This window comes from Malus domestica, chromosome 03, assembly GCF_042453785.1.
Source record: "Malus domestica chromosome 03, GDT2T_hap1".
Classification (NCBI taxonomy): Eukaryota; Viridiplantae; Streptophyta; class Magnoliopsida; order Rosales; family Rosaceae; genus Malus; species Malus domestica.
Window position 1 is genome coordinate 32,141,218 of NC_091663.1, and position 69,376 is coordinate 32,210,593.

A 69,376-nucleotide genomic window follows, 5' to 3' on the forward strand; every position below is an offset into this window, starting at 1 on the left:
CATCTTAACTTTGGGGGATTGGAGTTATTATCCAAGAAGGAGATGGTGAGAGGCTTACCGTGCATCAGTCACCCTGATCAAGTTTGCGAAGGATGTTTACTTGGGAAACAGTTCAGGAAAAGCTTTCCAAAGGAGTCGACCACAAGAGCCCAGAAGCCACTCGAGCTCATTCACACCGATGTGTGCGGCCCAATAAAACCAAGCTCTTTGGGTAAAAATAATTATTTCCTTCTCTTCATTGATGATTTTTCAAGGAAAACCTGGGTGTATTTCTTGAAGCAGAAATCAGAAATCTTTGGAGCATTCAAGAAGTTCAAAGCCGCTGTAGAAAAAGAAAGTGGTTGCAAGATCAAAGCCATGAGATCTGATCGAGGAGGAGAATTCACTTCGAAGGAATTTCAAGAATTCTGTGAAGCCAATGGAATTCGTCGACCTTTGACAGTTCCAAGATCCCCTCAACAAAATGGTGTGGCGGAAAGAAAATATCGAACTATCCTCGACATGGCTCGAAGTATGCTCAAAAGTAAGAGATTGCCTAAGGAGTTGTGGGCAGAAGCGGTAGCATTTGCTGTCTACCTATCCAATCGATCTCCAACAAGAAGTGTGTGGGGAAAGACTCCGCAAGAAGCATGGAGTGGAAGAAAGCCAGGTGTCTCTCATCTAAGAGTTTTTGGAAGCATATCCCATGTACATGTACCAAACGAAAGGAGAACCAAACTCGACGACAAAAGTGAGAAGTTCATCTTCATCGGCTATGACTCAAATTCAAAAGGCTATAAGTTGTATAATCCAAACAATGGGAAGACGGTGGTCAGTCGAGACGTGACGTTCGACGAAGAAGAAGAATGGGATTTTGGCTCTCATGCAAGTGATCTCAACTTCTTTCCTCAGTTTGAAGAAGAGAATGAACAAGGGATGATGGAGCAAGTAAGAGAGGTTCAACAAGAATCCACTACTCCACCTGCTTCACCAACATCAACCAATCATGGTAATTCACCAGCATCAGCATCATCAAGTGAGAGTCTAAATGAAAGAGAAGTACCACGCACAAGAAGTCTACGAGATCTCTATGAGGTAGCTGAAAGACTTGATAATCCTACATTTTTTTGTCTCTTTGCTGATTGTGAACCAGTTGACTTCCAAGAAGCAGTGCAAGATACTAAGTGGAGGAAAGCAATGGATGAAGAAATCGAAGCAATCTAGAAAAATGATACTTGGGAACTCGCTATTCTTCCGAAAGGACACAAAGCCATTGGAGTCAAGTGGGTGTATAAGACAAAGAAGAATGCCAACGGAGAGGTCGAAAGATACAAGGCGAGATTAGTGGCGAAGGGCTATTGTCAAAGAGCCGGAATCGACTATGATGAGGTATTTGCACCCGTTGCTCAGTTGGAAACTATACGAGTACTAATTTCTTTGGCAGCTCAAAACAAATGGAAGATTCAACAAATGGATGTGAAGTCTGCTTTCCTAAATGGAGTCATTGAAGAAGAAGTCTACATTCAGCAACCATCAGGCTATGAAATCAAATGGCATGAAGACAAAGTTTTGAAGTTGAAGAAAGCCCTCTATGGGTTAAAACAAGCGCCACGAGCATCGAATAGTCGCATCGACAAGTACTTTTAGGAGAACAACTTCATCAAGTGCCCTCATGAACATGCTCTCTACGTCAAAGTCAAAGATGAAGATATTCTGATTGTGTGCTTATATGTGGATGATCTAATCTTCACTGGAAGTGATCCAAGCATGTACGAAGAGTTCAAGATAGTGATGACCAAAGAATTCGAGATGATTGACATCGGGTTGATGTCATACTACCTAGGCATTGAAGTCCAGCAGAACGAAAAAGGTATTTTCATCTCCTAAGAAAGTTACACAAAAGAGATACTGGAAAATTTCAAAATGGACGACTGCAAGCCCATAAGCATGCCAGTGGAGTGCGGAGTCAAACTAACCAAGCATGACAAAGGAGAAAGCGTAGATCCAACATTTTTCAAAAGTCTAGTTGGAAGCTTGCGTTACTTGACTTGCACAAGACCAGATATTCTCTATGCCGTCGAATTAGTCAGTCGCTACATGGAGAATCCCACAACTGCACATTTGAAGACAGCCAAAAGAATTCTTCGATACCTTAAAGGAGATTCCGACGATAGAAAAAGCACTACTGGATTTGTGTTCTTCATGGGAGACACTGCATTCACATGGATGTCGAAGAAGCAACCGATTGTCACTCTTTCTACCTGCGAAGCTGAATACGTAGCTGTTACCTCATGTGTCTGTCATGCAATCTGGCTGAGAAACTTGCTGAAAGAATTAAGCATGCCACAAGAAGAGCCAACAGAGATCTATGTCGACAACAAGTCTGCAATAGCTCTAGCAAAGAATCCAGTATTTCATGACAGGAGCAAGCACATAGATACTCGTTATCACTACATAAGAGAGTGCATTGAAAGAAAGGATGTGCAAGTGGAATACGTGAAGTCACAAGACCAAGTTGCCGACATATTTACCAAACCACTCAGGCAAGAAGACTTTGTCAGACTGAGAAACTCAATCGGCGTCACAAGACAAGATTAAGGGGGGATGTTGAATAGTAATCTTGTCTTAGGCCCAAGACAAGTGATCCAACCCAAAGCCAATGTGTGCACATGCTAGAGAATTCTAGCAAAGTTCAAGTTGGTGGAAGAGTCTAGAAAAATGGTGAGGATTCCACCAACATACAAGATTAATGTAGATAATTCTAGCTTAGGAAGGTAGTGGAATTATCTAGATATATCTAGCATGATGTTTCCATGCTTCTCCAAGGTTCCATCCATACCTATAAAAGGAGAAGGCATCCACACCATTTGCAACAACCAAGAAAGAAAGTAGTGAGAAGTGAGAAGAAGCAACAAAGCTTCTAAGAATGTTTGAGTGTTTCCTTTTGTACTAAGTTTATGAGTGAATAAAAATCTTGTGTAATACTTTGAGTGTTCTTTCTTTCTCTTGCCTATCAATTCCACTGCATTACATTCTTCTTTGTGAGATAAACGTCTCCAAAGTAGTGAAGTCTTTTTAAGCCCCAACACTCCTCACTTGCAAACCTCACGCAGCTCACCCACTTGAATCTCTCCGACAATTCACTTCACGGTTCACTTGAAAATAAACTCTTTGAGTCCTTGGATTCTCTTGAGATTCTTGATTTGAGCTATAACCTTCTTTCTGGAAAGCTACCTTTGTCTCTAACATCCGAAAATATCCGGACACTCGATTTATCAAGCAACCACTTCCATGGTCCAATTCCGTCTCCATTCTTCATGCTTGCTTGGAATTTGACAAGTTTCAATGTCAGCAACAATGCCTTCTCCAGGTACATCCCGTCCCCTATATGTCTCCATTCTAACCCCTTGATTAGAGTGTTGGATTTTTCCTTAAATCAATTCAGTGGCAACATTTTACGCAGTTTTTGGAGGTGTTCCAAGCTACAGATTTTTCGTGCATAATCTCTCAGGGTTACTTCCAGAAGATATCTATAATGCTACCAAACTCGAAGAAATTTCATTACATCTGAATTCACTATATGGAGGCATTAGTGAGAGAATTGTCAACCTCAGCAACCTCACAATCCTTGATCTCTGCTTCAATCAACTGAGCGGAGTACTCCCTCTCGGTTTGGGGAAGCTTTCCAGGTTAAAAATCATAACCCTCAATTTCAACGACCTACAAGGCCTGTTGCCCAAATCTTTGATGAATTCCACCAACCTTGTAGAACTACGTTTGGGACGAAATAACTTGGAAGGAGACATTACCAAGCTTAATTTCTCCAAACTTGTTCAACTTACTAAACTTGACCTCTATATGAACAACTTCACTAGTAAGTTGCCAACAAGCCTTTACTCATGTAGATCCCTGAAAGCAATTCGATTAGGTTCAAACAATCTAGATGGACAAATACAACTTGAGATTCTTTCGTTAAACTCTCTGTCCTTCCTCTCTCTTAGTCAAATCCCATTGGAAAATGTCACGGAAGCAATGAAGATATTGATGCATTGCAAAAGTCTTCAAACACTCATCCTTACGAATGCCTTTAATGGTGAACGAATGCCATCTAACGATGACATGGTTGGTTTTGATGGATTCCGAGATCTTCGAATTTTGACCTTGTCGTATTGTGATCTCACCGGTCAAATACCTGTATGGTTAGCAAAGCTAAAGAGTCTTGAGTTCTTGTCTCTGGCAGGTAACAAATTCACAGGGACAATTCCTAGCTGGTTGGGGACTGATCTACCAAGGCTTTTTTCTATAAACTTGGAAATGAACCTTATTTCAAGTGAATTTCCGAAAGAACTTTGTAGAGTACCGTCGTTGGTAGATGAACCTATTGCAGCTCAAGCAGACCAATATGATCTCGAATTGCCAATCTACAGTATCAAATCGAGCGAGGTACTAATTACCTATGAATTTCACCGCAGATTGTCTGGCTTTCCTCCATTGATAGATCTTGCTTCCAACAACATTATTTGTAGTATACCTAATGAGATCGGCCAACTGCAGCTTCTCCAAGGGTTGTCTCTAGTTGATAACAACTTCTCCGGCAACATTCCAGACCAAATGTATAACCTTAAGAAGTTAGAAGATTTGAATCTCTCCAAGAATCACTGGTCTGGAAAAATCCCATCGTCTATGGCGAGCCTTAATTTCTTGAGAAGCGTTGATGTCTCGTACAATAATCTCGAAGGACCAATCCCAACAAGCAATCAGTTCCAAAGCTTTGAAGCTTCCGCATTTGAGGGGAATCCAAAACTTTGTGGTGCTCCACTTCCAAACAAGTGTCACATTGAGGAGCATGATAAGAGCAGCCGAGATGATATGGACGATGGGCATCGACTTCCGTGGTTCTATATTTCCGCTGTGTTGGGGTTTATTTTTGGATTCTGGGGAGTATGTGGTTCTTTGACCGTAAAGAAGACATGGAGATATGTATACTTTCGGTTCACAGACAATGTACAGGATAGGCTCTATGTCATATTTCTCGGTTGCATTTGAGTGTTTGGAACATAGACCTCCGTTATGTATTTTATTTTATAATAAACGTCCCTATGTCATCGAAGTTATTGCTTTGTAAATGACTCGTAAATTGTAATTTGCAAATCCCCCTCATATCCCTCCCACATTTCTGATCACCTTTAACTTGGTCTCGATTCCTTGAGACTTGGAAATCCCTCACCCCAAACATAGCCTAAAGAAGTCAAAAACTTGATTCAGGGACCAAACTGAGAATGGTGTTTACCGACTTATGCAAAAACAATGTGAGAGCATGGCATGCAAAAACAATCTACGAAAGAAAAGCAACACATAATCTTCACAGAAGATTGCAAATTAACATGTTCCATGTAATGTCTGCTTTCTGTCAATATGTGCACTACCTGAAAGAACTTATACTTCACGGCAAAGTAAAGACACGATGCCTTCTGCTTGACATCCAAAAAAATCTCAACAGGAAAGCCACAACGCCTTCGCCGCTAACACCGACCGTAAGTCCTGAAATCGGAGTTCATCCATCTTCCGTGAATTGGTTGATGCGACCCAGCCTTCCTTTTCCCATGACCTAGCCTTCCTTAGGATTAGGCAAAGAGAGACAGAGAGAGAAAGGGGAGAGAAAAAGTGAGTGGCGGAAGATAGAATATACACAGGCTCTACAAAAATAAATAAGGACAAGGTAAAGAAGAAACGACTCTTAGAGAAAAGAATAGAATAAAAAAATTTGGTCTACTGTTTTGGAATTATTCAGAGTTCAATATTTATTTCAAGATATTTTTAGCTTTTCCATTATCCTTTACAACAAGGTTTTGGTACCCAAGTGCAGCTGCTCGTTTTGGCATGCTCACAACGTTGTTCGTTTTCATAAGGAGGTTGTTTCCATCAATTATGTTGTAAGGTCTATTAAATTTCAACTCCTTGAAATTGATTCTCTCAATTCCGGCTGTATGAAGAATTTTGTGGAAAAGCTTTGTATTCTTCATTATATTGGTGTTCGTGGACGTCTTGCTAAGGCTCCAAAAATTATTGAGGTGTTGTGGCGCCCGCCTTCTCAGTCTTGGATCAAAGTAAATATTGATGGTGCTGCAAGAGGTTCCCCTGGTGTGGCTGCATTTGGTGGTATATTTCGGGATTTTACGAGTCATTCTCTTGGTTGTTTTACGGGTTCAATAGGCTTGGCCTTATCTTTGGATGCTAAACTACGCATTGTTATTCATGTTGTATCTTTAGCTTGGGATAAAGGTTGGCATTCCTTATGGATTGAATGTGACTCCTCACTGGTTGTTCATCTTCTTTCTTCATCTTCACCTTCTTTGACATCTATCCATTGGAGGCTTTTGGTTAGTTGGTATAACTATCGAATTTTACAATCCTCCATGCAGGTTCAGATTTCTCATATTTTTAGAGAGGGTAATCAAGTTGCTGATTGGTGGGATTCATGCCGTTCTTGTGCTGCAGCTGCTTATTCTCACAACCTTTCTAACCTTTCTTGTTACATGTTTTGCTGAAAGAGGTTTTGAATTGTTGTTATTCTTTAATGGTACGGGTTTGGCCTCATGTCCCCCTTGACATATTGTATTTTTCTTGTTTATCATTAAATTCTCCTTAAAGTCAATTCCCATGATAACAATGCTGGAGTAGGATGGACTTTGCGGCCAATTTTTTTTTTTTTTAAATACTCTGTTAATCACTTGTTTTTTCTCGGTTACATTTGAGGGTTTCAAACATAAACCTCTGTTATGTATTTTATTTTATAATATAATAAACGTTCCTATGCTATCGAAGTTATTGCTTTGTAAATGACTCGTAAATCGTAATTTGCAAAGCCCTCTCACATCCCTCCCACATTTCTAATCCCCTCTAACTTGGGTCTCACTTTTCTAATCCCTTCTAACTTGGTCTCGATTCCTTGAGACATGGAAATCCCTCAACCCAAACATAGACTAAAGAAGTCAAAACCTTGATTCAGGGACCAAACTGAGAATCGGGTTACCAAATTGACAATGTAACCTGTCATTTTTCTAGCAAATAACATCAACACAAAATATGCAAAAACAATCTACGAAAGATTAGCAACACATAATCTTCACAGACGACTGCAAATTAACATGTTCCATGTAACAAGGATTACTATGCATACTGCTTTCTGTGAATATGTGCACTACCTGAAAGAACTCATTATGCGTACCAGAGTAAAAACTTGACTAATAGCATAAGAAATGTAAATCATATTAGGATAAACGGCAACCAGGTTCCGACCAAAACAATATGTCAAACGAAGTATCATTCAAGACCAGAAACATTAAAACCTTTGGGCCATCTCGAGCAACCTCCTCGTTTATTTACAACATGCCAACAAGACTCATCATACCGTAACTAGCCTCCATCTTAGTAACGGTTTGTGTAAAATAGAGCAAGATTATATTTTGTGGAAGTGATTTTCTTCTATTGATACCAAGACATTTATACAAAGAAGAACTCTTGACTGAGAAGTAAACTAGCCTACATTCTAGGTATACAACAGGAATATAAACCTACACAAATCAATTACAAATTTGTTTCCTAAACTAAGCCAAGATATCAGGAATGATGTAGTTGACTTCACTACACTCCCCCTCAAGTTATAGAGTGGATGTCAAGAACTCCCAACTTGTGTATAATAGTCAAGAAAGTTTCCTTCCCCAATGCTTTTGTGAATACATCTGCAAGTTGGTGTGAAGAGGGAACAAATTGTGTGACAACGGAACCATCTTGTATCTTATCTCTAATAAAGTGGCAATCCATCTCTATATGTCTAGTACATTCATGGAAAACTGGAATAGCAGCAATATGAAGGGCTACTTTGTTGTCACAATGCAATAAGGCCGGTTTTGGATGCAACAAACCCAAGTCCTTTAGAAGATATCGAAGCCACGATAGTTCACAATAAGTTCTAGTCATGGCTCTATATTCAGCCTCAGCTTATGACAAAGATATGGTCTTTTGTATATTTGATCTCCAAGAAATCAATGAAGAGCCTAAAAAAACACAATACCCTGTGGTTGATCTTCATGTCGTAGGGCATCCTGCCCAATCTAAATCACAATATGCACTCAAGGTCAAGTCATTTTTAGAAGAGAAAAACAAACCTTGTCTAGGAGTATTCTTTTTATATTTCAAAACTCGGAGAGCTGCTTTCACGTGTGGGTGACAAGGTTCATGCATAAATCTACTTAACACATGCACTGAATATGTTATGTCCCGCCTAGTAATCGTTAAATAGATCAATCGGCCCACCAACCTCCTATACTGTGCCGGATCTTTAAGCAACTCACCATTGTCTGAAAGCTTAAGGTTTTGTTCTATGGGAAACTCAACTGGGCGAGCTCCCAAGAGACCACCATCCTTCAAAATCTCTAAAGCATACTTACGTTGAGAAATGAAAATCTCATTCTTTGAATGTGACACTTCAATGCCTAGAAAGTATTTCAAGTCACCAAGGTCCTTGATTTTGAAACGACTATTAAGGAATGTTTTGAGAGCATCAATTGCATTAGGATCATTGTCAGTGATCAAAATATCATCAACATAAATTAAGAGTGTTGTAAAAGACTTGCCTCGCTGCCGTGTGAATAAAGAATAATCAACCTTTGATTAGACATAACCAATAGATTGAATAGCTTCGGAAAAATTTGCAAACCATTGACGAGATACTTGCTTTAATCCATATAGAGATTTGTTAAGGCAACAAACGAAATTATTCCCCTATCGTCGGAGACCTGGAAGAGGAAGCATATATATATTTCTTCATGAAGATCACCATGAAGAAACACATTGTTGACGACAAGTTGATGGAGGGACCAGTGATAGGAAGCAGCAAGAGCTAAGAGGCAGCGAAAAGTGATCATTTTAGTAGTGGGAGAGAAAGTATCATGAAAGTCAATACCTTCAAGCTGTGTGTAACCCTTGTCAACCAAACTAGCTTTATAACATTCAATGGAGCTATCTGAACGATGCTTGATTTTGTAGACCCAACAACAACCAATGGGAGATTTACCAACGGGAAAAGGGGTGAGAGTCCAAGTATGATTGGCTTCCAAGGCCTGTAATTCGGAAATCATGGCAGCCTGCCAATGAGGGGAAGCAGCAGCTTCGATATAAGTTTGGGGTTCCACCTGTTGAGTGATAATTGCAAGAAAAGATTGTTGTGCGGGTGAGAAACGATGATAAGTGAGATAATTAGCAAGTGGATAACGTGTACCTGTAGTGTGACCAGACAACGAAGACAACGGAGAATCTGGTTGGGTAAGCTTGAGAGTAGGGCAATCATAGTCCCGCAACTTTGGAGGCAGAGATGAGTCACAACTAGAGCGATGGAGCACCGGTGCAGGAGGTGCAAGAGGCACGGATGGTGCGGAAAGTGACTCTAAAGGTGCTGCAACAGAAAGTGGAAAAGGGTCGGCATGGAGATGAGAATCTAGGGAAGACTCGGGTTGAAAAGTGGCAGCAGAAAAGTCACTAGACACTGGTGATGGAGAAGGAGGTAAGGGTGAAGAAGGGCACGGTAAGATAGCGTTTAGAAGTAATGATGATGGAGGTCCATGCAAAGAGGGAGTAGGAAAGAAAGTATGGTGTCAGGGGATGATGTAGGTGTTGGTGTAGTGATGGATGAAGTGGAAGATGGAGAAGAATGGTAAGGAAAAATATGTTCATGAAAAACAATATCTCTGCTAGTAAAAAATTGGTGGGTGGTAAGATTGTAAAGTTTGTACGCCTTTTGACCAACGGGGTACCTTAGAAAGACACATTTATGAGCTCGGGGGGCAATTTTGTGGGAGATGTGTGTGTCGGTTGCATAAGCAAGACATTCAAAGACTTTAAGATGGGAAAAAGAAGGTGGTTTAGAGTACAACCGTTCAAAAGGTTTGATGGGAAAAGATTAATGTAGGCGTCTGATGGGAAAGGATTAATGTAGGAAGACGATTAATGAGATGGATAGCCGTAAGCACACATTCACCCCAAAAATGAAGGGGAAGATTAGCTTGGAAACGCAAGGCATGAACAATTTCAAGTATGTGACGATGCTTGCGCTCGACTACCCCATTTTGTTAAGGCGTATAGATACAAGAGTGTTGATAAATTACGCAATGATCTTGAAAGAAACCACAAAGTGAAAAAAATTCTCCACCATTGGCTACTCTTATTTGGCGAATGGATGTATTGAACTGAGTATGAACAAAAGAGGAAAAAAAACCTTGAGGATATGTTGTGTTTCTGATTTGTGTTGCATAAGAAAAATCCATGTGAAATGGGAATAATCATCCACTATAGTTGAGAAATATTTTGCTCCAGAAGTAGAAGCAACTTTATAAGGACCCCAAATATTGCAATTGATCAAATCAAATGATTTTGTAGTTGTATTGGAACTAACACCAAAAGGTAAACGTCTTTGCTTGGCTAATGGACAAATATCACAAGCATTATTTGACTTAAAAAGGGAAATGCAACAAGTGTTTCGACATGAAATCTAGTCTAAAGGATGATAAGTGACCCAGACGTCGATGCCACAACTCCATAGGTGAGAGAACAAGGTTGCTGACTCGGCGTGGGCTACCAGATGTTGTGGGAGTCAACACCACCAAATAATAGAGCCCTCCACGTTGCTTACCCAAACCAATCACCGTCTTCGTCGTCAAGTCCTGCATAATACACCACGAAAGAAAAAAGGTTACGGAATAATGTAATCCACTTGTAATTCGACTCACAGACATCAAATCTACTTTGAAAGTTGACACACACAACACATCTCGCAACAAAAAAGTATAACTCAAAGGGACATTCCCAATGGAGACAATGCGAGCTTGCTCTCCACTTGGTAATAAAACTGGTGACAAGTTGGTGTGTTTGACACCATCAGTGAGTAAATCTAGTGAGGAGGTTATATGATCCATTGCACCATTATCGATTATCCATCAACGTAAAGGCAAAAGGGATTTCGACAAACATGTCTTCATGGCAACGACATTAGCTTTTGGAGGAACGGATGCATCACCTCCTTTATTATTCATTATGTGAAGAATTTGCTGGAATTGGGTGTCATATAACCCAGACATCACCGACTTCATCTCCTTCAAAGTGGCACCTTCTAAAACTTGATTCGCAGACAAAGAATAACTGCCTTCCTTTTTAGAAGGCTTGTTTCCTTTTTTAGGCTTAACTTAGTGAAGATGATGCCCCGGTGGATATCCGTGAAGCTGGTAACACGTATCAATGGTGTGAGTCATGATCACAATGAACAGTGCAGGGGCTTGCGACTAAAGGACCCAGACGATCGCGAACCACCTTGTCGAACAGCCATAGCTGCTGTCTCGGTGACTCCATGTGAGGCAGTAAGAGATCTTTGCTTCTCTTCCTGGGAAATTGAAGCATAGGCCTAACAAACAATGGGTAAAAGATTCATCAGCAAGACTTGCCCTCGAATGGCACCATAGGACTCATTGAGGCCCATAAGAAACTGCATCAATTTGTTCCTTTCATTCTGCATTCCACACGTGTAGGAAGTGGAGTCATTGTAAGACGCCAATTCATCCTACAATTTCTTCAACTTCGTGTAGTACGTAGCAATAGAAAGTTGATCTTGAGTAAGAGAAACAATGTCCCGTTGTAACTGGAAAATCCAAGGAGCATTGCTTTGTGAATATCGCTCTCGCAATTCCTCCCAAATTGCATGAGCATCAGTCATGTAGAGGATACTATCAGAAAATTCTGAATCAATGGAGTTGATAATCCACGCAACGATCATGTCATTCCATCTCTGCCATGTAGCATGGTCGTCAGGTTTGGTCTTCTCGGAAGGCGGTGTGACAGTACCATTAACAAAGCCGAGCTTGTTTTTGGCACTAAGGGAGATCCTCATTGCACGGGACCAAGTAGAGTAATTGTCCCCATTAAGGGGCTTCAAAACCAGCATTATAGATGGGTGATCTAAATGATGGATAAACAATGGGTTTGAAACATCAGCCGCGGAACCTTTGGAAAGGTCGTCAGTGGCCATGATGGTTGACGGAAAAAGCTATTGAAAAATAGCAAGATAAAAAGGGCAGCGGCAAGAACTAGGGTTTTGACCTAGCTCTTGATACCATGTAAAATAGAGCAAGATTATATTTTGCGGAAGTGATTTTCTTCTATTGATACCAAGACATTTATACAAAGAAGAACTCTTGACTGAGAAGTAAACTAGCCTACATTCTAGGTATACAACAGGAATATAAACCTATACAAATCAATTACAAATTTGTTTCCTAAACTAAGCCAAGATATCAGGTATGATATCGTTGACTTCTCTACAGTTTGGACCAGTATTGACTCTGGCATCCCTGTTTGGAGTGTAGTTATTCTGGTATTGTCATGGACCATTCCTTCCTGCATTAAAAGGCGAAGCCATGTTGTTTGGTCGCACCCCTTCTGGGTGATTGGAAGGCATTTAATTGTAGTTGTTGGGCAACATCTGATTATAGTTGTTGGGAGGCGCCTGAATATTGTAGTTGTTCGGTGGCCCAGAATTCCAGTTGTCACTTGGCGGGGGCAATCATAGTTGTTTGGTGGAGCCATGTTGGGAAATGGGAGGCGGCATTGGAACCAATGTTTGGGGGTGGGGGACCCATGTTGGCAGGTCTAGGTCCCGAATTTGACCCAGCTTGATTAGGCACATGAGATGGACTGGTATTCTGAAAATCACGATTCTGCATATTTTCCCTCCTTTAAAAGCTCCTTGATCTGTTAAAGTTACGAGGTCTTTCATTACGCTTGTTTCTCTCATTTGCTCGAATATTGTTTCTTAGCAAGAAGAAAAGGAGAGACAGAGACGGAAAAAAAAGGACAAGCCAACAAAGGGAGGATACATGGAACAAAAGTAGGAAACATAGTTCAGGTAAATGGAAACCGAGTGTAAATGTTCGTTGAATTTTAAACTTTCATACATTTGGCCGAATCTGAAGTTTCGATCTTTCATATAATGCAGAGACTTGTGAGCTAATCAAGCAGAGAGCAATAGAAACGTTAAAAGACTCAGCAAGTTTTATGATATTTTCTTCGAATATTTGTGCTTTTGAATTAGCATATAAGATTCAGTCACCTATTTCTCTAATGTTTTTCAGCGATACTTTCTTTGAATATTCGTTCGCAGACCAGATAAGAGCTACCAAAAACAAAAAAATGGAACTAGCTATGGTAATCTCATCCTCTCTTAGGGCAGCGAATGAGAAACCAGGGGAGTGTGCTTGAGTTTCTGTATTCCCAGGGGCAGAGGAATTAGCGTATGGTAACCTCATCCCTCATTTGTTTGCAAGGTTTCAGTCCAAATTGCCAATATTACAACGAAGTGTTCATCGAGCTGAAGTGCAATCTTTTCATGAGAAAAATGTGTGCTCGGTGAACTATCATTGCCGGAAGTTATATCTCACCTTCACACGCATGAACTATCCGGCTTGCCTTGCCAATATTTTGACATCGATCAAAAGCCTTGCCGGTGTGATCGATGGATTTTGTTTTTCGGATTTGGCTTCTATTTTCCATTTTGGTCACAATTTTACTGATCTGCAAGGTTGTGTTGTGGATGTAATATCTACTGTAGAACCGTAGTCTATTTTCTCCAAGATCAAGTTGAACAGCAGCATAACCACATCTTTTCTTTTCTTTCCGTAACCAGTATTAGCATTTTTTCCACCTACAAAAGCAGAGATAAAACCATTTCAAATGCTTGGAAGAGAACAAGATAATTGTAGTATAAATGGCTCAAACAAAGTCGTTCTCCATAAGGATTATTTAAAACAATTTATGTAAAACCAAATCTTAATTAGTTACTTGAAACAAAGTTTTGAAAAATGTTGATTTTAAGACCTAAAATAGAAAGAAAAAAAATAACGAATTTAATTAAAAATATTTAAAAAATCGGCAAAGGTAAAATAAACTAAAATAAAACAGTTTTGAAAATCAATTTGTAAAAGAATTAGGATTCCGCCATCACCTTAACAATCCTACCCACTTCTTCCAATTACTTATGAATTACCCATGCATATTTGAATGTTTGGTTTTCCTAAAGTATGTTCTACATGGACCTCCAACCTAGAACGTATGCTAAAATAACTTAATACCAAGAATATGGTAAAATATATGGTATAATATCGACTCATGAACCAGCGTACTATAGGTTGTAAACTTCTTTCTACAGCTGAACTAGGTTATAATGGCAGTGTGGTGCAGTGGTCGCAGTGGTTGTGGGGCAGTGGTAGCGATGGTCGCAGTGGTACCATGGTACCGTGAAAATGTGAGAACAAAGTCCCACATCAGTGAGGGGCTAAACTATGCAAGGGCTTAATTATAAAAGGGTAGGTTATTCTCTATATTGCCAATTAGTTTTACGGTGGAACCTCAACTTTCACACTTGCTCCACATCACCTAATTTATGTTGTCCAAGTCTTAGGCTTGAAAATTTGCCACACATGAGGAGGCGTGTGAGAATGTGACGACAATGTTCCACATCAATGAGGGACCATGTGTTAGGCTTGAAAATTTGCCACACATGAAAAGACATGTGAGAATGTGACGACAAAGTTTCACCTCGGTGAGGGACCAAACCATGCGAGAACTTATAAGGAGTTAGGCGACTCCTCATATTGCCAATTGGTCTTACAGTGGAACCCCACCTTCTTCATGAAACCACTTGCCCAACCCTAGGGGCAATATTAATTACGGTCAACGACTATTGAGGCGTAAAAACGTAATCTTAATGGATATTGCAAGTATGATAAGTCAGATATAAAACTCAATGGTGGAAAAAAATGACAAACGTCCAATCTTCCAAGAAAAATCATTTCACTAGGAAAATAATTAACTTGAACTTCTAATACACGGTGAGATGAACAACACTCACTGCTTCTCTATGATATATGAGCATTTTATCCAAATAATGGCATTTTGCTAGGTCAAATACGTGTTTTAATTTTTGAGATAAAGAACACTCACTACTTCTCTATTCTTAATGTGGAGTTGGAGCTTCGCAAGACTAGGCATGTTTGGCAATGTTTTTAAAGCAACTGAAAGAGTTTTAAGATCACCAAAGAGCTTTTAACAACATTTAACAGAAAAAGCTAACCGTAATTGTGAGTAAAAAAAAAACTTGAAAAAAGAAGCACATGAAGGAAGTACTTTTCAGAAGAAAAAAAAAAGCACTTGGCATTTTTTTAAAAGAGTTTCCTTGTGCTTCGGGCCTAATTAAGCTTATTGTCTTTGTTGCTACCATCTCCCCTATCTTGAATTCTCTTTAGCAGATCCAATGAGCGAAGGTCGTCGTTTGTGGTTTCTTTAGTGCAAAATCTCTATTCGACGCCTTGAAGGGGTTGGAAAAAATTGCATTGTGCTTGTTTGCCAAATTCTCAGTTGGGTTATTAGAGGACCCCTCGACTTCTAATGTGTAATTATGGTTGTTTTCTAATGTTGCCAAAGCTGCTTTTCCGTCTAATGAAGCATAATTTCTAAACGCAGACACTCGAGATCCTACTATATATATGAAGACAGAAAAACATTGAGCTGCAACAAGCCTTCTAACACCATGGCTCATGGCTTCCTTCTCATAATCCTCTTATTCACGTCCATTACATCTCCAAATATCCACGCATGCAACCAAAATGAACGTAGCGCTCTCTTGTCCTTCAACCTCACTCTATCCTCTCCTCCTTTAAATTGGACTTCCATTAACTGTTGTAGTTGGGAAGGCATCACTTGTAATCCGGAAGGTTGGGTCACCCATTTGCTCTTACCCTCGAAGGGGCTCGACGGAGTTATTTTTACCTTGTCATCCTCACTTGCAAACCTCACGCATCTCACCCACTTGAATCTCTCCCACAATTCACTTCTCGGTTCACTCGAAAATAAACTCTTTGAGTCCTTGAATTCTCTTAAGATTCTTGATTTGAGCTATAACCTTCTTTCTGGAGAGCTACCTTTGTCTCTAACATCCGGCAACATCCGGACACTCGATTTGTCAAGCAATCACTTCCATGGTCCAATTCCATCTTCGTTCTTCATGCATGCTTGGAATTTGACAAGTTTCAACGTCAGCAACAATGCCTTCTCCAGCTACATCCCATCCTCTATATGTCTCCATTCTAACCCCTTAATTAAAGTGTTGGATTTTTCCTCAAACCAATTCAGTGGCAACATTTACCACGGTTTTGGGAGGTGTTCCGAGCTGCAGATTTTTCGTGCTGGTCACAATAATCTCTCAGGGCTACTTCCAGAAGATATCTATAATGCTACCAAACTCGAAGAAGTTACAGTACCTCTGAATTCACTACATGGAGGCATTAGTGATAAAATTGTCAACCTCACCAACCTCGCAATCCTTGATCTCTCCTTCAATCAACTAAGCGGAGTACTCCCTCTCCGTTTGGGGAAGCTCTCCAGGATAAAAATTGTAAAGCTCGATTTCAACGACCAACAAGGTCCGTTGCCCAAATCTCTGATGAATTGCACCATCCTTGTAGAACTACGTTTGGGACGAAATAACTTGGAAGGAGACATTACCAAGCTTAATTTCTCCAAACTTGTTCAACTTACTAAACTTGACATGTATAGGAACAACTTCACTGGTAAGTTGCCAACAAGCCTTTACTCATGTAGATCCTTGAAAGCAATTCGATTATCTACGAACAATCTAGAGGGACAAATACAACCTGAGATTCTTTCGCTAAACTCTCTGTCCTTCCTCTCTCTTAGTGACCTCCAATTGGAAAATGTCACTGGAGCAATGAAGATATTGATGCATTGCAAAAGTCTTCGAACACTCTTCCTTACGAATGCCTTTAACGGTGAAGGAATGCCATCTGACTATGACATGGTTGGTTTTGATGGATTCCGAAATCTTCGACATTTGACCTTGTCGTTTGATGATCTCACCGGTCGACTACCTGTATGGTTAGCAAAGCTAAAGAGTCTTGAGATCTTGGATCTGGCATATAACAAAATCACAGGGACAATTCCTAGCTGGTTGGGGACTGATCTACCAAGGCTTTTTTATATAAGCCTCGGAATGAACCTTATTTCAGGTGAATTTCCCAAAGAACTTTGTAGAGTACCGGCGTTGGTACATGAACCTATTGCAGCTCAAGCAGACCAATATGAAGTCGAATTGCCAATCTACGCTACGAGTAGTAGAGGGCTACTAATTTCCTATGGATTACGCCGCATATTGTCTGGCCTTCCTGCATTGATAGATATTTCTTCCAACAACATTACCGGTAATATACCGTCTGAGATCGGCCAACTGCAGCTTCTCCAAGAGTTGTATCTAGACGACACCAACTTCTCCGGCAACATTCCAGACCAAATGTCTAACCTTAAGAAGTTAGAAGTTTTGGATCTCTCCGAGAATCACTTGTCCGGAAAAATCCCATCATCTATGGCGAGCCTTAATTTCTTGGCTTCGTTTAATGTCTCGTCCAATAATCTCGAAGGTCCAATCCCAACAAGCACTCAGCTCCAAAGCTTTGAAGCTTCTGCATTTGAGGGGAATCCAAAACTTTGCGGTGCACCGCTTCCAATCGAGTGTCGCATTGATGCGCATTATAAGAATAACCGAGATGATGAGGACGATGGGCATCAACTACCGTGGTTCTATATTTCCACTGTGTTGGGGTTTATTTTCGGATTCTGGGGAGTATGTGGTTCTTTGATCGTAAAGAAGACATGGAGATATGCGTACTTTCGGTTCACAGACAACGTACAGGATAGGCTCTATGTCATGTTAGCAGTGCGCATGAATAGGATGAAACGATGGCTTAGCTAAATAGAGTTATTTGTTTTTTCTCGGTTGCATCTGAGGGTTTCGAATATAAACCTCTGTTATGTATTTTATTTTATAATAAACGTCCCTATGCTATCGAACTTATTGCTTTGTAAATGACTCGTAAATCGTAATTTGCAAATCCCTCTCATATCATGCAAAAACAATCTAGGAAAGAATAGCAACACATAATCTTCACAGAGGCATGCAAATTAACATGTTCCATCTAACAAGGATCCCCATGCAGTCTGCTTTCTGTCAATATGTGCACTACCTGAAAGAACTCGTATTGCGCGCCAAAGTAAAGACGCGACTAATCGCATAAGATATGACCTTGAAAGTGTAATCATATTCGGATTAAAGGCAACCAGGTTCCGACCACAGCAATATGCCAAATCAAATATCATTCAAGACCAGAAACATTGAAACCTACAGCCCATCTCGAGCAACCTCCTCGTTTATCTACAACATGCCTACAAGACTCATCATACCGCAACTAGCCTCAAGCTTAGTAACGCTTTGGACCAGGATTGACTCCAGCATCCCTGTCTGGCGTGTAGTTATTCTGGTATTGTCCAGGATCATTCCATCCTGCATTAGAAGGTGGAGCCATGTTGTTTGGTGGCACCCCTCCCGGGTTATTGGGAGGCATCTGATTGTAGTTGTTGGGTGGCATCTGATTGTAGCTGTTGGGAGGCGCCTGATTATAGCTGTTCGGTGGTCCAGAATTCCAGTTGTTGCTTGGCTGGGGATTATTGTAGTTGTTTGGTGGACCCATGTTGGGAGGCGGCATTGGAACCCTGTTCGGGGGTGGAGGACTCATGTTGGGAGGCGGCATTGGAGCCCTGTTGGGGGGTGGAGGACCCATGTTGGGAGACATTGGACCCCTGTTGGGGGGTGGAGGACCCATGTTGGCAGGTCCAGGTCCCGAATTTGGCCCAGCTTGATTAGGCATAGGAGATGGACCCGTATTCTGAAAATCACGATTCTGCATATTTTCCCTTCTCCTTTCAAAGTTCCTTGATCTGTCAAAGTTACGAGGTCTGTCATTACGCCTGTTTCTCTCATTTGCTCGACTATTGTTTCTTATCCATTCCTCATGGTACTTGGGATCATATGGCACAGCTTGGCCATTAATAAAAGGTTCACCTGCCAAAACAAACAAGAAAGCAAACAAATTGTGAATAAAAGAATTTTCCTGGTTAACTTAGCTGAAAACAACATAGAAAAGGCTATACAATGTAGAAAAAACACACGCTGTTTAATATTACTATAACACAAGGTACCCGGACCACAATTCTTGGGAGTGCAGAAATTTTGAAATGAAAATTACCATGGATCGTTTTTTCAGATGCAATCGACACACGAAACTGGTTAGTTCAAAATTATGATATTTTACATGAAAACTCTGTACACAATATTGACTAGGGTTGCAGAAAGCCTTCAACAGGGGTTTTTATATTTCACCGGTTCTACACACCACTAGCACTGCTACAACATCAACCGCCTAATAACTTTCATCTGTAACATTCTAGAGCCTCAAACTATCCTTTGTCAGAAAAAATAAGGAAATAAATCTAAAATCAAAATATCATCAGACTGCCAGAGCAATTACGGAATGGGACTCATGACTTAAATGAAACAATTGCTATAAATAATTTGTTTTCTTTGAAATTCAACTTGAAGAAACAAGCATATCCGTACCTCCATAATCTTTGTTCTTAACATCCAAGTAGGAATCAGGAAGTACCCAACGGACTCCAGGCAACTCTGCAAGAATTTTAAAAATACACACACACGTATATATATATATATGAGAACCCAGACACAAGAAAATAATAAAATCCCAACTTAGAAGCAGAATCACCTTTGATTTTGAGTGAAACCTCTTCAGATACAAGCGCCCCAAATGCATAATAGCACCTAGTTGAAACTGAGTAGATCTTCATTCTTGCTTCTTCCTCACTGCAGTTCAGCCGAATGCGTACAAGCAATGTTAACTTGGTTATATAAATCTTCATTACAAAATATAAATCACAGGAAACACAAACAATAGGAATACAGTACAATCCTATGTGCTTTTTGAAATGTGAAAGCCATGAATCTTACAAAAACTTTAGTCTGTAAAAAAAGTGATCAAGACCATGCTACAAGAAACATGATTAAGAACATACTATTTAAGAGATCATTAAGACCCTGCCACAAAGTGGGGTTATAGTTTAGATTTTGAATATCAAAAGCCTACAAAAAAAGTTAATGAGTTTTGCTTTTGTTAGAACTTACAAAACATATAACCCAACATTAAGAAGTGCACCCCCAAATTTTGGCTGAAATATACAGAAACAAAAGAAATTTAGCAAAACACACACATTTATGTGATATAAAAAAAATAAAGTCAAAAACCCTACAAATATTATATAAAGGCCAATTGCAATTACAAAATCATTTCCTATCTTACTACAGCTATAGTGATCCCAAATTCAGACCATAACAAAATAGCTGCATACAACAGAAAGCCATTAACTTTTACAGCGCACGGTATCAAGAAAATGTTCATATATTATGTTATACACCATAATCGAGTCGGTGTATAACACAAATAAACTAATATCCTACAACAAGATAAATGCCAGAGAGTAGCATGTGCATACAACCGTCCCCCAATAGAGAAACAACCTCTTGTATTTTCTCAAACAAAAGTTGCCTGGTGCAATACAAATCAACTTAACCCAAAATTCTACTGTAATCAAGAGCGAAAAAGAGAAAATTAAAAAGCTACAACTTTGAAAAAACATATACAGATAAAAATTGAAAATGAATTAAAGAAACAAATACACTATAAACACAGACATATAAATTCTAAAACTCCATTTCCAATTCTGATTTCTCATAATCTAAAGACATTAAAAGTAAGAAAAATGATTAAATTAGACAGAAATTAATAGCAGGTGTTACCTTCCGACGACGGTAGCCAGGGTTTTGATGTAGCTATTGATGATCTCATCCCTAGTGATATCACCCTGAGGGGCCTCCATGACAACCAACCAGTGCTCGAAGTCACACCCATCGAGGAGGATCGTCTCCTTGGGAGGCCGGTTCGACCAGTTAGGGTTTGGGTCCCTGAGCGACGACGTCGTCGATCTGGTCGACAAGCACCGGACGATTGCAGGGGAGAGCCTTCCGGAGGAGGCCATGACTCCGGCGAGAGGGCGGAGGCGGTGGAGGAGAGAGAGCGAAGAAGAACGAGATTGGGCGGCGGTGGATAGGGAAGTGGCGGAGGTGGCGGTGGAGAGGGAGCGAGAGAGAAATGAAGCCATCGCTTGGGACTTGGGAATCGAGCGAGAGAAGAAATGGGTCGCCATGGTTGATCGCGACGAGGGTTTGGGGCTTTGATAAACCCTAGAGTGAGAGGGGGAGATAAGGGCGGTGTTAGGGTTTTGGCGGAGGTTTTATAGCAGTGACTGAGTGATGATAAATACCCCCTCGATTTTCAATTTATCCGTATATCTCAAAATGGCATGCCAATTATCTTCTCCTTCTTTCAGTTATTTGTGCTTTTAAATTTTATTCTGTTTTTCTTTTTTTTTTATATTTTTTTAACAAACGACAACTTTATAGAGTTAAATTATTAGTTGTAAGGGAGAGATATCGGTGGGGATCGAAACCGCACTGAGATGCATAGGCATGTTTGCTTTCTACCATTGCGGTAAAGTGCTATCTATTTTTTCATCTTCTAAACGTGACTCGTGCGAAGAGAAAAACTTGAGCATAACAGTCTAATCAGTTGGATGACCATGCATTTTTACAAGGGTACAAACTTCTCGATATTTAAGTATAATCTAGCTCCATGTTAATCTTCGAGATTCTTTGTCTTTCTATAGAAGTGATTTAGTAATTTAAAAACATTATTAAAGGCTTTAAGCGATATCTTTTTCTCATAAAAATATCTTTCATAAAGACTAATGAAGCACCTCTGACGTGCTTTCTTATGAAATCACTTAAACTAAAAGTGATTCTATTTTCATTTAAAACAATTTAAAAAATTTCTAACTGAAGTGATATTAGTCTTCACATAATCATTATGTTTAACTTCTTACATACTTCTGTTTAATTATGACCATTGATTTCATTTGACATGATTAATCCAATAATTATAAATAAATAAAAAGATGTGTGACGAGCTAAAAATTTCGTGCGAAAATCACTTTCGAACTGTAAGCCTTTTATTTCTTACTTGGGCTAAAGCCCATAATCAAGATGGGCTTGGCTGCGTTTGGCACACTCAACGTCAATTAGATTTAATTGACTAATTGGTCAAATATAGTAAAATTCCCACCAAACTGGCATGATATGGTGATGAGTTGGGGTGGGGCAGATAGTGAAGAAACCAACACCAACCCTACACAGTCAATATTCTGCTCACCTGAATGAACTTCCCAACCCAAAAGGAGTCAAGTACTTTCTTCTTTAGGGTTTTCATCAAACCCTCTTGCAAAAGTTACGAGGAATTTATATGCGTACCTGAAACACAAGTCACGTGATGTATTATTTTATATGTTGTAATAAGAGTGAACGACGAATCAACTAGTTATCATTTAAGTGAAATAATAATGTTATGTGACTGTGTTCCAAATACATGAAAAAGTTACGTCAAAATTTATGTTTGCCAACAAGAAAACTAGATAGGGAAAATATCAAAGCTTTGGCTTCTCCTATACGTACCCTAACTTGTACAGAAAACACACAGTTTGGTGTGTTAGCTCATCTCCTCTATTTCATACACACTATCCCACAAATATCTCATTTTCTCTCTCACTTCCACTCCTCACCGCAATATGGAGTTGCCCGTGAAAATGCCGGTTTCCGGCAGCCATATAACACCATACAGAATTGAAACCAGAAACTTGTGCTACAAACTATCGACCCGATTTGATGAAATGAAGCACCTGTGTTGCAGTGACAGTTCGAGGACTGTTCCGAAGTTCATCTTGAAGGATGTGAGTTGTGAAGCAAGGCCTGCAGAGATCACTGCAATTGTTGGCCCTAGTGGGGCTGGAAAAACCACACTGCTAGATATTCTTGCTGGGAACATATCCCCAGCGAAAGTGGGTGGTCAGGTGCTGGTGAATGATCAGCCTATGGACACGAAAAGTTTCCGCAGAATGTCGGGCTATGTCACACAGGATGATGCCCTATTTCCGTTACTTACAGTTGAAGAAACGCTCGTGTACAGTGCTCTGTTGAGGCTTCCTGGTGGGATAAAAGAGGCTGCAGATAAAGTGAGGAAGCTGATGAAGGAGCTCGGTCTGGAACATGTCGCGGGTTCAAGAATCGGTTGGGGATCAAACAATGGGATTTCAGGTGGTGAAAGGCGCAGGGTTTCGATTGGAGTTGATTTAGTTCATGATCCAGCTGTGGTTTTGATTGATGAACCAACTTCAGGGTTGGATTCTGCCTCAGCTTTCCATGTAGTCTCATTGCTCAAAACAATGGTGTTCAATCAGGGTAAAACTATCGTTCTGACCATTCACCAACCAGGTTTTCGAATCCTAGAGATGTTCGATCGCGTTGTTTTGCTTTCGAATGGAGCTGTCATGCACAATGGATCACTACATCTTCTCAAACAAAGGCTCAATTTTGCTGGCCATCGTATCCCCAACCATGTCAACTTGCTCGAATTCGCCATTGATGTTATCGTGAGCTTGGAGGGTACACAAACTTCAGAAGCCTTGCACAACCAATGTTTCAGGCCTCTAGAACAAAGGTTTGTGTGCTCCAATAACTTGCAAAAGAAGCTTCTGGTCTACCCAAATTCTCGTCCCCGGGAAGTTGTTATACTAGGGCAAAGGTTTTGTAGCAACATATTTAGAACCAAGCAATTGTTTGTCACAAGAGTCATACAAGCCTTGGTAGCTGGATTCGTACTCGGAAGCATTTTCTTTAACGTTGGAAGGGAAAAAGGGAACATTTCCCTGCAAACACAAACTGGATTTTTCGCCTTCAGCCTCACTTTCTTGCTGTCTTCCACCACAGAAGGCCTACCAATTTTCTTACAAGAGCGAAGAATACTAATGAGTGAGACTTCCAGGGGAGCCTATAGGGTTTCCTCCTATGTCATAGCAAACACCCTCATTTTTCTCCCCTTCCTTTTGATGGTCTGTTTTTTGTTCACAGCACCGGTTTACTGGCTGGTCGGATTGAGGAGGGACATTGATGGATTCCTCTACTTCTCTTTCGTGGTCTGGATGGTTCTTCTGATGTCCAATTCTGTTGTGGCCTGCTTCAGTGCTCTCGTGCCGAACTTCATCATGGGGAGTTCCTTGATTTCCGGGCTCATGGGAGCTTTCTTTCTCTTTTCGGGCTACTTCATTTCGAAGGACAGACTTCCACGCTACTGGATATTCATGCACTACCTGAGTCTTTTCAAGTACCCGTTCGAGTGCTTTATGATAAATGAGTATGGAGGGGAGCAGGGAAGGAGATGCATTCAACAGATTGACAAAGAAGGGTGCAATCTTTTCGGGGACGGATTCTTGAGACAGCAGGGTTTGAAAGAAGCACAGAAATGGAGCAATTTAGGTGTGATGCTGGGTTTCGTAATTGGTTATAGAGTGCTTTGCTTTCTCATTCTGTGGTGCAGATGCTGCAGAAATAGAAACTAGCTAGCTATATATACTTACACAAAAGATAAACAATCACTTGTGCTGTTTCTCTTTCATATTCTTTCGAATAATTCTTTTAGAATGATCAAACTATTGTATCGTCTTCGCACGAAAGCTTTCATCAAATATTAACCATAACATCCAGTTTCGATTTGATTGATGTTTCGAGTTTTCGCATGCATTTGAAACATGTTGATTCACACCGTGTCCACTCCGAAAGTTCTACTTTTGATCCCGTTTCAATGTTCATGGATAGTACATTATCCATAACAAAACATTATCCAGAAAAATAGTTCTTGCACAAACAGATGCTGCCATGAGAGGGAGAAGGCTTTTGCGAGGATGTTTCTGCTGCCGGAGAAGACAGAAGGCTAGAACAGCCCAGTTAAAAGATGACGCGTGTTTAATTTGACAACCAGTTTTTATTTGTTGATCACATTTCGATCCATATGATTCATTGAAAAATGAGTAAATAATGTGGATTTTGCATACGACAATTCGAAAGAAACTGTTTTGGGACGACAATAGGGCACTGCCAACACAATACCTGGACTCGAAGAAAAGGACGAAAGAATTGTATATATAGTCGAGCTTTCTTTACACACCCAAAAAAACTGAAATTTGATTGACTATAAACATTTACACCTGAAAAGTGATATGGCTAGTTCTTTGGAAGACATTCGTGGAAACAGCTTCTTTGCAAAGTAAGGGTAAGGTTGTGTACGATAGACGTTTCACTCCGACCCTCGCAAAGCAGGGAGCCTTTGTTGGCTTGAGGTCGCTCTTTTACTTGTTTCCCTAGACAACCTAGAAGAATTATTATGCCTACAGCCTGACCAAACCAGAGGGAATATGAAAACTGGATTCTGCCTGCCCTAATTGCTTCGGTCATATATAGAATTGAAGGTCATAGTAGCAAATGAAGTGGTGGCGGTTTCTGATGAAGATGATGAATTCATAAACCTCCCTGAGGCGGATATCGTGTAAGATGGATTTTTTGCTTTGGCCTTTTCTCTGTCGCATTCTCTTTGCTCCATAAATTCAGAAAGCAGTCCTGGTTTGGATATCTGCCCCTCATTCACATCTAATGCACCCGTCAGCATTTGAACAACGGTAGACATGGATGGTCGGAGCTTGGGCATGTCTTGAATGCAGAGAAGGCCAATCTTTAGGAATCTGCAAGCCTCCTCAACGTCAAAATTTCCATTCAATGAAGCGTCTACCAACTCCACCAGCTGCTCCTTCTGATGATGTTCCCATGCCTGCAGCAGGAACTTGGATTTGGTTAGTCTGCTCAAGATTCTAGTAGTAATTGCAAAGTTATTATTCAATACATGTTCCAACAAGAGATGATGACTAGCTGGGGCATGTAGCTATCTAAAACAAGAAAAGCAGAAGTTTAGAGGAAAAATATTAGCCCTGTTTGAAAATAAATGCGAAGTTGCAAGGAATACGCATTTGATGCCCATCCTATAAACTAGCACTTCAAGCATTCACTTGATCAAGAATTTGTATGGCAGGTTCATCAAGGTTCATCACCCCCGCGCATGTTAATGTTATAAATCTTTTATCAGTTATTTAGCGTTACTCTAGTATATAGAACAAGGAAAAGTTATAAACCAGTCCAAAAGCTTTCAATTTAGTCATGGAATGCAATATTACAGAAAGGTCCATACCAGTGCAAGAAGATATTGTTCTTTGGGTGGTAAATGTCTGTTTGTGTTACACCTCCCACATACAATTTCCAACAGTAAAACGCCAAAACTGTAGATGTCTGATTTCCTTGTCACTTGACCTCGTATCGCATACTCAGGCGCCAAGTAGCCTCTGCAGAAATCAAACAGGGAACCATACATGTCAATATGATTACAAGTAATTTGATAAATGTAAAAAAGAGAACGTAGAGAGAGAGGGGGAGAGAGAAGTGAAAATTTATGGGCGGGACATCAATTAGTTATATTCTCGGATAAACTTACTGAAAGAGACTAGCACTGGAAATGGCAAACTTACGTTGTTCCAGCAACACGAGTGCTAAGATGGGTCAAGTTCGGTGCGATAAACTTTGCAAGACCAAAATCTGAAATTTTTGGTGAGAGGTCTTTATCAAGGAGAATATTGCTTGCTTTAATGTCTCTGTGAATAATATGAGGGCTAACCTCCTCATGGAGATAAGCGAGCCCCCTTGCAACACCAATGCAAATTTTACACCTTGTAGGCCAAGTAAATTGGATACCGCTGTAGCCTCTACCTATAAAGTACAGAAGGATTAGGTCCTTACCAATACAAAATCATTCATTCAATTAAGGAACAAGTGACATTGCTTACCCAGAAGTGTTTGTGCTAGGCTATTATTCTCGAGATAGCCATAAACCAATATTCTGTGATCTCCTTCTGCACAGCAACCATATAGCTTAACTAGGCTATCGTGTTCAATGGTTGCAATCACCTCGATTTCTGTCAAAAATTCCCTCGACCCTTGACTAGACTCTGCTGACAATACTTTTATAGCCGCCAAAGTGCCATCCCTTAGTGTTCCCTGATCAAACACATTTTGAAATAATTTCTTAGCCCGTAGAGGTAAAAGTAAACAAAAAAGTCTTTAGCACAATTAAGTACTCAAGACCGAGTATTCCTCAAAACTCATAAGCAAATAACTTTAGGAGCAATTACCTTGTACACGGAGCCAAAGCCTCCCTGACCAATTTTATTTGCTTTACTGAAGTTCTCAGTGGCAATTTGCAGTTCCATGTAAGTGTACTGTTTGACATTCAAAACGCCTGAAACCACTGTACCCACAGGAATCTATTAGACTCTTTTTGGTAGATGAAGATAGAATGGTAAACCTCTCAAAGAAGTTAGGTCCCTTTTTGTTCAAAAAGATGACAACCAAATTCAAGTTAAAGCTAAGACTTACTAACAGTGTTTAGTTCAACAGCAGGTAAGTTGAACAAAGTAAACAAAAGAAGATTTCATCCAAAAAAATATTGAGTGCGTAATAAATAGTAAAATCAAGTAAAACATAAGTAGTCTATTTAGCATGACCATTTGACTTCGTAAAAGGGCCAGGTTCCAAGTTCTGAAAGAAGCCTGGTCATCCATAAAAAGAATGATTATCTGAATGGAAGCAACTTGGTAGTTTGGGCTTTAAGTAGTCGCAGACTTAAAACGGGTTCATAAATCAGTAACGCTAATGAAATTAAAGCGCTTAACATAGAAAATGCTCCTCCCATTTGAAGATCCATGAATGAACTAGAAAAGTCCTCCACTCATTTCACAATTGCACTGAGCAGCTAATTTGACAGATGGCATTGTGCCTAAGTAACTAATACTGACACTGAAAGTATGTGCATAATCTCTATAAATTGAACGACAGAATAAACACATGCACAGTCTACCTTCATCGATTTCAACAGGCTGCTTAACAAGGGAAGCTTCCTTCTTTTTAAACAAGCAAGAGAAACAAGACATCACCAGCTTTTTATGTTGGCCAATATCACCAATCAATCAAAATCCTTGCCCTGTCAAAGTACACAAGTAAACATAAACTTTTTGTTATATAACTACAACTGCATGATCTGTAAGATTTAGGAGGAACACAGATGAGCAATCAGGAAAGCATTAGTCATTATTCGTTTAGATAAGAAGAAACTCTAAAAAAAAAGTGAAACTTATGAACTCAAATTGCAAATCAAGGTGACTTCTTTAATCTACATGTACTATCTAGCAACTGGTATAGATGACCCGCAGCATTGTCAATCATTGCCTGAACTATGATTAAAGATGCTTGCATATGCGCTAGCCACGTGCTTACCAAAACTCACTGTAATTTCAGTAGCAAAGTTTTGAGTAGTTGCTTTATAGCTTTTACAACCTACGTATCGGAAAAATCCAGAAGGGACTTTTCGAAAAAGGAAATCTCTTCAAAAAAATAACCAGTAAAAGGAAGTTTGCACATCCTCCGTCCCACATGATAAGTTTTAACTATAGCCTACACCAGTTTTCTATGAAACATTCAATGCTCCTTACTTAAGGCATCAAAAGACAAAACAAAATAAAAATCCTACCCATCTGAACTGCCAGAAGTTAAGGGGAAACACTAGAGAGATACCCCGACACAGTAAGGTCTGGGACTGCACCGAGTAATGCCATAGACTCTTATGCCCTATAAGATCAATCAGAAGTTCAGGTCTCTAGCCTGAGTCGTTCAGTTGAATCGATTATCAATAATTAGACCAACTACTAAAGTAATTCAAGGAAAATGGACCAAACTCCGCATTAACACGAAACTTCCTGCATCCCTCAGTACTTTAGGCCTAAAATAGGAATTCGATAATCAAATGCTACAATGCAGCACATGGCAGATTAGCAACTAGTAGAGGCTAGAATTAGAAACATGGTTTCATGATTGGAATTTGGAAATAAAGTATTTGTCAGCCAAGGAAATGTGATTGTGTAGTCAACTATCCTTCTAATTGTCATTGCACTCAATTATAAGACAGACAAAACAGAAGACATCTATAGTTTTGACCAACTTTCAAAAAAAAAAAAGTCAATCTAGGAGGCACCAAAATTGAAATTGCAGAAGAAGAAGAAGAAGAAGAAGAAGAAGAATTTGCTTCAGCATAATTACCTTACAAATTTGCAATCCAATTGCACTTGGGTTTTGCTTATATTTCAACCTTGAAGTATCCCTCTGCAGAACCGAAACTAAAACCAACGTAATATAAGTATTTGGATTGGTCAAAATATGATATTTCCATATTTTTTTCAGAAGCATAGCAACTGTAAAAGAGAAACCCACCATTCTTTTGGGTTGAAGAACCCAGCTGAGGCCACAAACAGATCCAAAAGTCTATCTTTCTTCTCGTTCTCTCCAATGGGTAAATCAGAAAGTAAAAAAGTCTTGGCTTTCCTCACATTTTCTCAGCTACCAAACACAAAAGTACATGTAAAACCCAGATAAAATGCAAGGTTTTCATGTCAACTGTGGTGACTGCAACAGAAATGAAGAGAGAGATGGACAAAATAAATTTATGAAATTAGAGGCTAAATTTTGACCATATATGATAAATTCTCGTTGTAATGTTTGGAATTGACTATTCTCTCATTTGGCATTGACTTCCAGGCACACGGTTTGGAAATGGTACGGAATTTTCTTTTTCCTAATTTTTGGGTTTTGCTTTCACAAGAATGCTTGAAATCGTTTCCAACTTTTTAAATATAATAAACAAGTTGTACTTAAAAATTAAAATCTTGTTCGACTCTTAAAGGTATTGTTTTTCTATTTAGACTATTTTAAACAATGATATTATAGTTAAGTTATACGAATATGAACTACGATAAGTAGTTGAGTGGAAAAGTGCGAACAGTAGTTTTGTGAAAGAAAAAACGGAAGGTCTTGGATTCGATACTTCGTAAGATGTGAATCTGCTTAATCGTGACAATGGGTAGGGTGCAATTCCCAACTAGTTTCCTTTGGATCCGAACATGGTCGATAATCGTGGTTTCCCGCCAGTTGTCTCATTTTAAAAGAGGAAACAAATGTAGGCTATAACAAATTTATCATGTGGAATCTCATTAAGTGACACCTGATTAACCTTTGAAGTTTTTTTTTATTTTTTATTTTTGGTGAAAATTAACCGTTGAAGTTAAAATACCTCAATTAGTCCTATTGTAAGTGTTATCACCAACTAACTCTCATGCAAACACACGTTGAAATTATATTGCACGACATGAAATGTCGTTAAATGACACCTGAATAACCTGTTATAAAATTTGAGTCTTTACGTATAAGGAGTTACAAAATTATTTAACCGTACACCCAAACAATTCATTCTTTTTATCATCTAAATTTTATTATAAAAATTGTATTTAATTTGAAAAATGACTATGCTTGTAAGTAACATTCTAAAAAAATGCAATGGTAAAAAGTCATCAGAAAATTTGACAAAAACTCATGCAGGTGATTAATCATTGTAAACTGAAAGGAGACAAAAAACAATTGGATCTTTTTGACCCAAAAATAGTTTCGTGACAGAGAGGCGCCAACTTGATGCTAATTTGTTAGTTTCTTGGCAGAGGGACCCTGAATGAAGAGTGCCTAATGCAAATTACAATAAGTAAGGCTCAAAAAACGCTAAGCGCTAATTCAACGGCGGGGCTTAGGCGGTTTTTTAATTTAATTAAATTTATTGTATAGAATATAAGTAAATGTTTACTTATAGTTATAAAATATATAATTGTATTGAGATATATAAATTGTAAAATAGAATGAGATATAAATTAAAAAGTATTAAAATATATTGAAAATATGGGAAACAAGAGTGATCATCCAAGTATTCAACGAGTTTCTTATAATTTATTGAAAAAATAAAGGCTTATTATATTAACACTCCACAAATTGTTGAATAAACTCCACATACTTAATACAGCCCACATTTGCTTTTTCACTTAAAAATTATCTTAATACACCCCACATATTTTCCCATAATACCCCCACACCTCACATTCTCAATATACACCTTATTTTTTGTATATACACCTCATATTTTCTATACATCCCACATTTCTCAAATCTTATAACACTCAGTTTTAATTTTTAGAGACTGAATCTAACCATTTAAACATTTAATTTGCCGAAAGATTTCAAATCATCAGCAATGGCTTCATTGTGAAGGTTCCATGAGAGCTGGGTTGATGAAAACTCCCTTCAATAGAAATCCCCTTAAATTACTACTCTTAGAAATTTAAGTGTTGAAAATGACCTTGTGAAGGGTCATCTGACCTTGTGAAGCCAACCAGGGCTCATTTTTTAAGACATAATTGAAGCATGTATCATACAGTATGTATGTACCTTTGTTTTTGCAGCTAGAAGATATATGTCAGGTACATCTAATTGCTTGTGATGCTTAGGATAGGCCACTTGCCCATAAAGATCATACTTGTCAAGGAGCTTGAGCACGGTTGTAAGAACAACTGAGCTACTATTTAACATTTCTTCAATGTCATCTCTGTTGCCAAGTATTAGCGTCTTCATAAGCAACAGGTTTAACCCAGTATTAGTGTCCGGTATAAGAATAGATGATCCAGTTATCGAAGATCAAAGTATGAACTTTACCAAGTTGGCTAGCTCCCGAAGAGCTCGGCATTCACCACGTTAAAAGTGATTTGGGGTGTATTTAGAAATTTTTATTTTTTTTATAAAACTTAATAAAGTCAAAATTGTCATTGCATCATGGGGTAAATAAGTTATTTAATATTAAATTTTAATGCGGGGTGCATTCAACATTTTATGAGGTGCTAATATAAAAAGCCAAAATAAAATGCAAAATAAAAGTTATCTATTTTTTGTCTAAACGAGAGTCGTGATTTATGCATGCGCATAAGTAGGTCTAGACGCTCTTTCTGAAAGTTCTAATGCCTAGAAATTAATTGGGGCGATGACCAACCGTCTAGCGCCTAGACAGGGTCTAGACGGCGCTACGCGGGGAATTTGAGAACAATGACAATAAGCAAGCTCAATAAAAATTGAGGATAGCCAAAAACTCAATCAGCAGAAATATAAAAGATGAAATAAAAATTAAAGATCTACAGGATGGAGATCTAGTTTGTCTTAAGACAAGAGAGAATGATAAACACCAAGGAATCGGCATACAACTTCAGAAATACGATGAAGAACGCCAAGAAAACAAAGCTGAGCTACTAAAAAGGAGAAGCAGATAAAAAACAAGAAATAAATGGGGAGATTGCCAACTCCCAACCAAAGGAAGGGACGAGATCGAATATGTGCGAGAGGGAGTAGGATTCTTTTCCTTCATATTACCATTCATTTTCATCTTCTCCTCTCACACTCTTCTTTTTGTTTTGTTCTTTATATAAAAAAAATCAAAACAAGATATAAACGTGACGTAATCGCAACCGTTTAAATATGAAAAGATGAAAAAATAAAAGATTATGAAAGAAGAGAATCATACTCCATGTGAGAGAGTAGGCATGAGCGATGCTAGTAAACAATATCCAATAAAATCAATTGAACCGAACTTTTTTTTTTGGGGGGGATAATTGAACTAAGAGATGTTAAAATGACAGTCTCTCGTATTTTAAATATTTCACCATTTTGCTACTTTCACTTTATATATAAAGGGATGTTAGCCGCCTCCAATATCGTCATTCGAAATTTTGAAACATCTTTCGAAAAATAGAAGGAAGACTTTTTTACCACTTTGTACAAAAAATAATTAGGAAAAGTAGTTTTCCCACATATCCCAAATGTCGTTGAGGGTTCCTAACTTGTTAATTTAAAAAGAGGACATGTTTAATCTAGAAAATATGAATTTTCTCTACCAATTAATCACGTGTGAACAGTTTTAAACTTCAACTATCTAGCCGCCAATGGTAGCCAACCGTTGGTAACACCATGACGTATTCTTTGTTTACATTATTAAAGTAATTGGGTGACATTCTCTGACTAAATTATTTATACGCCTGGTTGTTAAATTATTTGAGTAATTAACTGCGTAATATGATTGACGTATCATAACAAAACATGTCAAACTGTTAAATCAAATTATATTTATAATCATTAGCTATTAATCTAGTCAGAGGCGGCCCTGAACGAGCGCAAGTGATGCCACCGCACATGCTCCAAAATTAGAAGGGCGCCCCCCATTTTTCATTTTTGCATGCATATATGTCTATATATCTCTATTAATTAATGAAACCCTATTTGTCAACCAAAAGAATGTGAAAAGACAAATTAGTCTTCTATCACACAAAAAAAATGATAGGCAATATTGTCTGCTTTGTACCCCGACCATGCCCTCACAGTTTTGTTTTTTTAGAACTCACACGAGAACTTCCCAGTGGGTTACCCATCCTGGGATTGCTTTCACGCAAACTTGCTTAACTTCGGAGTTCCAATGGACTCAAAGCCAGTGAGCTCCCAAAAAGCCTCGTGCTAAGTAGAGATGAGAATATACATATAAGGATTACAGGATTCACATCCCTGGACGATATGAGATCTTACAGTGTAGACAAATGCTAGTGTGTGTGTATACTTAACCGTGACCACACAAACAAGAGGAGATAAGAAGAGTATGGAAATGGAAGGAGAGACAACCCGCCTCCGTTGAGTTGTTAGCGTGTCTTGTCCTTACGCTACTTTATATCCTCCTAGAAGTGGTTTTGAAACCTGCCACTACTTTATTTCATTTTTTTTTCACTTCTTTATAACTAAATGCATGAATTTTCACAAAAAAATAACGCAAAAATTTGAGCCATGAACCTCTTAAAATTAATGGAAAACACCAATACACCATACCATCAATTGTTTTGATAAAATTGTTTGTCCTATACAATTTATAGAAAATGCAACTGAAAAAAAAAATTACGATCTCAGCTTTATTTTGAATTTTCAATTTACTTACGCGCAAGGCCGGCCCTGAGCCTAATAATATTTCATCGTCAAATTACCGATAATGCTTCGTTGTCAAGTTGTTAAACATCAAGTTCTTTTCATGCGGTTTTCAATTTATATATTATATTATCCTCTTTTTGAGAAGATTTATTTTTGTCAAGTCCATTTTTGAGAAGATGAACCCTTGCAGACACCTTCTTTGATAATTCAACGCATAACACGTCACACATCAATGTTCCTCGATTGTTTTATTCTGTCTGTTAGGAGATTGGAAGTTAGCGTTTGTAATTCAGTTCCACAATTTCCAACAAAATAAATTTACTTCTCCACATCTTCCGGCTCTCAAAAAAATGAACTACTGATCCTTTAAAGAAAAAAAAAAGGTCGTACCAGTGCACAAGGTTCCCGCTTTATGCAGGGTCTGGGAGAGGTGAATATCGACTAGCCTTACCCCCATTTATGTAGAGGCTGCTCTCAAGTCTCGAATCCGAGACCTACCGCTCATAGGCGAAGACACTTGTCATCGCACCAAGTGCGACCTCTTGATCCTTTAAAGAAAAAGAAAAAAAAAAAAAAAAACCGGTTTAATTATCATGTCGTTTTTTGTTTTAAATTTTTTATAAGACTCGTAGAAGAAATGAAATAAAAAAAAACAAAATAATTATCAAACGTAAAATCCGTAAGTCTGCCTACAACAACGATGATACTACAAAACTACAGATGAACTCTTTTTTTTCGGTTCTAACAGACTGTTCAGTACAAAACTACATATGAACAATATCATGCCAGTTCTCTACACATTTATTTATACACAAACTCCGTAAAGCACAAAGGATTCACACTCAGATATGAATCCAGCTTTCCGCTTTTGGTAGTCCCGGGTCGAAAGTATGGGGATGCAACTTATACCAGAACATGAGCTCTAAGGATGAACGAAAACAAGGACTTTCGCGAGCTCTATTGCTTTCTTGCGGCCAAGAAACTTCTCAACAATTCCAAAAGCGAACTCCATTGAAGTTCCTGGTCCTCTGCTGGTGATGAGGTTGCCGTCAACCACAACCCTGTTCTCGATTTCACTTTTATCTGACAGCTTGTCGCACATTGCGGGGAACGCTGTCGCCTTTTTGCCCTGGATCAAAGAACAAAGCTCACTAACTGGTTGCAGCAACATAAAAAATTTAAAGAGCAAGCACTAAAGTGGAAAATGCATATAAAAAGTTGATATTTTAAAACGTTTCTAAAATGCAGTGATGGACGCATATCAGATTTGAATGTAAATAAGTTCCTGAACGAGTTTGAACGATGCAAGAAGCAGAAAGGTTCAGTGAAATGATTATAATGTTAGGTCCAGTTAGTACACTACTCAATTACAAGAGGTGCAGCCAGAATTGGGCCAACGTTAATGGAATTGCACAAAATTGTACATGCGATTATTAGGTTGTTCAACGTTGAAAGCATACCTTGAGTAGGGCATGGGGTTCCAAAACTAGAGCTGGGGAGGCACATATTGCTCCATAAGGTCTCTGTGATACCCTCTGCTTTTTTAACAAATTCACGAGCTTTTCCGATTTTGCAAATGCTTGGGCACCACCAAGTCCACCCTGATTAAAAAAATACGAATAATGTTTGACAAATCAATAGGGTAAAGAGAAACTGTTAAACAGTAGAAAGCTGGAAACCCAACTTACAGGCAAGACAATCAGGTCATACGAAAGTTTGGTAGCTTCATCGAGGGACATATCTGCCTCCAGTTTAACTTTGCGGGAAGCAATAATTTCTAGTTTATCCTCTACAGAGGCCACCACAACATCTGCTTTGGCCCATCGTAGAATATCAATGATTATAATAGCTTCCATTTCCTCTGTGCCATTCGCAATAGGTACAAGAATCTAAAGGATAACAAAGACAAAAGAAGTTTTAACTTACAAAGCACATTACACCTTAAACAATTGTTGAAATTCGAAAGGATCCTAGAGATATTTGCAAATGTAAATCACCACCAAGTAAAGCACTCCAGTATAGCCACCTTTTTAGGTTGCTTACAACAAGATTTGAACTTGAATTTACACTTCCTACCCTATCTGAATGCACCTTGAGCTAAAGCCCAATAAAGTAGACAAAGAAATCCACACACAACGGTGTTCTCAAAGTTCGTGCAACAAAAGCCCAATAAAGTAAGGATAATGCCAGGGAGACCAAACTTTTAAACCAAATTTGCAAACCAAATGATGTGTCACCAATAGGAAATAAGCACGTTAATCAACACTTGAGCAATAATCCAATCAATAACCACATCATTTGGTTTCAAAATTTGGTCTCCCTAGCCTTACGCATAAAGTAAAGTAACAGCATGCAATGTAAAATAAAATGGATAAGAGTATAAAAAATTCACCTTAGGGGAATCACTGGCAGTCCACTCAACTGGGTTTAGCTCAGTTATGACATATTCATCCCCATGGTTGGAACGCATCACCTGAGTACAAAAACACTGTTACAGATCCACCACAAACAAAACCGAAACAGCATTCTAAACTGCAAAGTCTAGGGCTTCAGCCACTTGGGCCGTTAATCAAGGGTAGCAGGTGAAGCCAGATAACAACAGAATCATATTTGTTTTAATTTTCCCAGACAATGAATAGCTTTGAAGTTGGTAGACAAGAAAGCCACCAGCAGAATGACACCACCAAAAGCTAGCAATAACCACCTCCACCCAATCAATGACAAGGTAGACCTTTAAAAATACAAGCCGTGTAAAAGCAGCAGTTCAAGCATACATGTTACTGGATCGAGCTTATTTTATATATAAGGAAGAAGCTAAGCTCAAAAAGGTCCATATAGATAGATATTTAAAGCCCACAAGTATAACAAAGTAGCCACCTTTTCAGCTAAGTACTCACAATATCAACTACTGAATACTTTATCCTAAGTTTTCTTATACACGAACCTCAAATGGTTTTATTTTCCTTTTTGTCAAATATATTAGCAAAAATATAAATTTCATCCTTTGGGGTCTTTACCATCTTTTCTCAATTCAATTAAAAATATCAGTTTATTCAATCCACACATTTCTAGACTATGGTAAATTCCAATGAATCTCCATTTCTCATCGTTTCCCTTAATCTTTGTCTTCATTGTACTAAATCTGCAATGATTAGAGTGCCCAAGGGAAATTATCATCAAACCTTTTTTCTTATATTCTATGCATCCATTTTTTTCCCTTTTAAATTGGGGTGAAGGACTGAAGAATAACACAACCAATCAAAACGAAGAACATTGAGAAAGTATATACCAGTGGCCCAGAAACTTCATCAGCTTTTTCTTTCCCATACAATTGCTCGACCAGTGCAATAGCAAACTCCATGGTAGTACCAGGTCCACGACTTGTCACAACTTTGCCATCCACCTGCACTCTTGATTCAACAGCGATTGCACCAGATGCTAATTGCTCCATAAAAGGTGGATAACAAGTTGCCTGTTAAAAACCAATAGAGCCCACAAGTTCAGAGTTAGTCATCAAAAACGACAAAAAACACTAATTAAAATTTTATAATTAATGAAACATTGGAGGTTCTTAGAGATCTTACTTTCAGTCCCTTCAACAAGCCCCATGACGCAAGTGCCACTGCAGGTGAAGCACAGATTGCGGCGTAGAGCTTCCCATTTGCAGCCTGCTTCTTCACCAAGCTTTCCAGAACCTCACTATTCTTAAGATTAGCGGCACCAGGGATGCCTCCCTACAGCATAAAAACAGATATAATAAAATTCAAGTGTACCTAAAAAGGAGTAGTACAATTCAACGAGAAAACATTAAAGCAGAATCGGAGAAGCTGGTGAGAGCATGATACACACAACGATGGATAAAATCCTTATTCCACCCCATACAATACGGATTACATCAGCAGTTCAGCTTCGTTTGGACATTACTTGGAAATTAAGTAGTGGCATTAGGCAACACATTAATTTGGGCGTGACGGACCAAAATCCCACACTCAAAGAAGCTAAACACATCTGCTTCAAGCAAAAAATTCTTCAGGTAAATCGAAACAAACTGAAAGTTTAAGTGATATTAGCCAAGTTTGAAAATTGAAGTAATATGAGCCAAGTTTTACACTTTCCATTCGATTTTATCAGCACTTTCAGAAACAAACAAAAGTAGCCACATTTCAAATTTCTAATACACAAATAGTAACAGAAGCATACATATGCATATACTGTAAATATACATATACATATACAAATACGAAGAGAGAGAGAGAGTGTACGGGTAGAGCGATGAGATCGAAGACAGTTTGGCTACAATCCGAAATCAAAGCATCAGCGACGATCTTAACGCCGTGGTAACCATCAACCCGAAGCTGCTTCTCCACAGAAGCCACAGTAACATCGGCCCCAGCTCGCCGCAGAACATCGACGGTGATCACCGCCTCAATCGCCTCCGTGCCGTTCGCAATCGGAACCAAAACCTGCGTCCACAGTCAAAATCTCACTCACAAGCAAACACAATCATCGAATTAAAAAAAGAAAAAGAAAAGAAGATGAGCTGATTAGCGTGGTGATTAGTGAGGTGATTAGTGAGGTGATTAGTGGATGATTGTGATCACCTTCTTAGCAGGAGAATCGGAAGCCATAGCTGCACAGACGGAGGAGGAGGAGAAGAAGCACTTTCAGAGAAGAGGGACTGCTGGTTTGACTTTGGAAATAGGAAGGGTCTGATTTCCACGTCCCTCATTTTACTTCTCAGACGCCTTTCTAATTTTCAACCGTCAAATTAGATGAATTGAAGAAGATCAACGGACAGAAATTAGTAAGGATATGTAGGAAGTAATTTCAAATGTGTGGATAGCACCCCCAATAGAAAAGAAGAAAGTGGGGCAAGAGAAATGGAGATATTTTTCAGTATACGTGACGTTATATAAACAGTAAAATATGTTTATTAAAAGGTTTTTTATATTAGTACTTTACAAAATGTTAAATGCACTTCACATTAAAATTTAATATTAAATAACTTATTTATCCTACTATGTAATTACAATTTTGACCTTATTAGGTTAAAAAATTATATATACCCTCCAAATCACTTTTAACGTATTATTTATCTTCTTCAACTATCAAACCCCATCCGACCCTCCATTGTTGAATAAAACTCTATCCAATGAAACTACAAACTTGTTGATTGAGAAAATTTATTTTTGACGAATGAAACACGAAATCGATATTTCAGAAGCTTCACATAAGGTAAGACTTCATATTATTTATTGTTTTAGTGATTTTGACGACATCGATAATTATTTAATTTTGCTTTTAATGCGTTATTCAAGCTTCTATGTTCGTATTCATCTTTTAGGAATCACAGGGATTACATGAAGAATTAAACACCTAAAATTACCATCAAATATTAAAAATAGACGACATGGGTTTTAATGGTGGAATTGAAAACAACTCACATATACTTTAAATCCCAGACGGTATCTTTTGTCAAAATTTTAGCCGGCATTATTTGTCCAAATTAAAAGCTTTATAAGATTAGAGAAATGTGGGGTGTATAGAAAATATGGGGTACATATAAAAAATGTCGGGTGTATATTAAGAATGTGGGGTGTGAGGGTATTATGGGGAAGGGTTAGGTCATCTCCAACTGATGGCGAGCCAGAGGGCTTATTTTAGCCCTCTGGCCCTCCAAGATCTTCAAAGATATTAATATTTTAATAAACAGTATAGTGTCATATTTGTCTATGTCTCCAACCAAGGGTCAAAGGGCCAGAGGACTCGTTTTAGCCCTGTCACAAAAAACCATCTCCAACCGAGGGTCAAAGGGCCAAACATAATTTATTATTTAAAAATTACAATTTAAATGTTGTTTAAGTTTCATGTTGTTAAATGTTTTTTTTATGTTGTATAATTTTTATGTTGGTTAATGTTATTTAATGTTGTTTCATATTGTTTAATGTTGTTTTATGTTACTTAATTTAATTTAATATTGTATAATGACTTAGGACATTATAGGAAAAATATAGAATTAAAAAAAATACGAAACAAATTTTGTGAAATAGAAGTTATAAGAAAAAAAAATAGAATTTAAAATAAAAGGAAACAAATTTTGTGAAATAGAAGTTACTAGAAAAATGCCCGCGCGTTGCTGCAGGACTTGAATGCATCAGCTTTAACTACATGAATAAGACACATTTAACCTGAAAAAAAATTCAACATAATCATGAACGAACAAAAAGGATAGATGAGTGATCGGTGTAGATAAGATAAGTAGCTTAACTTTTATATACATTCAACCGAGCTGATTACAAAAGATGTGGTTGCAAAAAATGCTCTGTTTCCCTAAGCAACATGCATTTTACATATGTATTGCCTTTAAAGTTAAGATGGCAAAATAAATGTCCAGGAGGCCAGTCACCTGTTTTAGCAGTTAAACAAAAAAACATAACAAGTGTTTCGTTCTTGTTGCAGCAGCTAAGCAACTAAGTAGAAGAATGTTTGTTCAAGTTGATGCAATGAGAGTTCTCCTGTTCTTGTTGCAGCAGCTAAGCAACTAAGTAGAAGAATGTTCAAGTTGATGCAACGAGAGTTCTCGTTATACATGAACACTAAGCAAAATTAACTGGGTTAGTTTGTTGATATGCAACCCAAAATTAACACTAACAAAAATAGCACTTGAATCATATGCATAAGCAAAAGCAGATATTAAACATGAGAAAAAATACATGGAAAAGAAAACAATGTTAAATATCCTAGGTGCTCCATTTAAAATTCTTCTCTATTTCTATATATTTAAACTACCAATTATCAGCACAAATATTTCATTTCCTTGCAACTACCACAACCACATATAAAACATACTTGATAGAGCATGTAATTGCTTTAAGTACATCTTTATCAAAAAATTCATTGGCTCGGAAATGCAGAGTGTTGCAATGGAAACATGAAAACCGAATATAGGAGTGTGAATTAAGTGTGCCGTATGCTATATCAATGTCAACATTTCATTTTTACTTAAAATAGCCCCAAAGATTATATAATAATACAGAACTCCCCAAACCACTTACCATAACAAAAAAATGCTGAGAATAAACATGTGTCAATATGTAGCTAAAGGAAGACATAAACTACAAATCAACAGTGACTAAAAACAAAATCTCAGAGACCAAACATGCACAAACATGCAGCAAAAAGCAAAAAAAATGTTGGAAAAACTGACCTTTAATTGTGATTCTAACGAAAACAGCGAGGTTGAATGAACCTACGGATCATGCGTAACCCTCTCCTAAAACCAAACCAAACGCAAGATAAGCTAAATAACAAATAACTTTATTCAATAAATTTACAAAATTAACTCCAAATCACTAAATTAGCCTCTTGAATTCAGCTAGAGAACTCATCAGGAAACCCAACATTGTTTTAGAATATGATTAGCATTCTCACCTGTCATTTTCAATGCGAATTTCACACTTGCTTTCGACTCTTGCATTGTCAACCACTTTTGTTCCAAATCTTGTATTCCAGTAACCGGTCCCCAACATCTTGCAATTAAATAAAGGAGCATTGTAAGATTGCAGAGATGCATAGAACAGATCAAGCTAATGACAGAAACCTATGCTACTTCACCTCTTCCATAAGTCCATGTCTCCACCCAAGCCTAAACATCCCGACATTGCCCCAATAAGTGTGTTGTCCTCACCTGCAAGATTTACAAAGAAGCAGAGAAATTGATGCATAACCAGAGATTAAAAAATTGCAGCCAGACTAAAAGGAACAAATTGAAAACACTAAAAAGAAAACAGCCAACTGACCTCATAAACCTTTACCTGTGCTTCTCTTTTACATGCTCCTTCTGCATAAACTGCTATAGTGTTTATTTCTCCTTTTCGATTTAGAAATCCGCAATTCTGCTATAGAAAATGAGAGAATTGAATTACACATATTTTAGAATGACATTCCACCCTCTCCTGCCAATATCCTTTTAGAATGACATTCCTACCCATTTGCAAAACAAATTACAAACAAATCATAAAAGTGTCTTCATTCAGAAAACCTCACTTCTAAACGTGTCATGTCCAAAATTCTCCCATTTTCAACATGTATTTTTCAAGAAGAGACATACACTGGCACACATACAATGAAAATCATATGAAAAAAAGAGCCAAGAAATCACATAAAAGCATCAATCTTCGAAATTTTATTTTCCTTTCTCTCAATTATCACAGTCACCAAACAAAGGGTAAGTCTACAAATGTCAATTTTTATGCCACAAATTTGTGATGCATTACAATCTAAAATCACACACATACAATCATACATACACATACATGAGAGGAAAGGAAGCAAATATTTTCAACAAACACGATGGAATTCCTTACCTGATAAAGGTTTGGTCCGGTGATGTGTACTATCCAGACTTTGCACATCCAGAAAGTGAAAAATATGACCTACCAAGGAAATCAAAGCATGCATGTGTTAGGTTTATCATTTGTCTGTCAAACTGTGCAGTAGAGACCAAAATCAAAGACATCGGTGTGTTTTACCTTTGAATCCAGTTTCCAGACTGATTTGCAGTGGCGGACTGCATACGAAGTTGCAGGCCTCCTTGATTTTCTTTTGCTTAGCGGGAGAGAAAGAGGCTCTGGGTTTATTGGGGAGATGATCGAAGCTTATGGAAAACTTATACAGCTACCCAATGGAAAACAAACGGTATTAGGCATAAAAACAGAGTAAAATGTAGAATCAATTCAGAAACTGGTAATGGCTTTATTAAAAAACAAAAAGTAATGAGCTTCTGTTGTTTAGAATGTCGTATTTTCAAAAACAAAAGGTTCAGAGTTTGAATCTAAACTCAATTTTGTTCTTTGAAAAAAGTGAAGGATAAACTTTCTTGTCAAAAAACACATTTGGCCATACGTCTATGATTTTAGGGAGAGAGAGAGAGAGAGAGGGAGATACCTCCTGCCTTTGCTGGAAACTTGCCAACAGGAGATTTTCTAGGGGCTGAGCCTTTAATCCTGCATAAATCAAAAGACCCATTTCAGTTCCAATATCAAAATCAAAAACTTCAAATTCAAGCAAAAGCTGGGATTTTTTGTTCCTGGTTTGTACAAATCAAATTAAAATCAGATTCTCAATTACCTTGCAGTTTCTTGTTTGCATCGGAGGCTAGCCCTGAGATAACCTCTAGAACTCCCAGGGCTGAGACTCACTCCTGAGATCACCTTCGTACCGCCCGAAACTGTGTACTGCAGCTCCTGCAACCGAGCCACACATCTATCCATCTTCAAAAACCCACATAACAACACAAAACCATTAGTCCAAAACACACACTAAACTTTCATTCAATTAAGTCTCAAAAACTTTAATTAAGTTAAAAAGAACAGTCCAATTGTACCAAAACTATATACAGAAACCGAGAAAAACAGAACAAACAGTGGTGCAAAGGTGTATAATGACACTAAATCTTCAAATGAAAAAAAAAATACCCAAACCAATATAAAAGCCAAAGTCATCCCTAGCAACTGTAAAATAACAATTAAAAAACGAAACTCATATAAGTTCACAACAAATTAAAACGCCTAGATCAACATTAACATTAAATTAGCTACAAACCTAGATAAACCAACACTAAATTAGACTATACTAATAACACATAAGCTTCAAACGAATGCCAAATCAAAAATTTGGATAAAACCAACAACAAAACCACACCTTGTTCCTGTTCTGTCTCCCTTCCCTTGCTTTTCTCTTTTGCCCACTCCCCACATTAAGCCTTTTCCCCTCATTTTTTTTCTCTTTTGGCTGCTCACTTAACCCCTATTTTTTTTTCTCTTCACCTTGCTCGATTTCCAGCCCCCCCCCACCCCCCTTTTTCTTCCACATCTATATTTTTTTCCTCATTTTTTCCATCACTACTCTTGACACTAATTCTCCACTCTTTTTATCTATTAATTATTTCACTCAGTCAAAACATGGGATCACATTTTCTCAAGCAGCCCAAAAAAACTGACCAACCCAAAATCAGAAAAACATCCAAACTAAAACATACAATCACCATTGTCAAGCAGCAAACGATAAATTAGAAATACAAAACAAAGAAAAAAAAAACAGAAACACACTAAAACATGCCATCGGTGAACACCATACCTTGGAAAGGGTAGACACACGCAGCTATTCGAGACCAATCCCACCGAAACAAAATTTGTGCGTTTCGACAAAAGGAGAAGAAATCCAAATCTCAACCAATTGGCCCGTCGTCTGAAAATCGAGAGCGCAAACAAAATCCCAAACTAAACCAAAAGTAGGGTTTCCTTGGTGGGTATTTTGTGAGAGGGAAATCAGAAGATTTGAGGACGGAAGAAAAGAAGGGAAAGGTGGGTTCGTGGTGAGTGAAGGGGTGAAAAGAAATCCCTGGAAATCCGCCTACCCCATACTTCTCCCTTACTCTCTCTCTCCCTAAACCCATACCTCCCTGCCGAAAATCCTCTCCCCTAAATCCCGACGATCCTCTCCCTCCAACCTGTCAACCCTTCTGTCCCCCTTCCCTCCCTCAAACCTGTCAACCCTTCTGTCCCCCTTCCCTCTCTCTCCCTGAGTCAAATTTGAGAGAAATGAGAGAGAAACGGTGCTCTAGGGTTGTAGGAAATGAGACTTACAGAGTGAGAAAAGGGAAGGATGGGGATTTGATGGATGGTTACCGAGAGAGAGTCGGGAGAGAGAGAGAGGGAAGGAAAAGGCGGTGGCAATTTTGTAAATAAAGTGAAATTCGGCTCAAACCCACGGACAAAATTACCCTTCTAAGTTGTAATAATTACCCTTCCAACCCAACCAGAGATATGATGGTAGTGATGTAAATAAAGCAAAATCGAGGGTCAATCATTTGACTGTAGCTAAGCTACAGTCAAATCCCTCCTCATTTTTAGAATAGATAATAGGAAAAAATAGAATTTAAAAAAAAAATAAAACAAATTTTGTAAAATAAAAGTTATAGGAAAAAAAAATATGAAAAATAGAAGTTATAGGAAAAATTTTGTAAATAAAAAATAATAATAAAACTGTAAAAAAAAAATTTCAAAGCATTCCTGTCGGTTATAACCGACAAGAAATCCGACACATTTAAAAAAAATATGGCCAGCCTGAGGCTGGCTGGCTGGAAGTGACCAGCCCTCTCCGATTATGTGGGACCCTATCAGATTCCACAGCCCTCTGGCCTGACCCTCAATTGAAGACAGTTTTTGGGCTATTTTCAAGCCTCTGGTCATTTGAATCATTCGGTTGGAGATGACCTTAAGAGTGCAAAAGTGTCATATGGCCTTTCGAGTTCCGAGGTTTCGTGTTGTTTCTAGAAGATAGCTAGCCTATGATGGTTGTGCATGTGGATACGCCGATATGGCGGACGTGAGTTTTGGTTTGTGGGCTAATCTTTGGGCTGACCTAGACCCAGAAGTCTAAATCTTATCTTTTATATCCCAATTTATCTTCATGCAACCAAAAGCCCATCTAAAAGAAAAAGGACACCACTTGGGTGCTGCAAATTCAGTAGCAACTTTTGCTTCTACCCAATTATAGATGGAATTTGCATTTAAATTTTTAATTATTTGGACACGCATTCATATGTGGTAGAGTGGAAGCAGAATTTATAGCAGCCAAGTAGTGTTCAAAGAAAAAAAATCATGAAAACTTTCTCTACGAGTCTCCATCCATCCCAACCGACTATTATATTGCTCGCAACTATCCGGTCGAGATGAGGACTAATAAATAAAGAATCAATTTTTGGAAAAAATAATTAATATAAAGTTATCAAAAAGTATATTAGGAAAATATTGGTGCTAAACACGGTTTATTGTCTTCATTTTTGAAAAATTTTATCGAATGAAATTTACCAAATTTATTTTCATATCCTATAAATAAATAAATAAAATTTCATTTCACTTTTGTTTTAAACATTACCAAATAAGCTTTAAATATGGGGTTCTGACACGTGTCAACAAGAAAAATATGAGATACACAAATTAACTAAAAAAAAGTTGGATTAGGATAAATTTTGTCATTGCGTGGGTGACAAATAGTGTAATAACATTGAATTTTAGTAGCATTTATTTCAATTATTACTCTGAGCTAGTCCATGCAAAGCGCTATGCTCTTTTTTTGTGTTTTTTTTTAAGAAAACCTCAATGATACGAGGAATATTTTATTAACAATGAATTCTTTTTATTGAAAGCATTGTATGTGGTCTGTTTCACAGTTTTTATTGAAACCACTTTAAACGAATTGCAAGAAAAAAGTTATAAACAAATTAACATGAGAGGAGATGTACACTCACATCTTAGGTTTAAACTCTCACCGTCTTTTGTAAGTACACCACACAATAAAACTAGCAAGGGTATATTGTATATTCTGATTTCATACATTTTGGAAGTATGCTAAGACAATATTTTGTCTTTTAAGCAATTAGAGTAAGAAAGTTCGGAACAAAGCAATCGGTCTTTATACTTGTAGAAAAGATGAATTCTCTCTTACTATTGAAGTTTTGGTGGTCAGCAATTGCTCACGATAAACATACTTGACGTACATAATTCGTGAATTAATACACATATCAAAAGTTTACCGTTGCATTAAAAAAAAAATCATAACGATCTTTCTTATTATAGATAAAAGTATAATTGAACCCGAACGGCAACCGAAGCTCAAACAACCTATAAATGCCAACAAACCATTACATGATACACTGTCTAAACACTCGTCGAGCAGATCGGGCACACAAACCCAACAATCAACATCATGAGAGAGAGAGATAACACCATATCTGAGAAATATAATCCTTTACCATAATCAGCGTGACCAAATGTTATGAGAACGAAGCTTGGTTGCTGAAAAATCAGCAGTAGCTCTTACTGCTAACGAATAATGGATTGACACATGTCTAAGTAATTGATTTTTTAATCATAATTTGAACACATGTCTACCTATGATTTGTTATCAGCAAGCAGCTACTGATTTTTTCAGCAGCCAAGCTTTCTTCGTGTTTTAAACCCCCACTTTGGCAGTGGGGGTGTTTATGGGGTTCTTCAAAATATGCAAAGAGACAAAGCATAGTGGGTTTGAGGAGAGAGACAGAGATATGAGATGACATGGGCTGCTCACATGGAAGATGATGGTATGAGATTTAGGAGAGAGAAAGAGAGGAGAGAGAGAGGGGAGTGTACATGTACATCGCATCTGTTGTACATGGAGCACTTTCCGGGTTATCAAAAGCCCTTTTTCTGCTGGAGATTTTTGCTGTCTACCGTTACGGCTAGACTGTTAAGTGATAAAAAGCAGACCCCCTTTCCCCCTCTCCCTTCTTATCTCCTCTCTCTCACTCTAACCCGTTACCTCTTTCTCCTCCAATTTCAAAACCCTAATCCCAATTCCTGCTCTGATCTTCTTTGCATGTCGATTGGGAAATGCATCGCTAGGTGAGTTTGTTTAAACCTCATTGTTTCTCTCCCAATTGGATTGTTTTTCAGCTGATTTGCCACTAATTGGAAAAACCCTTCTGAGTTTTTCACCAATTGTTCAATCCCTAACACCAGTTTTGTGCATCTGTCAGCTCTGCATGTTGATTAGGAAATGCATTGCATTGGTGAGCTACCTTTCTGGGTTTTTGTTCATTTGTTCGTTGTCTGGTTTATTCTGTTGTGTGAATATGTTCAATGGCGCTGTGGGGGAGTGAATTGTGGTTTCTTCAACCAGGAAATGTGATTTTATCAGGATTTATCTGATGGGTTTTTATCTGCCTAATCATGGGATTTTTTAGGATTTTTTTTTTTTGCTTTTGATGTTTCATTCATTTCTGGTAATGGGTTTAAATTTGTTGATTACTTTTCTGTTTCGTGGGTGTGTATGAGTTTTCATGTCCTTGGGATCCAATGCATGGGATATATATATATCCTGTTGTTGTCTCGGAAATCTCTCTCTGTCTCTATTACTGATGTGCAATATTGGGATATTTTCTACCGGTGAAGAATTCCTCATAAGGTTTATTTTGATTACTAATTTTCGATTCAAGCTAAATGGTTCTACTCGTTTATTGCATGTGCATTTAGAGAGTGCTAATAATAACAAAAATTTACTGCGTGCCTTGAGCTGTATCTGTATTCTGTAATGATACAAACTAATAGAGTGGCCTTTCATTTTTCTTTTTCTTTTCGAGTTTATGAAAACCAAGCTAAATTGCGACATGTGAACTGGTGTATAGCAGCCTAGTGAACTGGTGTATAGCAGCCTAGTGAACTGGTGAAGGTGATGTACGGAAATCATGAGTTAAATATGAGTGCATTGGCTAGTCGCCATTTTGGCGTATCTTATGTAAGTTAGATTTGGAATCCACTGATCATATATTTCTTCGTTGTCCCTTCACTTTGGGTTTATGGTTGAAGCTGGTTAGTGAAGCTCACATTTTGGTTGGAAGGGTAAGAAAGTGAAGGTGTTGTGGGGTTGCAGAATTCTCGCTGTGTTTTGGGTGGTTTGGATGGAGAGAAATTTTTGAAGATTATGTAGGAGCTGGTTTTCAGGAGCTTTGGGATAGAATTTGGTTTTTGTCCGCCCTCTGGGCTGCCATTTCTTCTGAGTTCAGGGGAATTTCTCTCTCCTGAAGTTAGGTAGATTAGAAGGCAGCTTCCTTTTAGTTTGCGTTAGGGCATTCTTCAGCTTTATGGAGTTGTCTTTTTCTATTTTTGTTTCTGTTTGGGTGGTTTGCGTGACCACCCTTTATGTTGCTTGACTGTTTCTCCTTCTTTCCTCTTTTAATATAGTCGTGTCTGTATAAATAAATAAAATGGCGTTGACTTGTTTAATTAGTAATCTTATATTTATATTTTATATAAATTACTGTTTAAACAACACAGATTATGTGAGACTAAAGATTTGAAAGACTAGTTGTCTTTCCACATGTGAGAATTTGAGTCAGATAAGGTTCCTATTGTTTATGTTGTAAAAGTTCCTCTTCTTTGTTATTATAGTAATTAATTAGTTTGATGTGATTGCAATTTGCAAATGTTATTCATGTGAAGTTAAGAATAGCAAAACACAGTGAGAATTCTTATTTGGTTGACAATAGTAATTAAATGCATTTTGCATTTAGGTCTAGGCAGTGGAGTTCTATGTTGCCACTAGTTTGGTAAAATGTTATATAAGTTATGTTACTTATTTACTAATTATGGGAATTATACACACACCCACACGTACCAAAAATGCCTCATAAGGGCCTTGATTAAATTTTTAGATGAGATTATGTTTCTTGACCGTTAGATCATAGATGGGTTTAGGGTCTACGGAGAGAAAGTTATGATGTCTTGCCTCCTGCTTATGAAAAACAAAAACGGTATGTTTGTGTGTGTGTAGAGAGAGAGAGAGAGAGAGAGAGAGAGAGAGAGAGAGAGAGAGAGAGAGAGTTATGATATTTTGCTTGACGGTTTGACATGTTCTATTGCCATAATGTGAATAAGAATTAAGTGTTTAGGAGTTTGTTTTTTCTTGTTTTCTTTTCTTTTTAGATGCTTTTGATGCTCCTGTTGCATTTTACCTAGTTTCTAGAGGAGTTCCAACATTTATAGGTCTGTCAGTAATCAGTATCAAATTGGTGTGAATTAAGCCCAATCTGAATATGAATTTTATTTATCCATATACGTTGGAATGAAGTTGAAATCTGAAAGAACGTCCACAAACTCAAACTCAATCAACATTTGAATATTTGCAGTGTATGTACATACTAAAAGATTTAAATGGATTAAAAATATTCTAGTTGGAGCTTGATATGATTATGGTCAGCTGCTACGAATTAAGTTTAAATTAACGGCTGGATCTGTTGGTCTGTTAGGGTATCGAATCTTAGAGGGATATATATGGATTGCATTTGAATATTGATTGGTATCTGTAATGTAAATGTTCGAGTTATTTTGTGATTTTCCTTATTGGGGGAAGGGAGTTTGGCTGTTTTGTCTTTCAAAAGCTATAGAGTTAATGGAAGAATTGAGGTTTATATTCAGTTTTGTCGTATACCGCTAGGAGTGATTTTTGGATGTTGTTAATTATATGAGATCTACATCCCAAGTTTTTAATGCATTTTTCCTTATGATTGCAGATTCTTCAACAGTAGTTGAATTGTTTGAGCTAAAACATCAGCTTTGAATGATGACAAACACTACGTTGTTTTATATGCAGTGATTTGTGAATGAAGGCCATGTACTATCGCCCACCTTTTCTGATGTTGGATATATATATTTATATATTCACTAAAGAAAGGAAGAGACTGAACAAGTTTGCTCTCAATTAGTAGAGATGTTATTTTCCAAGTACGGAGATTTCCATGGCTTTGGGGGTGGCAATTATCAAATGACTTTACCTGTACTTCAGCATTTATAGTGATTTTGTCAAGGGCAGATTCCAGATTTTCAGCAGCAGTTAAACAGAGTAATATACAGCAGGGTAGATCTCACCTTTCGTGCTGATGGTTATATGTAGTGCAAATTAGGAAACATAAGGAAGACTGGTAAAGTGGAACTGCAGTGAGTTGACAGAGATGTTTCTCAGCAAAGAAATTGACGATTTGCATGATGATGGGTTTGAAGGATCGAAAAATGAGCACTGTATATTCACAGAGGTTTTCTTCGGTCAAGACATTGGTCGTACTAGTAATAGATGTCTTGTTACTGGAATGATCAACTTTGAATGTGAATCAAGTAAGAACACTGATGGAGCACCATCTCCAAATAGTGAAAACTCAGTTGTGACGAGTCACTCCTCAAAAAATACCTGTTTAGAGGAGTTTTATAATGCAACTGAAGATTTTAGAGAAACCTCTGCACCAGGGTTTTCCTTGGACAGATCTGCTATGTTAGATAGGAATGGTGATGATGCGACTGTTAATAGAATGAAGTTTTCAGTCGATGAGCTTCCTAATACCAAACCTGGTTTAGGAAAGGTCACGTCCGGTCCAGCTTCAAACTCTGTCTCTGAAACAGTGACATTTCGTTTGGTTGAATCTTCTAGCCAGGGAGTCACGTCTAGTTGTTATCTGTTTAAGCAACATGCAGAACTTAACAAACCGGGCGTAGCAGGTGACCCAGATGTTTCAAAGTGCAGATTGAGATACTCAAATGGGGATGATAGAAAGGAAGTCTGCCTAAGTAAAGCCATTGCTTCGCCTGCTTCACATGAGAACTTCTTGACCAGGCTTCTGGTTGCAAGTCCATTAGCCACTGTTATCGATAAATCCAGAACTCCTCTACATTCTGAGGGAAAGCCGAACGGATTTGAATCTTCTGTTTTGGATGTCTCCAATGTTGCCTTGAAGACAGAGAATAGTAAGGACCCTCGTCCACTTCTCCGATATCATGTTGCTCGCTTGCTTGAAGCTGCTGGATGGCATATTGAGAGGCGAAAAAGACCCAGTAGAAATTATATGGAGACTGTTTATATGACACCTAAGGGAAGGTTAATTTGGGAACTCCCCAAAGCTTGGCGGTTATGTGGAGAACTTCTGTTAGCAGATGGGTACAGTATGCTGCAGGAAGATGATACGAAGGAGTGGGCCAACATCAGTCAGTTCTGGTCAGATCTGTCTGGTGTTATAGTAAATATTGGGAAAGAGATTCATCATCCACAACCTGCTACTGCATTGGCTTACTGGTGGAGGCTGTTAGATCCTTTTGTGGTTGTCGTGTTTATTGAGAGAAAGATTGGTTGTCTAAGAAAGGGAGAGATAGTTAAAGCAACTCAAAGTGTAGCTGATTCGAACCGTAAGACTAATTCTGCTTTGGCCCTGACTAGTGCCAATAACATAGAAAGTCATTTTACTAAGGAAGATGTGTCAGCTCCTCTCCATGACTCCACACTCGCTAGGAGGGTTGGATTAGCAGTTTCTAAGCGAGATTACAATGCCTGTGGGAAATTTGGTAATGAAAGTTCCTCAAAACATTGCGGACAGACAAGTAATGAGGAAGTGAAATTTCTTACGGGACTATCTATTTATTCGGCTAATGCAGAAAGTCATTGCTTGGGGAATGCTGGTAATAGAGTTGAAAATGGGTTCTCTGGGAAAATAACTTGTCCTGATTCCTTACCAGTTTGTGGGTCTGGTGGCATTTGTATTCAGTCAGCTACTCATCGTGAAGAACCTATTACTTCCAGAAATTGTGACAATGTGCATGGAGGTTCTGAAGCTGTCTCGCCTCACCAAGATGGCAATGCAAATTCCCCTGGCTCTAATAAACAGAGTTCTGGACTTGATTTAGAAACGCCTAAGGAAGTTATGGAAGACACCTCAGTGGATTCTTCTGAGGAAAAAGATGAATCAGAGGGAGGCAAGGTTGATGATAAGCTGGAAAGCGCTCAGAAGGGATCATTAGATAACCAAGGAAACTACACAATTGATTTTCTGAAAAGAAAAACACGTAGGAAGTCTAAAAAGATATCTGAAATTGAACCAAGCTTGTTATACCGAAGTAGCCTTTTAGATTTTACTTCAAGTGAGAATGCTGATTCGCTGTGTATTGATGCTAATGGTACCCAGTCAAAGTCGACAGAGGTCCAGGATGAATTTACATGCAATAAAAGATGCAAAGGAAGTCGCAAGATGTCCTTACCTACCGACTCTTGCCAGCAACAGATTGGGAGAAAAAGTTCAAAGTTGATGAAGATTTCTCGTGAATGTGATGATGTCCAGACTGGAAGAAGTAAATCATTTAAATGCCAAATTGAAGATGATGACTTGTTGGTTTCAGCTATTATAAAAAATAAAGATTTTAGGACAATGCATGCTCAATATTCTTCTAGAAAGAAAGCCTACAAATCAAGAGCTCATAAGAAAGGTAAAACTAAAAGCCAAAAGAGTCGTTGCAAGTTGCTTCCAAGAAGCCTGGGCAGTGGGGGAAAGCACTTTAAGGATGGAAAGTGGCATTCTGTAGGAGTGAAAACAGTTTTGTCTTGGTTAATTGATGCTGGTGTCATATCTCCAGATGATGTGATTCAGTATCGGAATCCTAAGGATGGTGGTGTCCTTATAGATGGTCTGGTTACCAGGGATGGCATTTTTTGCAAGTGTTGCAGTAAAGTAGTTTCAGTTTCTGAGTTCAAGAGTCATGGTGGATTCAAACAGAATCGTCCATGTTTGAATCTTTTCATGGAATCTGGTCAGTCCTTCACCTTATGCCAGCTTCAGGCTTGGTCAGCTGAATACAAGACCAGGAAAAAGAGCACCCAAGTCGTGCGAGATGATCAAAATGATCAAAATGATGATTCATGTGGACTTTGTGGTGATGGTGGCGAGTTGATATGCTGTGATAATTGCCCCTCAACTTTTCATCAGGCTTGTTTGTCTCTGCAGGTTTGTTTTTGCTGATTTTTTATATATGTTTTGTTTATTTTTCCTGAAATTTCCTCCTTATTTTTTGTATCCATTCCATGCTATGCTTTTATAACTTTTGCACGGTTGGTTCTAGCGCCTCTAAATATTTTCATAACTAATTATGCTTCTGTTCTGCTTAAACGTTCTGTTAAGAAAATATGTCTATTTCCATATTTTCACACAATTAGATTACTAATAATTAACCTTTTATTTTTTATTCATAGAAGGATTCTTGTTGATTTGCTGTTTTGGAGTTTATGCTTGTTTTTCTCTTAATGTAAACTAATTATCTGTTTTTGCTTTTGAACTTCAGGAGCTCCCTGAAGGCAACTGGTATTGCTCGAATTGCACCTGTTGGATATGTGGTGATTTTGTCAATGATAAGGGGGCTTCGAGTCGTGATGGATTTAAGTGTTCACAGTGTGAGCATAAATGTAATTTTCTTGTTTCTAGATTATCTTTCTTGTAACTAAACTGTTTTCAGTGCATGTATATAAGTTGGAAGTTTCATGTGGTATGTACATGTCTAACTATAACATGGTGCCTAATATTCTCTGTGATTGCAAAAATGGTATATTGGTGTTCTAATATTTATTAGAAAAATAAAAGGATAATTACCTTTCTTATATTTATAGAAGTTAATTTTCCACAAGTTCCTTCGATGGATATTCAACACCAAAATGTGACCTATTTTTATCCATATTTTCTTGTTAGTAGATTTTAATTTATATCCGCTAGAGAGCATTAGAAGGTTGTTGGAGTTGATTAAAAACACAAGTATTATACATGAAGGTGGACAATAAATCACTATAAAAAGTAACTTGGTTGTGTGTTTTCATACTATAAAGTCTGTGTAAGGAAGTTCAACCCATTTTTTGCCTATTAGACTACAAGGAATTGATTTTTCATTTCATATTATGGTTTATTATCTCTGTTCTAATTAATGTCCTCTCCGTTATTAACTTATTAGTGGTCATCTTGTGATTAAGTTGAACTTAACCTTTTATTTATGTTCTTTTTTTCTTCTTTCCATTGTCTAGCTTACCTTATCTTTTATAAACAGATCATGCGGCATGCCTGAAAGATAAATGTACCTACGGAGCCATACCGGATACTTGTTTCTGTAATAGAAGCTGTCAGGAGGTAATTTTGTATTATCTTATGAATAAAATTTCAATCAAGGAGGATTTGTCAGGTTTTACACAAAAATAAATTAATGAGTTATCCTGGCTTCTAGATTTTTTCCTTGGGTGAATTAAGGACTTCCTTCAAATACTTATTTTCCTTTTACATAAATGAAATATAGTGGATTTCCTTTCCTAAAATGTCGTCCTACAACTTTTTGCACGTTTGTGGTGAACCTTATTTGGCTATAAGGAACCAGTGATAGAGTCTAGTAGTTGTTTCTTTGTTCATTGTGATTTGTTTCTTCCAAGTTGTCATAATTGTTATGAAAGAGCAATGTGATAAAATTTGCTTAGTGTTTTATCCAAAAAGAGAGAGTTTTGAATTTATTAGTCTTCATTTGCTATTCTTACTGGTTTTCATTAATTCGAATACTAATTTTAATGGTTGTGTGTAGGCTTATTCTGGTCTTCAATCTCGCGTTGGCTGCATTAATCATTTTGCTGATGGATTTTCATGGACACTACTTAGATGCATTCATGATGACCAAAAGGGTCATTCTGCTCAACGGTTTGCTCTTAAGGCGGAATGCAATACAAAACTAGCTGTTTCTCTTTCAATAATGGAGGAATGTTTTTTGTCAATGGTTGATCCAAGAACAGGCATAGACATGATACCCCATGTTTTGTACAATTGGGGGTGAGATCATCTCTTCAGTAAAGAATCGTGATTATTTTCCAACTTGATAAGTAGGGCTCTTAAAGTGTAGCTTTGGGAACAGTTATATCTAAAATATTACTTCCTCTTGCAATTTGGTTTAAGTGAAAGTTGCTTCTCAAATATCATTTGTATTCATGAATTACTTATTGATATTTATGTGAAACTTTCAGGTCAGAGTTTGCACGTTTGAATTTTCAAGGCTTTTACACTGCGGTCTTGGAGAAAGATGATGCATTGGTATCTGTAGCATCCATCAGGTAGTACGAAATTAAGCTGTGTGTGATGTTATGTAATGTTTTCTCACCAGTATTTTGTTCTAATGTTTCTTTCTTCAGCTTGCATCCGCAGTAATCTATTTTCTGCTATCCGTTAGCATGTTTTTCTTTCTTGTGAAAAATAAAAACTTCCTCGTTGATTGCTAGCTGTGCAGTTCAGTGACATTGTGGTCTTGACTTCATGAATGAATTATTAATGCTCCCTTGGAGCATCTCCAACATCTCCAACCGTAGTCAATTCCACAGTGGAGAGTTCTAATTGACGCAATTAGGCAACTCTTAAATATTAGGCCCACTTGCGTTGAATAATAATAAAGTGCTATATTGATTTGACTTCTTGGGTGGAGTAGGGGCTATGCATATTTGCCACATGTGGTGTCGTTTGGCTGCACTCTAGAGGTGTATGAGTTTTATGTACGGTGAACGTCATGGGAGTGGGTACAGGACCAGGTACTTCAGAGGTTTTCAACACTTGGCATTGAAATATCTCTGCATGCATCGCCATCATTTCGATGCACATACAAAGCTGTGCAGACGCACACCGTTTGAGCTTTTCCACTGTTCTTCTCAGCTCTCCTGTCTTTACCAACCCAAGTTCTCTGAGTTTCTTAGTGCTCCATTGTTTTAATTTTGAACTTCTGACATATTTTGCCTAATTTGTTTGTTGCAGGGTGCATGGAACAACAGTTGCAGAGATGCCGCTCATTGCAACTTGCAGTAATTTCCGTCGCCAGGGAATGTGCCGACGCCTTCTGACTGCGATTGAAGAGGTATAGATGTAGAATATGTAGTTCATGGCATCGTCCTTGAAATAATTGGATTTTATTTTTCTCCCAAAGATACACAATATATCAGGATTTATACCTATTTATGGAAACGTAGTTTACAAGTCTTCCCTTATTTCTAAATTCAGGATCAAGTAATATTCTTAATTTCTTAGGTATAAAAGTAGGATCGATCTGTGTATAGGTCGGACCTCCGATTTTAGAATTCACTGGTTCCAGCACATATTCATCATTCGAGTCTTTTTAATTGGTTCATGTTATTAATATGTTTCTTTCTCCGTGTGGCTGTAGATGCTAATATCTTTTAAGGTTGAAAAGCTTGTCGTAGCTGCCATTCCCGATTTGGTAGAGACGTGGACACAGGGTTTTGGCTTTGTACCCGTAGAAGGCGACGAGAAGCGTAGTTTGAACAAGATCAACTTGATGGTCTTTCCTGGAACAATGCTGCTCAAAAAAACCTTGTACGAAAATCAAAAAGCACGTAGGCATTCAGGTAAGTTATTCTTTCCCCTCCTCAGGCATGTTCGGGAGCCTAATGTATTGCGTTCTGCTAATGACACTGATGTTAAAACAGAAGCAGAAATGGGAACCAACAGAGCTGGTGCTGATGCGGAGTTAGAAGTCGGTTCCGAAGCTGAATTCAACGATGCTATCCAGCCATCGGAGGGAACCGGTTGTCAGATCGAAGAAGGCTGGGAATCTGAACTTGGTACTAAGGAAGCAGAAGTCATGGGAAGCAAGAATGTGCAACGTGAAGCCGAAGGAAGCACTTTGCAGGGCGAATTTTCAAAGCTGTCTAGTGAAGAAGTGGCAGATCTAACATTAGGAAATAGCGACGGGCGTCAAACCGTGACTAATGTTGAATCCTTGAAAATGTATGATGAAATACAGCAGCAGCTTCCTTTGGACGAATAATCGCAGAAAATTAAAAAAAAAATGCGATGTTGAAATGAATAAAATGGTTTAAGTTAGTGTCTTGTGCTCAAATGAAATATTCTCCGTGAAGGGCGTTGTCTTCAAGAAAGATTGGACCGTCGAGAAAACCAATGTCCTTGCTCAAACTTTCTTTTAACTTTGATCTCGTTTATTGACATGCGTTGCGTTGTGTAGGATAAAGAAAATTTTTGATATTAGGTTTTAACCAATATGAGACTATAAATCCAAAGTTTGAAATTTACATCTTAAAAATAGTGTTAATAAATGGGATCAAGTCGAAGAAAATAGATTATAAGTGAAAAAATTTCAATCCTATGTATGGAAGCATCATCATCCTAAGCGTCTTGTGTTAATCCTAAGCGTCTTGTGTTAATGATACAGCTTCATGTTGAAAAAAAACTTCATGAAAAAAAACTTGCACGTATCGATGTATCATTGGCCATGTAAAGGTAGGGTGTTCCACATAAATCTCACATATTATTATTTGAATTTAGAATCCTGATTGCTTTCAAGAACAAATTTTTCGGTACAACCATTTTCATACTAAAAAATTATCATTGGACTAAAAATTATTTGGTGATTTTTTTGTCATAAATGGACGCCTAAAAATCTCCGCCTAAGCGCTAGACAGTTGGCCACCATCCCAATTAATCATAAGTGTTTGAAAATTAAGAAATAACGCCTAGACCTGCACAGGCGCCTGCCTAGACCCTCCTAGGCAGCCAGTTAGGTCGGTTCTCTTACTTAGATAGAAAATAGATAACTTTCATTTTGCATTTTATTTTTCCAATAAATTGTAAAAGATTTGTTGCAATAATGGTTGATCGTGAGATTAAAACTCAACCTTACCCCATATTGGTAGCACCTTATATTGCTCCACCCTGGCACCAATGTTTTGTGCAAGCAATAATGGTTGATGCATGCACCGACCCCACCTCGTTTTGTGTGCCGTATTTACGCCTAAGCACTAGGCCCCTGTGTGCCGTTTGACTAGCGCCTAAAGCCTTTTAGAACATTTTAAATGGAAAGCAAATTAAGAGAACAATTTTTCCAATTTCCCATTTTAACTTTTATTATTTTATTTAGCCAATTTTTCACTTAGACCTACTCCAATGGTTGGTTAAAGCTCAAAATTTGAGTTTTATACTCACCCAAAGCTTTAGCCAATCATTGGGCAAAAAAGGTTGGATTAAAACTTATTGTTGGGCCAAATTTAGCCCAAAAAATGAGCTAGGGTTAGTGGCGAGGACCTAGTTGTTGACATTGTCAGCCACTTGTTGAAAGACCGACAAAAATTTTTTTATCATACAACACACATAGTTGGATCAACAGTCTAGATTCAATTTTTTTATATATATATATAAAAATCAAATCTATAAATACATTAAATCCGACATTTGAGATAGAATACAAGCAAATTTAATGGCAAAAAAAAATCTAACAACTCAAAATTAAATCCAAGGCTAAAACAATTTAAAATTTTATTTAAATCAAAATTCACCCATACTCTATAAATACCTATGTATTTGTTCAAATATCCACACAAACTTCACTTCCATCAAACAATTCTTCCTTTTTTTTTCTTTCTACCCACCTATTTATTTGTGTTTAAGAATGGGGCAAGCTGTGTGGTTTTCCACGTTTTTTTCATGTGGTGCATATGTGTAAAAATGAGGTAGGTTTAGTGATTTTTCATTATTTTACATAATTTAAATATTTTTAAGTTGAAATGTCCATAAAGATACATTAGGACAATTTACATAAATTTTAGTTTTGAAAAAGTTACCAAAAAATATTAGACTGAAATCATTCTTTAATAATTTTGAGCTAAAATTTTAAGCCAAAACCATTAGAGCAGGAAAACTATTTCTTGGTTTAGAACCAAAATTTATGGGCTAAAAATTTAGGTTTTAACCATAACCATTAGAGTTGGTCTTAAGGTACATTTCATTTAATGTCACATTTTTTTTAATAAACGATATTTTTTACACGATGGTGAGGAGGTGGGCTTAACCTTATAATGGACCAGCAATACTGTAGTTCAAATTCACCCTTGACGATAATCGAACCTAAGACCTCTTATTTACAAGTGAAGAGGAATACTATTAGACCGTAGTATTAAGTGACATTTTAATGTCACATTTTAATAATAAAAAATTAAGAGAAAAATATACCTAAAAATGTACCCACCTAAGTTGGTCTTAAGGTATATCTTTAATTAAAAAAAAAAAAAGGGTACATCTTTGATAGAGTGGTCAACTGACATAAGTATGTACCTAACTAACTTCACTAAATTGACCCCAAAAAAAAAATTCACTAAATTGACCAAAAAAAAAAATCTAATTCACCAAAAAATCATGAAAAAAAAAAACGTAAACCACAATGATGAAAATGTGTTATACCAACCTTTGCATAACGACATGGTTCGAATTTTGTCGATAACTAATCTAACATTTAACTTACTAGCAAAAAAAAAAAAAAATCCAAATTGGAAATGTATTTATCAATTTTCCAAACGCAAGAAATAAAATCGAGTTATGAAAAGATTCAAAAACGGAAATCACCAAGCTCCGCAGTCCGGATTTCAGACCAGTAACGGTAAAGACCAGAAACGGAAACCATCTGCAACTCTCTCTCTCTCTCTCTTTGTCTCTCCGATTGAGGATTCCTTCTCTAACAGATCACTCCCAAGAACCCTAGATTTTCTTCTAGGGTTTCTCTCTCCCTCTCTGAAGCTGCAAAACGATGCCTTCATCCCCCAAGTTCTTCCATGCGCGCCAACCTCCCTCCGCTCTCAGACCAACCGTCCTGATCGTCGCCTTCTCCCTCGTAATCGGACTCTCCGGTTTCATCGTCGGAATCGTCTCGGTTCTTCGCCCGAGCCAGTACAACTGCCTGACCGGCAGCGCCAGATCGGTGAAGGTGGTTTGGGAAACAAGTGGCGGCGGCAGCAGCACTCAAACCGGTCTGGTTTTGGGGGTTGGAGATGGAAATGATGATAACAAAAGGCACAAAGTGATGGGCTTTGTGGGGATTCAAACCGGGTTCCAATCCACGGGTCGCAGACAGTCCTTGAGGAAGACTTGGATGCCGTCCGATGCACTGGGCCTTCAACGGTATCAATTTTATTTAAATATGTGAAATTGGCTGAAATGATCAATTTACAAATCTCAATTGCTTAAATGATCACTTTTCAGTATCTAATGTCGTTAATATTTGATCAATATATGTGGACAAGATTTGATTTGATGAGTTCAATAATTGAGATTTGCCAAACGATCATTTCGGTCAGTTTCCCAATTTTAACAGCATATATTGTTTGTTGCAAGTTATGGTCCTAGGAAAATGATTATTGATATTGAACTTTGATTTAGACGATGTTATATGCTAGAGTGGCTTGAAAAAGTCGAAAGCTTGGTAATTGTGATTGTGTTGTTTGGTATTGATTGGAAAAGTGGGGTTGCAGCTTGGAAGAAGCCACTGGTTTGGCTTTCAGGTTTGTGATTGGTAAAACCAAGGATAAAGCAAAGATGGCGGAACTCGCCAAAGAGGTGGCTAAATTTGATGATTTCCTGCTATTGGATATTGAAGAGGAGTACAGTAAGCTCCCCTACAAAACGTTAGTTCTGGAATACTTATGGTCATCTTTCATGCCTCTAGTTTATTACTGAAGTGTCAAAATGAAAATGTCGTTTGTTTCTATTGCAGGTTGGCTTTCTTCAAAGCTGCCTATGCACTTTATGATGCTGACTTCTATGTTAAAGCTGATGACGACATATACTTAAGGCCAGGTGCGTAGATTTGTAAAGATTATCCATATCATATTTAGTGTGTCTAATACGTTATTTCATTCTGAGATTTTTTGGAGTAATGCAATCACTTTGCATTGATATTTTCAGATCGCCTTTCATTGCTCTTGGCAAAAGAGCGTTCTCACTCTCAGACATACCTTGGGTGCATGAAAAAGGGCCCGGTCTTCACAGACCCGAAGCTTAAGTGGTTAGTTCTGTTTCTTTCATGATTTGGTTGTCTTTTCTCTGGTGATATCCTTAAACTGCTTTTTTTTTTTTTTATATATATATTTTATGCCTTTATTAGTCTGTGCAACTACTTGATTTAAGACTATTGTGGAATCATTTGGGGAAGTGTAACTGAAAGTAAAGTGTCCGGTTATCATGCATCCAAGTGAAAATGGTTCACAGATAACCAGAACTTTCAATTATCTTTTCTTCCAGCAGTAAAATGATCTGATTGATGAAAGTATTGCAGGTATGAGCCACTTTCCTATTTGCTTGGAAGCGAGTACTTTCTCCATGCCTATGGTCCAATATATGCTCTTTCTGCTGATGTTGTTGCAAGTTTGGTTGCTCTTAGAAACACCAGGCAAGTTTTAACTCATCAACCAAACTTTGCTTATTTAGTTGATATGTGCCCTTAGATGTATGCACCGGAAAGTTATTGTTTGTTATTATGTGTTTTTCGGTGTCTCTTTTAGTCTTACCATGTATATATGGTGGGAAGCTGATGCCATGCTCTTAATTAGAGATCTTGAATGATTGAGAAAGTTTCATCTTCACTTTTCTCTTTGATCTAGTTAGTTGGTGTCAGTATGATTATTTTACCCTTGGTAACAATTAAGCCCTAGGCATGACCACTCCATTATCCCTTGAGACAAGTCCCAGGTGGCTGAACATGTCCCTTTTTAATGCCAACTTCCCATAAGTTGTTTAAGTTGTCAATTTTATCCATTGGAAGCAGTTAAACTTATAACCATGTACATAGTGATGGGAAGGTTAAGGGGTGGCTGCTTTCAGTTCTCCTTCTATTGTTTTATCTTTAGGCTTAAGAGGAGTTCTTGAATGATTCCTCTTTGATCCCATTGGTGGGTGTTGGTAATGTTATTCGGCCACATATGGAGAGGCCAGTTTAAGTTGTTCTACGATATTTAGGAGACACTAGTATATGGTACATGTCTATGTACTTGCTGTTGTATCATACTCTTTTACTTTCCTGAACAATGGGTGCCTCTTAAATCTAACCACTCTATTATCACTTGAGCGAAGTCCTGGGTGGTTGAACATATCCAGCCTCAGTTTCCATTATTAGTTGTTTAATTGTTTATGAGATTGATAGGTTTGCAGGACGGTAGGATCTTGACTTATAACCTTGGCTTTATTTGTTTGTCGGGATGTATATATGTGAAGAAGTGGCGAGTGTTGAGTTTTATTGGCTTTTTGTGCCTCTGGGAGAAAGTTCTGGCCATTAAAGCTAACAAGTATTTTAGCAAATGCTTAGTTCGACTAAAATAAAGACAGGGTGAAGTTTATGTGGTCATGGTACCTCTTGTCATTAGCATTCTTCATAAAGCATTTCTAGGTCATTGTCCATGGCTTAATAAACCTAGTCCAACTCCAATTGTTACTAAAGAGAGACTCATAAAGGCAGCTTGAATATCAGGTGGTTTTATGCTTGTGATACCACCTCCAATGATGTAACCCTTGCCCCCACGGTTAAAGTATTCTAGTTGGGATTTTCCTTGCATCACTTAACATGAAGTATCCGTGCTGTGTAACCTTCTCATTATCCCATCCTAAGACATGATTGTCTTAAGTTAACTCATCTTAAGCTATTTGGTTTGTGTTTTTCCCATTAAATTCAAATATCAAGAAAATAAATTATTCAATGTGAATAGATCCTTACATCTCTGCTAATTTCCTACCCCGTAACGTAGCTCATTTTGTACCATCTTCTGTGTAATTGCAGTTTTCGAATGTTTAGCAATGAGGATGTCACAATTGGTGCATGGATGCTTGCAATGAATGTTAACCATGAGAACAATAAAGCATTGTGCTCACAGGAGTGTACACCATCATCTATCGCTGTGTGGGATATTCCGAAGTGCTCTGGTTGGTGTTTCTTCTCCTTTAATAAATTTTAGAGACTGTTTTAGTAATCTCCGGTAATCAAACGCCATATTCTAAAATTGCATTCGAGATCGGTGTTCAAAGACATAAAAAAATTCTCTTATGCAGAGACCCATTTTAATACAACCGAATAGGTTTTGGACTTCAAGAAGTATTGTATTTCATATCCCGTTGTCCCAGATCTTTTATCGGCCTTCAGAGCCACATGTTTTAACTTAGGAATGAATGAAAAAGTCATAGGGAATAATATTCTGTCTTGAAAAGGAAAACTCTTATATAAAAACTAGGAGTGGTTTTAAATAAACCACAAAGGTTTATATCTTGGAATGAGAAAATGAAAACTGAAAGTAAGTGTTGAGCAGTTACTTGAAAAAGGTATAACTGGATTGGACATTTCACGTTCATATGTAAGCGTACATTGTTTTATAGTGTTATTGTTAATGCAGGGCTCTGCAATCCAGAAACCAAATTGCTAGAACTCCACCAGATGGACAGCTGCTCAAAAACTCCGACGGTGGAATCTGATGATTAGTAGCCTTGCATTGCGTTGTTTGCTCTTGAAGTGGATCAACTGAGGAGTTATTTTTGGGTACGCGCATCCTTCCGTTACCTGATGATATCATTCTTTCGTTCTTCCCTGTGTAGTAAGAACACAGAAATATACACATTTTTTGAAGGGTCCCAGAGAGGGATATGATAAGAAGAGGGTGTAGGAAAAGGGTATGCCCCGTACTGGGTCATAGTTACAGGATTTAGGATGACAGATACTTATCAGGGTTGTAATCATTTGTCAGCTTTTCTAATCTTATATCATTCTTTAGAATTTTGACTTCAGATCTTTAAACATGATTGAGCATTGCACTTAAGTTCGGATGAAATTTTTTCTTCCTTTCTTTAATATTTAAACGTAGATCGAGAATGAAGGTGACTGGAAGTAGAAACCCTGTTTTCCTTCATCCTTTCTGTACTAGTTTTAACGAGGTACACATTAAGAGATATATCTTGAAAACTTGGGGTGTTTAGTGGGTTCTTTTTCAGCATGTGTCATTCCATCCCTACTGCTCTCTGCACTGTCTGTCGATAGGGTTACCTCAAATCCGAAAACAGCCCCATTTTTCTTTCCTTTGAATGCATCTCTGTGGATATACGCAAACATGAAAAGCTGGAAACTTGGACTGTATTTTTCCCCTTGAGACCTCGTAGGAACCTTCATCCAGATACAAGTATTCTTCCAAGTTTTCACTTCTATTTGAAATCTTAGATCATGTCATATCCTCAAGCATTAAACCTCATGTCATACCTTCAAGTTTTCACTTGGATAAAATTCAAGTCGTTGTAAGCTATAAACCTCAAGGGATAAAATTCAAGTCGTTGTAAGCTATAAACCTCAAGCTCTCACCCTTCCATCGTCATAGTCAAAACTCATTCACCATCAAGATCTCTTTGAACCCTCTTTCACCATCAAGGACAATGTAAACACTTTCATTTGCTAAACTTAATGTTCTCTAGCTCCTACCCTTGATCCTCTCATGCTAAGCTCTGTTCTCAGTTTGTCCAAGCAATTGAATTTCTTAGGAAGGGAACTGACCTGACCAGACCAGACCAAACCAAACTGATCACTCAATGGATTGCTTTCGTTTGCTTATGTTATTACTTTTGAGTTTTAACTTCTAAACCAAATCCAAAAGTATTTTCTCTAAGAGCGATTTCTGTCATTTTAAAAGCACTTCTAAATGAGTCTGTTTGTGTTTGTCAAATATGTCAAATGCATATGGTTTATATATGTAATATGTTGTGTTGGTGTTAGAGGTCGCACTTGGTGCGATGGCAAGTGCCTTTGCCCATGAGCGGTAGGTCTCGGGTTCGAGACTTGGGAGCAGCCTCTCCATAAATGGGGGTAAGGTTAGCCGACATTCACCTCTCCCAGACCCTGCGTAAAGCGGGAGCCTTGTGCACTGGGTACGACCTTTTTTTATGTTGTGTTGGTGTTGGTGTTGGTGGTCTCCACTCTCATTGTCCAACCCTAAACATGACCCCACTTGTCAACTTGAGTTAGCATTTTAAAACTAGATTACTCAAGTTTGTTCCCAACAATACATAAACCCAAAAATTAAATTTGATGAGTTTATAATTAGGAGTTTCAAAAAGCCAGTGGAATTAATGACTAAACCAATAATTACATTCAATAATTGAGCATGAAATCCAAGTTGAAATATTGAATATCAAACTTGAGTAATGGAGTTGAAGTTTATGACATTGATCATGCCTATGATATTTCTTGATGAAGACAATATGTTCTAGGTTAAGAATCTAGAAATGATTTTCGGAGTCTCGTTTTTACTTTATGCGCTTCTCCTTTTATATATGCTCTTTAATTCTCTTTTGATTTATTCAATCCGATTAAAAAGGAAGTTCAAGTAATGGAAAAATGAGTGCGAAAATCATTTTCTGAGAATCTAATGACTCATGATTTGAGCACACTTAATTCTGATAGGCCCCGGTGAAAATTTGTGAAGACGTTATTCAGCACATTTTAGCTCTTGATAGGGTTTGATATAGTAATACATGGGCCACGGGCATGCACTTGGGTTGGGCTACAAGAAATGGTTGGGGCTACAAGTCCAAGCCAGGCCCAACTGCCTTAAATCAGCATGAAGAGCACCTCTTGTTCAAAACTAGTGCTGGAATGCTTGTTTTAAGATCCATTTATGATATAACGCCTTGTAGTTCACGTGATTAATAATATTTACTCATGCACTCGACGTTCTGTATTTGACTCTGTCATTTTGCAATATTGCTTGTATAAAGAAAAAAAAATCCATTTTAGACAGTTAGTGCCAAAAGTTACGAGTCATTTCTAATTTAAAAGGTTTACAACTCACATGATTAATAGCATTTATCCGTTGCACCCGAGATGATCGCTTGTATCAGAAAAATAGAAATGAAAAAAACCACTCATTTCTGTCTTCAGTCGCACTTTACACTTTAGGAAAGAAATAAAATAAAACAAAGAGGTGCAGTATGATTGTATGAGCATTCCACCATTTCAATATTTATATGAGCTACTCATCTGAGCCGAAGAACATCATTTAGTGGGTTCTGGTTAAGTATTTGGTGAGCTTAATCCAGCACTAATTAATCCATAATTTCAATCCCATTATGGTTATTCCCTTCATATGTCTCTCTAAACATCTCATTGTATGTAACATATATATACAGGCCACTTAAAGGAAGACAACTTCATTTTTTGAAAAAAAAAAAAAAAATTAGGGATTAGTTGTTCGATTCACTCCACGTCAAATTTTAACAATCTCAATCGTCTATTTGTAAGTCTCAATTACAGGTCCTTACAAAATTTTCATTCAATCCGAACTCATTTCCTCAATTATTTGTTACGATGAAATTTAAATATTTTTTTTTTAAACACAGCGCCTTCAATTAGATTTTTTAACATTTTTACCATGACTAATATTTTACAAAAATAATTTGTAAAGCACAACTTAAAAAATAAACAATTTAAATAGTTAAAATTCGATCTATTGTGAGCTCTGCAACTAATCCATTGTGAGGTGTGTAGTGTGAACAAGATTTAGATTTGATCTTTTATTAGTCAGATTGTTTTGTAAATTATAATATATAAGATGTTGGGTCAGAATTTAAAATTCGGAAAGTCACCAACATTTCCCATATTAATATTATTATAATAAAATGGGCATCACGTGCCTTCCCACAGCGAGTCAGCCTCCTCATTTCCCTCAAATGCAACGCATCATGCCATCGTGCGTGCTTCAAAACCTCTTCCCTTCTGACATGCTTTGCTTTAATGTTCCACTTGGGAAGAGATCAAAACACACCGGTTAAAATTTAATCTAACGATTATAAATAAGATATTTTTTTTAAATTATAATAATTTTAGTCGTTTGATCAAATTTTATTGGTTCGGATTAATTGATTGGTGGGTTTTGGTGGAAGAGATCCGACGTTCAACTTACTATTTACTCTTAAAGCTGTGTACTTATTATTTTATATTTCTTATTTTATTGGAAAGAGAAATGTTATAGAGACTCTTTCAATAGTGAGATTCTTTATACTTTCTACTACTTATGTTTTTGGCATAATATTTTATAATATTATTTTCTCTCATTAAATTTTAGGTACAACAAACTATGTGTTTATTTTCTCTCATTAAATGACTAATTACATAATAATAACTCTCTAATAATGATTCATAACAGTATATAGTTGATGATTTAAAAATGGAAAGTTTAACGAAAAGCTCATGGTACTGTTCATTTTAACGAAAAACCATATTTTTACACTAGAAATTCAATCATGATACTATTCATTTTACCTTTTATTTTATCCTTATTGTTAAAATTTAAAATTTTCAAATATTTTTCATTAGTTTTTTTTTTTTAAATCTCTTTGACTGACTCGTTGAGTTTCTCAAAAAGGAAAAAAAAGGACTGAAAAGTAAAAAATGCCAACAATTGTTCTTGGAGCTACATATCATTGCTATATATCACCATTTCATAAAGTTAAAAATATAACCAACACAAGATCCAAGAAACAAGACATTCAATTGAACGAAGAAAAAGTAAAAAAGTCCAATATATTTAAAGAAATGCTAAGCGGACATTGTTAAAATGAGATTCTTCGTGGATTCATATCACCTTATAATTTAATGTTAATTTCAGTATCATTATTGCAAATATTGTGCTAAAAAGTAATGTGATAAAGAATTAGAAAAGAACATCATTTTTGAAAGAATCTCTTCAGTGTATATATATATATAACAACTAAGCCATGAGGAATGAAAACAATGACTGGACAATGAGGTTGAGGACAAATTAACAACTAAGCCATGAGGAAATTCATCAGCCCTTTTCCCCAACACATTAGGAATAGGAAGTAGAAGGAATCCAAGGTGAGAGACCAACAATGTATAAGTTTACAAGGCATGTGGTTTACTGGTCCTTTTGCTAATTATTCAGACAGTTTTTATGTACCCTCCAAACACATCACCATCTAATCCAATCCAATCAGACCTAGCTAGCTTAAACATTATCCAATCCCATTGAGCAAACAAAAGAAAAAAGGACTATCCAAACACATCCAAAAGACATCTAGCAACCATTCTCCGAGTCCAATGGAAGTCTAGGATCAATTATCAAATCCATCATGATCATGTGCCAACTTGTTTTTAGTTTTTGTATGAAATTATTTGTACAAGTTACATTATCTTGTAATCTAGTTGTAACTGAAAGCTATATCTTATAACTTTATATATGTAAAGTAAATATACAACACATTCAGCATTAACTACACTACATTCGCCGCTAACTGATCAAAGTTTAAAACGGACATATTATAAAAACAAGGAACAAATTCAAGTTCGAGAAGAACAATCAGCATAGCGAAACTCTTTTATGGCATTTACCAAGAAGTTACAACATGATAGTTACAAAATCATTTTGTGTTTGTGATTGGAAGTTGGATTTGATATCTTTTTTATACAGCACATTCAATACTAACCACACTACATCTAACACTAACTGATCAAAATTAAAAACGGATAACATAGTCAGAAAAAACGAACGAATCCAAGTCCGAAAAGAACAATCAACATGGCGCAATAGTTTCGATAATCAACAGAGATGAGAACAGAATTCAAACTATGAATGGCGGAATGTGAAACATGACATTGGTGAATGGTTGAAGAATTGGAGCAAAATCAAAACGTGGGTTTGAAGCGGTTTTCTGGTTAAGTGAAACATGTAGGGGGGCGTGACTTTGAGAGGGAGAGATGTCTCAACCCTTCTTGAGAAACGAAGCAATCTCTCTCTGTCCTTCGAATAGGTCTGACATACTGGTACTAACGATTACTGTGTCTGCACTTTCCCTTAGTTAATTCATCAAAACCGTACTGTTTACGTCTGAGGGAGGAGGATCACACGATCGAAGGAAAGCTTATAATTCCAAGTTTCCCTGCACCCTTCATCAATGGCTTTAAATTTATCTTATTGGTAAAACCAAGTGGCCTCGAGTACTATACTATCTATTATTGCTGCAAATTTTGACAGATATTAATTGCTCATGGAAATACTGAAATAGTTCGTGAAACAATTTCCAATTACTTAGGCTCGTCTGGTGTCTAGGATCGCATGAATAACTTAATTTATTCAAAGTATGTTGAATGACGAAATTGTGTTCAAGTTTAAGGAAAAAGATAGATTACTTGTGAATGAAACTTATCATTTCTGATGCATAAATGTGTACATCCTTATAACTTATCGCTTCTAATCCTCTCTTAATGA

At 37.6% G+C, this 69,376-nt stretch overlaps 9 protein-coding genes and 1 long non-coding RNA gene across 23 annotated transcripts; 5 read left to right on the forward strand and 5 right to left on the reverse strand.

The window, feature by feature from the left end:
- The first annotated feature begins 3,336 nt into the window (after nt 1-3,336).
- Nucleotides 3,337-5,025, forward strand: LOC139194816 (receptor-like protein 2). Its single transcript, XM_070819734.1, has 2 exons — nt 3,337-3,349; nt 3,443-5,025. Exons 1-2 carry the CDS (start codon nt 3,337-3,339, stop codon nt 5,023-5,025), a joined length of 1,596 nt encoding a protein of 531 aa, XP_070675835.1.
- Nucleotides 5,026-11,587: 6,562 nt separating this feature from the next.
- On the reverse strand, nt 11,588-12,052 carry LOC114825097 (uncharacterized). The gene has a single exon (XM_070819735.1). The coding sequence runs from the start codon at nt 12,050-12,052 to the stop codon at nt 11,588-11,590; it is 465 nt and encodes a 154-aa protein (XP_070675836.1).
- A 3,555-nt stretch (nt 12,053-15,607) lies between these two features.
- Nucleotides 15,608-17,842, forward strand: LOC103403641 (receptor-like protein 3). The gene has a single exon (XM_008342484.3). It carries the CDS (start codon nt 15,608-15,610, stop codon nt 17,840-17,842), a length of 2,235 nt encoding a protein of 744 aa, XP_008340706.3.
- A 326-nt stretch (nt 17,843-18,168) lies between these two features.
- On the reverse strand, nt 18,169-21,370 carry LOC103429486 (multiple organellar RNA editing factor 8, chloroplastic/mitochondrial-like). Its single transcript, XM_029100267.2, has 4 exons — nt 20,795-21,370; nt 19,707-19,804; nt 19,544-19,609; nt 18,169-18,988 (listed from the first exon to the last, which is right to left on the reverse strand). The coding sequence occupies exons 1-4, from the start codon at nt 21,199-21,201 to the stop codon at nt 18,348-18,350; spliced, it is 1,212 nt and encodes a 403-aa protein (XP_028956100.2). The 5' UTR covers nt 21,202-21,370; the 3' UTR covers nt 18,169-18,347.
- A 1,257-nt stretch (nt 21,371-22,627) lies between these two features.
- On the forward strand, nt 22,628-24,657 carry LOC103411990 (ABC transporter G family member 10-like). Its single transcript, XM_008350603.4, has one exon. It carries the CDS (start codon nt 22,675-22,677, stop codon nt 24,499-24,501), a length of 1,827 nt encoding a protein of 608 aa, XP_008348825.4. The 5' UTR covers nt 22,628-22,674; the 3' UTR covers nt 24,502-24,657.
- A 397-nt stretch (nt 24,658-25,054) lies between these two features.
- Nucleotides 25,055-29,683, reverse strand: LOC103444893 (cold-responsive protein kinase 1-like). Of its 2 annotated transcripts, none has more exons than XM_008383851.4 (8): nt 29,303-29,683; nt 29,132-29,194; nt 27,897-28,019; nt 27,172-27,287; nt 26,827-27,037; nt 26,512-26,749; nt 26,178-26,328; nt 25,055-25,763 (listed from the first exon to the last, which is right to left on the reverse strand). In XM_008383851.4, exons 3-8 carry the CDS (start codon nt 27,967-27,969, stop codon nt 25,377-25,379), a joined length of 1,176 nt encoding a protein of 391 aa, XP_008382073.3. In that variant the 5' UTR covers nt 27,970-28,019; nt 29,132-29,194; nt 29,303-29,683; the 3' UTR covers nt 25,055-25,376. The 2 variants fall into 2 exon arrangements, with proteins under 2 accessions (XP_008382073.3, XP_008382072.3); XM_008383850.4 differs by having other exon boundaries at nt 29,132-29,208; nt 29,303-29,561.
- Nucleotides 29,684-34,620: 4,937 nt separating this feature from the next.
- Nucleotides 34,621-38,673, reverse strand: LOC103444889 (protein DJ-1 homolog B). The gene is made up of 8 exons (XM_008383842.4): nt 38,518-38,673; nt 38,179-38,379; nt 37,501-37,650; nt 37,206-37,388; nt 36,309-36,389; nt 35,605-35,805; nt 35,377-35,517; nt 34,621-35,045 (listed from the first exon to the last, which is right to left on the reverse strand). The coding sequence occupies exons 1-8, from the start codon at nt 38,542-38,544 to the stop codon at nt 34,839-34,841; spliced, it is 1,191 nt and encodes a 396-aa protein (XP_008382064.3). The 5' UTR covers nt 38,545-38,673; the 3' UTR covers nt 34,621-34,838.
- Nucleotides 38,674-40,027: 1,354 nt separating this feature from the next.
- Nucleotides 40,028-44,838, reverse strand: LOC139194135 (uncharacterized). 7 transcript variants are annotated; one of them, XR_011578893.1, is made up of 11 exons: nt 44,463-44,838; nt 44,054-44,426; nt 43,046-43,188; nt 42,863-42,921; nt 42,448-42,592; nt 42,283-42,351; nt 41,716-41,811; nt 41,531-41,603; nt 41,348-41,445; nt 41,124-41,189; nt 40,167-40,512 (listed from the first exon to the last, which is right to left on the reverse strand). It is a non-coding gene; the product is annotated as an uncharacterized lncRNA (long non-coding RNA). The 7 variants fall into 7 exon arrangements; XR_011578888.1 differs by having other exon boundaries at nt 41,348-41,603; nt 44,463-44,832; XR_011578892.1 differs by having other exon boundaries at nt 44,054-44,832.
- Nucleotides 44,839-46,894: 2,056 nt separating this feature from the next.
- On the forward strand, nt 46,895-57,170 carry LOC103444886 (increased DNA methylation 1). Of its 7 annotated transcripts, none has more exons than XR_011579479.1 (10): nt 46,895-47,364; nt 50,111-53,273; nt 53,608-53,728; nt 54,358-54,437; nt 54,877-55,118; nt 55,310-55,396; nt 55,765-55,864; nt 56,085-56,184; nt 56,491-56,692; nt 56,774-57,170. XR_011579479.1 is itself a non-coding variant. In XM_070819309.1 (10 exons), the coding sequence occupies exons 3-10, from the start codon at nt 50,469-50,471 to the stop codon at nt 57,112-57,114; spliced, it is 3,978 nt and encodes a 1,325-aa protein (XP_070675410.1). In that variant the 5' UTR covers nt 47,004-47,364; nt 47,499-47,531; nt 50,031-50,468; the 3' UTR covers nt 57,115-57,170. The 7 variants fall into 7 exon arrangements, 5 of the variants coding, with proteins under 5 accessions (XP_070675411.1, XP_070675409.1, XP_070675410.1 ...); XR_011579478.1 differs by having other exon boundaries at nt 47,004-47,364; nt 50,031-53,273; XM_070819309.1 differs by lacking the exon at nt 55,765-55,864 and adding an exon at nt 47,499-47,531 and having other exon boundaries at nt 47,004-47,364; nt 50,031-53,273.
- A 2,451-nt stretch (nt 57,171-59,621) lies between these two features.
- LOC103444887 (probable beta-1,3-galactosyltransferase 14) lies at nt 59,622-63,882 on the forward strand. Its single transcript, XM_008383841.4, has 7 exons — nt 59,622-60,251; nt 60,602-60,754; nt 60,844-60,926; nt 61,035-61,134; nt 61,405-61,518; nt 62,899-63,041; nt 63,506-63,882. Exons 1-7 carry the CDS (start codon nt 59,881-59,883, stop codon nt 63,589-63,591), a joined length of 1,050 nt encoding a protein of 349 aa, XP_008382063.3. The 5' UTR covers nt 59,622-59,880; the 3' UTR covers nt 63,592-63,882.
- The last annotated feature ends 5,494 nt before the right edge of the window (nt 63,883-69,376 follow it).

Excerpts from the sequence above, each read along its gene's own strand:
- LOC114825097 (XM_070819735.1), bottom strand. The coding sequence starts at position 12,052 with ATGGCCACTGACGACCTTTCCAAAGGTTCCGCGGCTGATGTTTCAAAC.
- LOC103403641 (XM_008342484.3), top strand. The coding sequence starts at position 15,608 with ATGGCTCATGGCTTCCTTCTCATAATCCTCTTATTCACGTCCATTACA.
- LOC103429486 (XM_029100267.2), bottom strand. The coding sequence starts at position 21,201 with ATGGCGACCCATTTCTTCTCTCGCTCGATTCCCAAGTCCCAAGCGATG. Across the intron at positions 19,610-19,706 it reads GGTTTCACTCAAAATCAAAG|AGTTGCCTGGAGTCCGTTGG; the intron begins GTGATTCTGCTT and ends AAATTCTTGCAG. Across the intron at positions 18,989-19,543 it reads TAAGAACAAAGATTATGGAG|GTGAACCTTTTATTAATGGC; the intron begins GTACGGATATGC and ends TTGTTTTGGCAG.
- LOC103411990 (XM_008350603.4), top strand. The coding sequence starts at position 22,675 with ATGGAGTTGCCCGTGAAAATGCCGGTTTCCGGCAGCCATATAACACCA.
- LOC103444893 (XM_008383851.4), bottom strand. The coding sequence starts at position 27,969 with ATGTCTTGTTTCTCTTGCTTGTTTAAAAAGAAGGAAGCTTCCCTTGTT. Across the intron at positions 27,288-27,896 it reads GCCTGTTGAAATCGATGAAG|TGGTTTCAGGCGTTTTGAAT; the intron begins GTAGACTGTGCA and ends CTGTGGGTACAG. Across the intron at positions 26,750-26,826 it reads CCTAGCACAAACACTTCTGG|GTAGAGGCTACAGCGGTATC; the intron begins GTAAGCAATGTC and ends TGTACTTTATAG.
- LOC103444889 (XM_008383842.4), bottom strand. The coding sequence starts at position 38,544 with ATGGCTTCCGATTCTCCTGCTAAGAAG. Across the intron at positions 36,390-37,205 it reads ATGAAGTTTCTGGGCCACTG|GTGATGCGTTCCAACCATGG; the intron begins GTATATACTTTC and ends TTTTGTACTCAG. Across the intron at positions 35,518-35,604 it reads ATGACCTGATTGTCTTGCCT|GGTGGACTTGGTGGTGCCCA; the intron begins GTAAGTTGGGTT and ends TTTTTTAATCAG.
- LOC103444886 (XM_070819310.1), top strand. The coding sequence starts at position 50,469 with ATGTTTCTCAGCAAAGAAATTGACGATTTGCATGATGATGGGTTTGAA. Across the intron at positions 55,119-55,309 it reads CATGTTTTGTACAATTGGGG|GTCAGAGTTTGCACGTTTGA; the intron begins GTGAGATCATCT and ends TGAAACTTTCAG. Across the intron at positions 55,397-56,084 it reads GTATCTGTAGCATCCATCAG|GGTGCATGGAACAACAGTTG; the intron begins GTAGTACGAAAT and ends TGTTTGTTGCAG.
- LOC103444887 (XM_008383841.4), top strand. The coding sequence starts at position 59,881 with ATGCCTTCATCCCCCAAGTTCTTCCATGCGCGCCAACCTCCCTCCGCT. Across the intron at positions 60,252-60,601 it reads GATGCACTGGGCCTTCAACG|CTTGGAAGAAGCCACTGGTT; the intron begins GTATCAATTTTA and ends GTGGGGTTGCAG. Across the intron at positions 61,519-62,898 it reads GTTGCTCTTAGAAACACCAG|TTTTCGAATGTTTAGCAATG; the intron begins GCAAGTTTTAAC and ends GTGTAATTGCAG.